The 72,089-nt window shown below is 36.1% G+C and overlaps 1 long non-coding RNA gene across 1 annotated transcript; it reads left to right on the top strand.

Moving 5' to 3' along the window:
- Nucleotides 1-13,375: 13,375 nt before the first annotated feature.
- Nucleotides 13,376-70,239, top strand: LOC118351934 (uncharacterized). Its single transcript, XR_004808181.2, has 3 exons — nt 13,376-13,563; nt 26,105-26,203; nt 67,856-70,239. It is a non-coding gene; the product is annotated as an uncharacterized LOC118351934 (long non-coding RNA).
- The last annotated feature ends 1,850 nt before the right edge of the window (nt 70,240-72,089 follow it).

Genomic DNA, 72,089 nt, shown 5'->3' with positions numbered 1-72,089 from the left:
CTCCCTGTGGGAAGCCCAATGAGGGACTCGATCCCTGGACCCTGGGATCATGACCTGAGCCAAAAAGCAGATGCTCAACCACTGAGCCACCCAGGTACTCCTTTAATGCCATCTTTCAAAAAAAATTTTATAATGACCTTCCTAATGCTTCTCACCTCTAAATCAAGAATCCAGATTTAATTACTTAATCTTCTCAATGTGTTCTTTTTCTCACAAAGTTATATAAATAGAAGAGGCTTCCAAAAAACGATTTCTCTGTTTTTTCTAAGTCTATAAAAGTTCACTGCATTGTACTGCAATGGTTGGCTTTTACATGCCTGTTTGTGCACACAGGTGAATATTTTTCTGTTGAATAGATATCTAAAGGTCAAATTGTTAGATCAAAGCATATACACATTTTAAAGTTTTTATCTATAGTGTTAATAAAATGAATCACATGATCGTTTCCTCACATCCTCACCAAAACTATATATTATTTATATTTTTAACTTTTGCTACTTTGATGGATCAGAAACTGTCATTTCAATATTTTGGTTTTAATTTCTCAGGTTCCTGGTGACTTGAGCATCTCTCCTGTGTTTATTATAACTTGCAAATATTTTCTGTGAACTATCTGCTCTTATCATTTACCTATTTTTCCCCAATAAATCATTTGAGTCCATCTACAGAAGCTCTGTTTTAGGAATATCCACAATTATTTTAAAAAATCAGTTATGTGGGGTATTCAATTTAAATTTGCGATATGCATCTCTGCATCTTGTATATGTAACTGTCCTGAGGTTGACACTCTTTCAATATGGCGAGGATACCCAAAATTTGCTATGAAGCTACTAGAGTTAATTATATTATCTCATCTTAATCACTATTGCTATTTCTCTCCATCTCTGCTGCTCACTGTTTATAAAAAGGAAGAGGAAAAGTAGGTAAAAGAACACAGAAAGGAAAGATAAAAATTGTAGGCCTGTGGATATATGGATGACAGTTCATTGCTGATCCATATTACATCTCAGTCCTGTTTAATGTAAACTATCACTAAATTTAATCATCTGATGCATTTTATTAAAATCAAACATAATAAAGTCTTTTATTACAAAACATAAATTAGAAAGAATTATTCACATTGTACCAAGTATATACATCATTATGATGATGTTATAAGATACAATTTACTAGGGAATCACTATCAAGAGAGGTATGCCTATTGCAGAAGGTGATATGGAACTAAGATTAAGCATTAATTTTCCTTTACTTTAGGATACATTTTCACTGCAAAAAGTGGATAAGGATGGGTACATATTTCTTTATCCTTTCAACAGCATATCTAAACATCTGGCTAAATTTTGTGTCTTTTGTGTAAATTCCTGGACTTGGGAAAAGAAGTTTAATTCTTTTCTCCCCCTCTAAAATAGCCATGCAGATGTTTTGTTGGCTTTTACTACACTCTCCATAATTCTTGTTTACATTAGAGTGTCACTAGCATGCTCCTGATTCACAGATTCTATAATGATGGCATAATCTTCTGAATAATTCTCAACATTCTGTGGCAATAGTCTTATGCCTATTCATGACCACTGCCAGTTAAAACCATGGACTTATGATTTAAAGGAAATGTTCTAGTTTGAAAAAAAATATTGCCTTTTATTCTTGGGGGTAGTTTCCAAATAATGTGTTTAATCATGGCTCACATGGGTGAATCTCACATCAGTCACAACAGTACCATTAAGCATATCTGGAGTTATCCTAGAACACTGCCCATGTCAACTGGACAGCCAGTCCACAAAGCTTCTTCATTCTTATAATGAATAAAACGGAAGGCAGATAGAAAAACTGTTAGGACTGCAAAAAGAATTCTAATAAAGGGATGAAAAACGTCAGATGATAGTAGTAACCAATCATTGGCCCTATGAGGTAGATATTATTGGAGAGAATACAATTGTTAAGATAATCTTCCAAAGAAATAATTTGTTAAAGACCATGGAACTCAGAGGCGTCAGAGCCAGGATTCAAATCTCTGCTATTTCACCACCTGTCATGAATCCGGGTGTTAAGCTTTAAAAGATTCATTTCGGTTGTGCAAAAAGCACAAATTACAAAACAGATTGGTTTTTTTTTTTTTCATTTTAATAGCGATATAAGGGAACAAGAAAGGATCTGAGAATGAAAAGATCTGAGCAGTGAGTCAGCATACTTGGATCATAGCGTTTCTACTGTGAATCAAGGAAAATAGATCTATGGAGATTAAGGTCTTGTGGGCTTCTCTCTACATCTGCTCATTTCCGACTTCAAAAATGATTGTGTTCTCTCATCTCATTAAGAGACCTAATTGGAACTTTGTGCTTATTATCGTTATATGCAGTCACTGACCTTCAAGCAACCAATATTTATTGAGCAACTATTATAAGTCAAACATTATTCAAATATACTTTAAGGAATTAATAGCTTCTCCGCATCAACAGATTAATATATTGTTTTCCATCATATTGAAAACTGAATCAATTCACTTCACAGGGAAATATGGGGAAGAAAAAATATATACTTATTCCTACCTCTGTAATCTTGAAACTGAAGTAAAAACCAAGACAATTTTTTCTCTTCTCTTCTTGTCAACCTATTTATAATATGGAGTTTTATAATATTTAGAAGGAGAAAGAAACATACAGGGATTGAGACCATAAGAATGAAGAGAAGAATCAGAATAAATTCTGTAAACTAGTTTTCACTTACTTAGATGGATCTAAATGGAACTTAAGTTACAAAAACCAAAAATGTTAATGACTATTTTCTTTTCTTCCTGTGTCTTCAGGACCACCAATACCATGTCCAACTTGACAGTGAAGATGATCTAAAATAATAGATGTACCCTAGTTGTGCCCAGTGTGTAAAAACATGTAAACACAGGCCGAGATAAGATGTAAGCAAATGTCTCCTCTCTTCTTTTTTCGTATCATGCACTGGGCATCACACTATGGGCTTTTCTGTTCATAGCCCTAGACTGAAGCCAGAGAAGGTGAAGAAATTGGATTAGAAACATGATTTCTCCACTGTCATATATGGAAAACACGAAGTAATGGAACCCATCTGGCCACATGAAAAGTTTTAAATCTCAAAAGGAAATGGAAAAATATTAGTTGGCAAAAGCAATGTTTTAACCAGTCCCAAAGCTTCCACTCAGGAAACAAAGAAGCAGCAGCCATTTCTTGTGTCAGTAAGTTTATTAAATGGGAAGACTGGCAATCTTGAGTAAAAGTAGACTGTCCATCCAATTAAATTACAGAATATTAAAAAGGTCAAAGCAATATAGAAGTCCTCTAATTCATAGAAAACACTAAAATTCTGATTTCTCATACTCCTGACAAAGATTGTAATTGCGATTTGAAAAGGGTAAAATATTTATCTAGTCCTTTGACAAAGATTGAAATGAGAATGTGACTGGTCACAAACGTAACCTCACCAATGTAATGTGAAAACTAATTTTTTTTAAACAAATAAGGCTGAAACAATATACCTATTTCTTTTGTCTTGCAAGGAAGATTACAAAAGTGGTTCTAACAAAATCATGTATTCTTTTAATCTTTTAATATAAGTTTAAAGTTATCTTGTTATGTAGGAAATGATTTATTTATCTAAAATATCCAGGAGTGTCTGTATCACATACGCATTAACTCTTCATCTATCTGTGGGTTGTTTTGTGGTTTTCAGCTAATATTAGGTTTCCTTCATACATTGTTAAAGACATCAAAGAAGGGGAGCCTGTGTGTGCACCAAATCTTTCTAATGGACACGGGATATAAACTGCAACGTGTGCACAATAATGGTGTGACTTTGTTTGCAATAAACATTTAAAATGACCGACTTTCTCATAAATACACTAAATAGGATGATCTATGAGATTTCTAATTTATTCTTGTTTAAAATTTAACCATGCTTTTTTAAAGCATATCAATTTTGTTAATACCATGTAATTAAAACATGTCAGTGCACAGCAAGTTTTAGTCTAAATTAATGACTATGAGAATTATTTTAATTAAATAACCAATTATAGAAAAATCACAAGCATGAGAGCTGACATTTAAATGAATTTCATTTAAATTGCTTCTTAACATTGTCCCATCTAGGACACTAATGCAGAATGAACTATTGTATCAACTTAGATTATCACTATTTTTGTATGCACATAATGTATTCATATTCAATCACTGGAACTGAGCAGAATATTTGGTATCGATCTAAAACTTCTATTAATAAAAACACAGCAGAATGAGCTAAATGAAAAACAAACCATCTTTCTTTTCTATTTCCTTTTTTAAAAAATATGGGCTTCTAAATGCTATTGTAATTCTCACAGAAAAAAAATGTTTATACACTTGGGAATTATTTAATATATTTAATTGTACCTAATTAAATCCGGAGACGTTTGAAATTCACTTTTAAGAGAATATACATATGTGACTTCAATGCCCTGCACATAGTGGGGCTCAATACTGCGGAATACATATATTTCTTTTTTTTTTTTTTTTTTTTTTTTTTTTGAATACATATATTTCTTTGTCTCTTTTTTCAAATGTGCTGTTGGTGCATTAGGCCTCCTCTTGGAAATTGGACATCTGAAGAACCTTAGCGGATTAGGTGGTTACCTACACTATGAAAATCCAGCTGGATATTTGTTTATATGTTTGCTCCTAAATAGCTCAAACAATACAGTGTCATTTTCTCTACTTTAATAAATTATTGCTATTATTTTTATATTATATAATTAAGTTTTTAATATTCATTTCATATTCTTCCTTCCACAAAAAAAATAGAATTTTCTTTTAGGAAAAAGCTAATTCATCTATTGTAACCACCCCCACTAAAATCTTTTAACTTTATAATACTATTTCTGGTAGATAAGAAGAATGCCTGAACACAAGGCAAATTTATCCCAATTGTGCTGTCTTATTAACACAAAATGTAAGTTGTAGAAGGAACTACCAAAAGAGCTGAAGTTTTATCCATATATGAATTGAAGTTGAACATATTTTGATTCATTGCCAAACTATCAATAAGTTTTTATTTTTATTTTTTAAATTAAAAAAAATTTAATAAGGTTTTAAAAGAGGTATGCAATCCATATAAAGCAATTTCTCCTTTGTTTGCCGTCAACTCAGTTTGATACAGAATTTATGATTTTAAATGGACAATTAATATTCTTTCAAATCATTTTTTTCTAGGATGAATTTTATACATCCTTTTGGGGGGGAAATCTTATTTATTTAGTAGTTTGTAGTCTGTAATAAAAGGTGCTTTCACCACAGCTTGCTAGAAAAAATAGCAACCATATTTAGATTTGACTAGTTAATTGTTCTCCTTCATTAGAATGCACTAGGGCATGTGGTTTAATTATTATGTTCGTATTTGTAGACGTCACTTTTTTTAAAATCATCAAAGATTATTTAATATTGGAAAAATTGAATATTTTTCTGCATACTTCATCCTGCTATCACTTTAAAAATAAAGAGGAAAAGAAAAGGCTACTGCATTTGTTGTTCATTGATTAACCAGTAATGTTATGTATAAATAATGTATCTGACAGTATGGCAGCCCACTTGGGACATTATGCCATTTACTACAAAATAGGATGCAACATACAACTGAGCAGTGAGAACAAATTAAACATCTTTCCTTGGTAACTTTAGCATTTTTATTAGGTGATAAACATCACAGTGAGAGGAAAGCAGATGTAGTTATTTCAGTAATATTAAACTTAATCGAAAGCTAACTTGACATATAGCATAATACTTTTGCATTATAAAATTTTGTCCAATAGCAATAGAAACCAAAATTTCCAAGGTCATTATGAGATAATATCTGTATAAATTAATGGCTACCTTGTGTAAAATCTCATCTATAGCTACTGGATTGTATTATTAATATTGATGAAAAATTTTAAACATAAATCTAATGTCTTATAAGCATGAAAAATCCCCAAATATTTTTAATGTTGTATTATTTTTGCCTTAACAAATGTGTTCTATAGGGTTATTTGACTATGTGTGAATTTCCTTCCTCCGGGGCTGTGTTAATGTAATCTCAAAACTCTTCTAGAAGCATCCAAATAGTGAATAAAGTTAAGAGCAGTAATGTAATTAGCACTCAACATCCATCTTCCCTCCCTTCTCATTTTACTCCATCATTTACTCATGAGAATACAGAGATGAAATGCCCCTGTCCTTAAAGGAATTAACAATTGAGTAATTGAGAAAAACTATTAAAGTCCATTTAATATACAGGATGAATTGTTGTAACACATCCTTTTTTCCTTTCATTCAAAAATATTTATTGTGTCTTTACCATGTGTCAGGCACTGTCCTAGGATCTTTAGTGAACAAAACAAAGATTCTGCCCCATATCATTATTATATTCTAATGGGGGGAAATCATCCGCAAACAACAAACATTGTAAATACATAATTTGTGTTGCATGCTACAAGGTGAAAAGTGCTATAAAAGGGTGGGGGAGTAGATGAAAGTATAGAGAATGGTAGTCAGATGAGTGGTTGTCAGTGTAGGCCTTATAAATAAGAGGAGCAAAGGTTAAAGGTGAAAGCAGGTTAACTTCAGCTGGGAGAGTAGTAAATAAGAGGGAGCAACCAGTAAAATGCTCCTAAATTGGGACTCTGCCTGGCATACTCAGGAACTTCAAGCAAGTCGGTATATCTGGGATAGACAGAGTAAGGGAGGTCAGAGAAGAATTCGACAGGAACTGGGGTGCTAGATCATGTAGGTGTCATGGGCTACTGTAAGGAATTTGGCCTTTGTAAAAAAAAAAAAGGGGGGGGGGGTGGGAGGAAAGGCCGTCATTGGAGGATGGTAAGCATGAGATTGACATGACCTGACTTATGTTTTATAGGATCACTCTGCCTTCTGTACTGGGAATTCACCATAGAAGATCAAGGGTAAAAGAAATGAGACCAAATAGGAGACTATTTAAGCAAATCAGGCAAGAAATGATGGTGGCTCACATCAGGATGGTATCAATGGAAAAAGTGACTTAATTCCAGAAATATTTTAAAGATAGACCCAAAGATTCCTGGGAAGGAAGGCATTGGGTATGAGAATGGAAGGATAATTCCAAGGTTTTGGGTCTGAGGTAAAACAAACAGAATTGCCACCACTTGGGATGGATTAAGCTGCTGAAGGAACAGATTTGGGATAAGAAGCAATCAAGAGTTCCAAACTGGACTTGTTGAGTTTAAAATGTTTATCATATAAAGCAGTGGAAATGTCAAGGAGGCAGTTGAATTTAATAGCATAGGGGAAGGTATGGAATGGAAGTAGAAATTTGGAAATATTCAACATCTAGATGGAATTTAAAACCATGAAATTGGAGATACCAAAGGAATGTGTATAGATGAAGAAGAGATATGTCCAAATACCTGTGCTCCACGATTAAGTGGTCTGGGAGGAAGAACCAGCAAAGAAGGCTGAGAAGGCAGAGGACCAGCAGAGTAGAAAGAAGACCAGTTCAGTGTACAAAAAAATCTAAGACAAGAAAGTATATCAAGAAAAAAGAGTGATCAATTGTTTCAAATGCCTCTAACAGTTCAGGGAGATGAGAGCTGAGAATTGACCCTTAGGTTTAGCAATGTGGCTTTTGACCAGAGCAGCTTTAGTAGATGCAAGTCAGATTAGAATGAGTTTAAGGCAGAATGGGAGCAGACAGTTGAGAGAAAATAAAAACAGATGACTTTTTCCAAAGAGTCTCGCCTCAAGTGGAGCAAAGACACAAGGTGGCTGCTGAGGGCAGGCAAGATGAAGAGAACAGTATAATCGTACAATAAGAGATTACATCAGGATGTTTACTTGCTGATGAGAATGATCAAGTAGAGAATGAAACATAAAGAGATAAAGAGAGGTGATAAAGATAAAGGGAGGGAGGACTCCCAGGGTGTTATTCTGGACAAGGGAAGAAGAGGTTGGATGTAGGCATAAACTGCGGGGCTTGCTGTAGATAGAAGCAGAGACAGTTGGGTCTGTGGTAAGAAGCAGGAAGCAGATGTGGGTGCAGATACTGGTGGGTGGTCAATGTTGTAAAGTCTAAGAAGGTTTCCTTCCTATTGCTTCCATTTTCTCAGAAAAATAGGAAACTATGGGCATAGATTCTAGCCCTAACTATGGATGCTTTCCAAAGCACTTGACCTAAGGATTTAAAACAGTCTACTGGGGCTGGTCACGGATGTTAACAGCTAGAGAGAACATGCCTACAGAATGATAGTAACCTAGATTTGCATAGGATTTTGTATTCACAAAATACTTTAAAAAAAATTTATTTATTTATTTATTTATTTATTTATTTATTTATTTTACAGAGAGAGAAAGAGCGCAAGCAGGGGGAGGGACAGGCAGAGGGAGAGGGAGAAGCAAGCTCCCTGCTGAGCAAGGAGCCTGATGTGGGGCTAGATCTCAAGACCCTGGCATCACGACCTGAGCTGAAGGCAGACACTTAATCGACTGAGCCACCCAGGCACCCCACAAAAGACTTTTATATCCATTTTATCATTTACTCTCCACAACAGAAAAAAGTTATCAATGCTCCCATATTATAGAAGAAGACATTGAGCTTTAAGGAAAAAAATTCATTTGTTAGTAAGTAGGCCTCTGGAATCTGACCTTCTGGAAGGAATTCTTCCTAAAATACGTATTAAAGTTTTTTTTTTAGGTGGTAGTCAACCATACTCTTGTTTACCAGACAAGGTAATTCGGTATTCTGATAAAAACAGAACAAGTGTTACAAAATGGGAGGATATTTATTATTATTCATCATTATTATTACTATCTTACTAATAATTATTTCCTTGCCCAATATACTTCTGACAGATCTTAGGAATTTTATTTCTCAGCAAAAGAAATGACAATCGTAAAAATGGCCATGGGGAGGCATTTTAAAGGTCTCTCCAGGAGATACCACGGAGCAATTAAATTCAAAAGTACAGGCTCTAAGGACTGAGAGAAAGCTGAGGAAGTGCCAGGGAAAAATAAAAAAATAAAGCCTGAGAAAGTGGCAAGGATGTGACTCATGTTCCTCCTGACTCTCTTTTGATTCAGTCATGATGATGAAACAGAGCATTTTTCAACTTTTCCTTCCGTTCCATTCCAGAACACCTTCTCCTTAAAGAAGAGAATGATAGCCACAACAATTTAGGGTGTAAATATTGATAACACAATCCTCACCAATAGGTGATAGGAAACAATTTAATAAATTTAATTCAGGACATCAGGGCAGTAAATAGTAACTAATGAGGCAGTGACTGGTGGTAACTGATCCCAGTCCCATCTAGGATTTTCTTTTCTATTAGCAATCCCCAAATACTGAGCATTCCCATTAGTGTAATGTTCCACAGGTTGTAAAGTGCATTCATACCCATTATCTCATTTCATTTTCCCTATAGGATGGTGAGTAACCACCAGTTTAATTGGTTAGATCCCCAGTTAGGATAGTTGGATGAGTACAGAAACTTACATCTATCCTGTTCATCAACACGCTGCTAGCACAAAGCCTGGGGTAGGGAGAGTTTCATCTGATAGTGAGAACAAGTAAACAGGCAAGTATCCTCCCCATTTCACAGATAACAAAACTAACAAAGCTTTATAACTGGTAAGTGGCAGTTTGAAGTAAGACCTACGAGTCTTAATCTAGTGTTATTTTCACATGTAGTGAGAATCAGCATCCCTAAGCCTCATATTTTCTGCAGAAGACTGCAAGATTGTGAGAAAGCAATAAGGAGAGAAGATATTCTTGGTTTACACTGTATTTAGAAATAAGGTAATGTGATGGGTTATGGTATCATACTATACATTACACGATTATACTCCCTCCTATGCTTCTTAAATGTATTTAAATAGATCTTTTTTTTTTTCTAGCAAAATGTGTATGTGTACACTGAGGGAAGAGTTAAATGGTTTATTACCCTTGGAAATTGTATGTATAGGTATGATGCTTTGAGAAATCATTTTATACAATTGACATAGTCTAAAGGAATCTTTTAAAACTTTTGTTTAATCTCACAAAACTAATAGGTATTTCTTTTGTTGATTAAAGTATAGAATAGTTTTGTACTAACTCTTCTTTAGATGCTTTTAAAAAGTGTGTTTATCCACGTTGGCCAGTGTGTGGAGAAAAGGGAACCCTCTTGCACTGTTGGTAGGAATGCAAACTGGTACAACCACTCTGGAAAACAGTATGGAGGTCTCTCCAAAAGTTAAAAATAGAAGTACCCTATTGCCCAGCAATTGCACTGTTAAATGTTTATCCAAAGGTTACAAAAATAGTGATTCAAAGGGGCACATGCATCCCAATGTTTGTAGCAGCAATGTCCACAATAGCCAAAATATGGAAAGAGCCCAGATGTGCATCAACAGAAGATATGATATATCTTTATTCTTCTATATTAGAATAAAGAAGATATGATATATATATATATATGTATATATATATGGGTATGTATATATATGTATATAATGGAATATTACTCAACCATCAAAAAGAACAAAATCGGGGATCCCTGGGTGGTGCAGCGGTTTAGCGCCTGCCTTTGGCCCAGGGTGCGATCCTGGAGACCCGGGATCAAGTCCCACGTCGGGCTCCCGGTGCATGGAGCCTACTTTTCCCTCTGCCTATGTCTCTGCCTCTCTCTCTCTCTCTCTCTGCGACTATCATACATAAATAAAAATTTAAAAAATATATTAAAAAAAAAACAAAATCTCACTATTTGGAGCAACTTGGATAGAACTAAAGGGTATTATGCTAAGTGAAATAAGTCAAAGAAAGACAAATACCATATTATTTCAATCATATGTGGAATTTGAGATACAAAGCAGATGATTATTAGAGAAGGGAAGGGGAAAGAAAATAAGAGGAAAACAGAGAAGGAGGCAAACCATAAGAGACTCTTAACTGTAGGAGACAAACTGAGGGTTACTGAAGGGGCAGTGGGTGGCAGGATGGGATAGCTGGGTGATGGCCATTAGGAGGGCACTTAATGTAACGAGCACTGGGTATTATATGAAACTGATGAATCACTAAATTCTATCCCTGAAACTAATAATACATTGTATGTTAACTAAATTGAATTTAACTAAAAATTTAAATAAATAAATAAATTATATCCCCTATATCTATAAAATTAAAAATAAGGAAATAGATGTAAAATATGTTTATCATTTTGTATGTTACCTTAGGATAAAAAAGCCAGCTAGTATCTAAAAGAAAGAATAATAATAATAAAAATATGTGAATTGTACTTATGTTTGTACTACTATTGACAAAGGTAAATCCTTGTTAATGTTTCCCACTGGAATATTTTGGGTATTGTGGACATTGCTGCTATAAACATTGGGATGCATGTGCCCCTTTGAATCACTAGTTTTGCATCCTTTGGATAAATATCTAGTAGTGCAATTGCTGGACACTAGGGTAGTTCTATTTTTAACTTTTGAAGATTAAGATCCTGATTGGGACTAATTACTAGCTAAGGTATATTGGACCCATGGAATTGAAATCTTTATGTTAAACACTCTTCTCAGGATAGAGATGTTCATGTTGGCAGTGTAACATTCTTTTTAAGGAACAGCTTGTCATCATTTTTACAGCTTTCCAGCTTGCATTCGCTGATCAATAATTGATCAGTTGCTGATACTGGGCAACACTTAAAAGGGCCCCCACATGTGTGTGTCATCCACATGGCCAATGTGACTTCTCCATATCAAGTTGTAGTTTCACAGCGTACCACTTGGTGGCAGATACAGTAAAAGTCATGCAAAGGGAGAAGCAAATCCAAAAGCACACAGCAGCCTTGTTGGAAATATGGAGTCCCCACACCTGTGGAGCTCTACAGCTTTCACTGTGGGGATTCAGAATTAATATGCCACCCAGAACACTGTGGGCCTGATGGGATAGGGGAGCAAGGCAGTGCCAGGAGGACCGGGAGGGAAGCAGAAAAGGGAGGAAGAAAAGGTGATGGAATTGGGAAGAATAGGTCTTGGATTTAGCCAGGGGTCATGGTATGAGATTCACAGTGAAATTATAACACTGGGCATCATCCTGTGTGCTGTTATGTGTTATGATGGAGCATCTGTACATAGACAGGAGAAATAATTTAGCCTCTAAATATCTCTTTATAGAGCTTTCTCTCTGTATATAGTACTTCTCTTTCTCTATATCATATATATATGTAAAATACATAATGCATATATTATATATATATTATATATATAACAACGAATTACCACAAACTGGATAACCTAAAATAACAGAAATGTATATATGCTGTCACAGTTCTGAAAGCCAAAAATCCCCAATCAAGGTTTCCGCAGCATTGTTTTCTTCTGGAGTATCTGAGGGACAATCGATTACCTGCTTCTCTTCTGACTTCTGGTGGCTGCCAGCAGTCCTCAGGGACCTTGGCTTATAGGGACATCACTCCAGTCTCTAACTCTGTCTTCATATAAGCTTCTTCTTTCCACATCTCTCTGTGTCAGATTTCCCTCTTTCTCTTGTAAGGACACACGTCATTGGATTTAGGGCCCACCCTAAATCCTGAATGATCTCAAGATGTTTAACTTAATTACATCTGCAATTTTCCCAAATAAGGTCACATTCACAGATTCCAAGTCAAGGGCCACAGTTCAACCCATAACTCAACACACACACACACACACACACACACACACACACACACGAAATCATGTACATACTATATACAATGTATATACTAATAGCACATATACATACATATATATATAACATGTATACTTATGTATGCAAAAAAGATGGTTATACCTTTTTTATAAAGGATATTATAAATAGGTTTTACATGTTTTTAAAACAGTTTGTAACATATCATATCATAAAATTATTTTCGTGGCTAGATGTATTTACAGAGCTGCTTCATAAGTGAGAAAGTCTCTATTCCTTAAAGACTTTAATAGTCTTTGTTTTGTTGTTTCTCATGCCATTAGAATAACTTATACTCACTAAGATTAGAGAAAAATGAAATGGACATAAAAATATTTGAACTTGAGATTGTCTTATTTATTTAAGAGTCTTAAAAAAAATTTCCCCTATTCAGTTGTCAAAGGCAGCCTTGAAGATGTCCCCAAACTCCTTCTTCCTGCGGCCCTTACATGGTGTAATCCTGTCCCCTCGAGTGTGGGCTGGACTCAGTGGCTTACTTGTAACAAACAAAATGCAGCAGAAGATATGGAATGTCACTTCTGAGATTAGGTTTCAAAAAGACAATGGTTTCAGTCTTGCCAGTCTCTGGTGGTTCACACTTGCTCATTTTGGTATAATGCAGCTGCTCTTCAGAGAGCCTCAGCTAGTTAGGAACCAAAACATATCTTCCTCCAATAAGCAAAAGGTAACTCAGGCCCTCCTTCCAACAGCTGAGAGGAATTGAGCCCTCTCAACTCCCACAGGTAGAGCCCTACGAGGGGGATGAAATGGTTGGCCCATGGCTTGTAGCTTTGTGACAGACACTGAGCCAGAGTCGCCTAGCTCAGCCACACCTGACACCTGATTGAGAAGGTATGAGATTACAAATATTTGCAGTTCTAAGCTAAGTGATCTGTAATGTGAACTTTCCCACAATGTGAAGTATTTTAAGCATTTTGAAATTGAATCTTGTTTATTGATCATTTATTGTACTTCTCTGCAACAAGACTGTCTACAAATTTAAATTAATGTTACTTCTTAATTTTTGTGACCAGCTCTCAATATTTAAAATTATTTTGGATTGGATTAGCATTGTTTTTTGTATAATTACCCAAAACTATAAATTATATATCCTTAGAGGTAATTATTAAATACTCAAGGAAAATTTTTATTGAAAATGCAGCTCTTAAAGAGGAGAATGGTGCTATTTCTCCTACCCTTGGGTAACTATTGGTTTTAGAATGTGATAGTTTTCAAAATTAATTTCATTCCAATCTTTTATTTTTATAATTAAAAGCATGGTAAACTTTGTTTACTTATTCATGCATATAAAGAGGTAGATGGAAGTGGATGTTTTGCTAAAATAGTGTCCAGGGCCAGATAAATAATTTGTTGGGTCCAGTGCAAAAACAAAAATGTGGGCCCCTTGTTCAGAAAGGAGGAATAAAGTGATGTTACAGTTAGTAAAATACAAAGCTTTTTAATTTACTCCACAGACTCTCTCTTAACATATCATGAAGTTTTTTTTTATTTGCTACTTAGTGTCACTCTAAGAAAAGACAAATTAAAATCTTAAATTATTAGCCTGAATTTCACCATTAATCTTTATATTATGCAATGACAGTTTTGCATGCAAATATAAAAACATTTTATTTGTATGCCAAATCAATGAAATTATAGCTTATCTTTTGCAGCTCATATATACACATGTATTTTATTCTTACCAGAATGGTAGAAAAACTGCACAAATCACCTCAACTGTTTTTGTTTTCCTGCTTTGTTTTAATGTGCACACCTTTTCTACCATTGGCTTACAACTGAATAAGGAAAGACTGAAAGGAAAGGCTACAAGTTGCCCTGTCTTTCCATTTCCTTCAATGCCATCACGTTCAGCATAAGCAACTGATCAATAGAAGGAAATAACACAAATAAGAAAATATATGATAGGGTCCCAATTTTGTTAGATTGTCTTTTCATCACCTCCCTTCTGCATCTGATGCAAGGTCTGATTCAAGTGGAAGGAGTGGCCTTCTAGAGACATCAATGCCGTCATCGACTCAGTTGTTGATGCAACACACTTAGAATGTAGTTGCTTTAAGTTTTGCTGAACTCCCAGGCATCAAGGGCTCCCCAGAATTCAGTGTTGATGGGACACCACAAACTCTGTGAAGAGGGGCCAGCAAGAAATGGTAGACACACATATTAAGTGAGGGTATCCTTTGCTCATTGTCATGCTTCATTGTCCCATCAGACTTCACTCGCAAAACACAAGTTCAAAGATTAAATTGCTTAAATGTTCAAGATATTAACAGCAGAGACAATAAACCAAGCACAAGGCCCTCTGACCATAGGGTCTGATGCAATAGTGAGGTTTTATACCCATGAAGCTGACCTTGGTTATATTACACGATTCTTTAAAATCATCCTGAGGTGCATTGCAAACTATTACACAGTGGCTCTCATTGATATTTCAAATGATTTTCAGCTGACTATACTACAAAATCCTTCTTAGATTTGTTCAAAGCCAAGAATTGGGCTCTATTTGTCTTGCAAAGTCTTTACCACAATGGTCATTAAAGCCATTTTCTTTCTGGAAGTGCATGTGTGTGTATGCAAGAGCCCACGCACGCACACACACATGCCCACACACACACACACACACACAGTAGTCCTCGTAGTCCATTTGTTTGGCTCCCTGAGGGTTTCACACCTGGGGGTAATGCACCTTAATTAGATTCAAGATCAGTGCCATCTATGCCTAACTTTATGAAGCTAGCTGAGGGGAATGCTGAAAGGGGAAATCCAAAAGAGAAATCAGCCCCCTTCATAGGCATTTCTCAGGCAAATCCACTGTAGAAAAGAGAATGTATACAAGTTGAGGCTGTGAAAATTGATACCCTTGAAACTATCTACAGCTTCACCCTTAAAAAGTCTTTGTACTATCTCAGGATAATGCAGCTCTTCAGAAGCAACTTGGTTAGGGAAGCTAAAACAAATTCACAAATCATAAAACGCCCATAAAATAGTTAAGAAAATTTAAGTTGTACCAAAAGCTTCTGATATTAACTGGAAAGCTTAGGTATAATAAATCCTCCCTGGAGAAGCTAGATTTGTTTATTGAGATGAGAAATGATACAGATTCTTGGATTTTGTAGTCCATAACAACTCCAGTGAGTGTGATTAAGGAAGCTAAATAGGTACTGAATTCTCAGAAGTGAAATTTTTATTTTTCCTGGCTTAATAATGTAAATGTGTTTCCTTTATCTTTTAGATTCAGGTTGTTTGTTGATTGAACCTGTTCTTTATATAGAACATCTAATTTAAAAATTCAAATGTTTTATGGTAAAAATCTTCCTGCTTTTAGAATTATGAAAGCTACATATTCACTGATAGGTATTCTTGATCCTTTATCTATCTTTGTTTTACCCTGTGGCCAAGATCTCCCATAGATGAGCTTAACGTGTAATCTGTCCTATATTGAAAAGGGCTATCATTTGCTATTCTTCTGAAATATGTATATATATATATATATATATATGCATAAATCTGTATATTTATATAAATGTAAAGCTTATATTAAGTTTTTTTTTTAATTTCATTCCAGTATTCTCTTTGATAAGTTACAAATCTAGATTTCTCAAGATGCTATTCTATATAAGAATAAGTGAACTTCAGACTCCATGATCCACAATTTATCACAGAGCCCAACCTTTAATCAACTAAGTAAGACTGAGCAGTTACTACATGTCGGGTGCCTTACAAAGCACTTCGGGAGTGGTAACTGAATGTGCAGCTTGGATTGTAGAGAGCCAAAATGACTTAATAATGTTTGTAACTTTTATGACCTTCTTTTGCTCTTTGAATCAGTGAGCAAGTTAGCTGTAGATGCCCTTGGTAGAGGGATAGTTTGTTGCTCACACAAAATCTCCATATTAATATCCCTCAAATGACAAAGTCTTCTGGCATGATCGCTTGAGAGATAAAAAAAAATGATTTCCAATGAGAAAACAACAATGTGTTTTAGATTCTATTCTTTGTACCTTACTAACTTCATTCTATTTTTGGATCCATTATCTACATACCACCCTGATATTGAGAAATAGGAGGGAAAGTATTCCTTTCTACATTGATGAAACGGTTTGATTGTCATGTACTAGAAATGACCTCAACACATAATTGATTCTGCCTTTTAATTATTGTCAGAAATAGTGGCATAGGATCAACTATTCAAAACTCAAATCATAAGTTTTGGCAGATGTCCTCCAGCCATAACTGGCTTATATCCAACACTTCTGTGTAACAGGTCAAATCATTCAGTTATCTATGGCTACATTTTGCCAATTAATCTATCTTGAAGGTTCACCAGGAGTTACATTGTTTAAAACGAGATATATTTTATAGATACTTTATGTGAGATGTTTTATGGTCATGGTGGGAGGCAGAGGGGGGAGAATTATCAGCTACCATTTTGGAAATCACCTGGGCTATCTGTCTATTTGTTGAAGCAGAGGCAGAAACATTTTTCAAAGAAATCTCTATCCTTCTCACAGTCACTCCTTTGGCTCACCTCCAAACAAAGGTGGTCTGACTAGTTTTGAGAAATATATTTCAGGTCTATCCTCTGTTAGTCAAGAGTCAAGTATATAACTCCACTTTTAAACTGCAACATAGAATTCTCATATTTTCCTTTTTTTTTTTTTTTTTTTTTTTTTTAGTCAAACAATATTAACCTTGAACTCTCTGGTGTCCAAACCTTCTCAAAGATTCATTTCAAGAAATAATATTCATGAAAGATATATGATCTACAGATTATTGCAGGTATTCTAAATTTTATCCTGGGGTCAGTCCAGCTACATATTTATAACACATTGTTTTGAGTTAATAAAGATTGCTCTTACTGCATTTTCTCAAGACAATGGTACTGACATCATTAGGGCACATAATAAGAAGTATATTAAGAAGCAACAATTATTAGCAGGACTAACCCTAGAGATATTGAAGACATTTTTACTTTTATCACACCTAAAGGAGATCACAACAATGCACTGTGTTTACTTTACAAGAATTGTGTTTCCCTTACAGGAACTGTGATCAAATTTTCCTCTTTGTTTTGGGCATCAGTTCATCTCTACCAACTAGACTTGGGGTGTATACTCATGTATACTAACGTTGGTTCTGGCCTTATTTTCTTTTCTTCACATTTATTTATTTTTTTTACTCTATTTCTTCCTCTCTCTGTTTTTTTTTTTTTTTTCTTGACTCAATTTCAATTTTTTTGGAAGATTAGAGTTTAATGATGGAATAAATCCAGAACACCCTCCTCTCCCCTCCCCCTCTTTAAGAAAACAGGGTAAAAACCAGACACTCTGCCTCATTAGAAAACAGGAAGTGAAGAAGTCAGAGCTGTGATGGTTGCTAGCAGCACATCTCCTGGATTTCCACAGGAGAGAAATGGCAGCTTTTGGACAAAGTGAAGAATAAGACAAGTTCTTTGCTCCTTTGTACTGAAATAAATGTGCAAGATGAGGCATGCTGTGGTCACCATGAAAGTGCCAAGGTCATCCAGGGCACCCAATCTATGCTACCTTGAAGAGCTGCCATGATTCTCTTCTCTCCACCACACTGGACTCTCTCCACCAGGAGTCTGCTGGAGGACCTTTCTGGATTAGTCTGACATTGATAGAAATCCTTTCTGGACTGACCGTGTGCTAATTCTGTGGAGGGACAAACAGTGCCCCCCAGATTTTCCCAGACTGTGGCTCTATGAGCTGGACACAGTCAAGCTCTACCTAAACTATGAGAAATGAACAATTTGGTTCAGGGAGCTAGTAATGTGATGCTCATTATCTCTTACCACCTCACGAAGATTTGGGTTCAGGGGAGGTTTGGGGTGAAATTATCTGTGAATGAAAGACCAACCTAACTCCAATATCTGCTGCAACACATGTGTTTCTATATGGTTGAATCTGAGCCCTCCTGTCTTTTTTTATCCTATTCTGTCTCGTGTGTTATAGTAATCTGAATATTTAAGTAGTGTAAACTTTAAGTAAAAGATTTGCATAATGTAGAAGAAATAAACAAAAGAGTTCAAGATTTCAGAAATGATGTCATTTACTCTGTGATCAAATTCCCAAATGTAGACTCTCATAGGATTGAGTTACCAACAAAGAGTAGAGCTAAAGGTCTTTAGAGAGTCAAGAAATGATTAGGCCATGGCCTTAGCTTTGTGATGCAGATATTTAAATTGCTCAAAATGGTAACAACAGGTAGAGTAGAGAGAAACAGGATGAGTTAACAATCTCAGTGTTTGAAGACCATGGCTCATCACTGAGTGCCTAGAAAGTCCATACTTGGGAGAATGAGAAGATTGTGAAGACGAGTCATCCATGACATGTACAACAAGATGAAAAAGTATTTTGAGGAAAGATATTTAGGATATAGGAGTTGCTGTAAATAATAAGTATAGGTGAGGAAGAGCATATTAAAATGGAGGGAGAGGGATCCCTGGGTGGCGCAGCGGTTTAGTTCCTGCCTTTGGCCCAGGGCGCGATCCTGGAGACCCGGGATCGAATCCCACATCGGGCTCCCGGTGCATGGAGCCTGCTCCTCCCTCTGCCTGTGTCTCTGCCTCTCTCTCTCTCTCTCTCTGTGTCTATCATAAATAAATAAAAATTTAAAAAAAATTTAAAATGGAGGGAGAGTTGGGAAAAAGATTATGCTTGTGTGTGGAAGATTTGGGGGGTCCTAAATTTATGCATAAATTAGATGATAAGGGTAGAAGGTCTGGACCCAGAAAACTAGTGTCTGGTTCCAAAGGCACCAGTCCAAGTGGTACCAGGACCTGGTTCTGATAGGCCACTATCTTGAGTCTTGACCAATATCAGTTTGGCATATCCAAACTTCTATTTCTACTTGATCTGTGCTTACAAATGCAGAAGCATATATGTTACTTTCATCAACTCCCTAAGCCTCTCATTCTCTCCCATAAATTCACAAGCCTTCAGTCAAAATCAAGAAGGAAAATTCAGCCTGTGATGAATGCAAAACTTGCAATAGCAAAATATTTATGATAACAATTTTGTGTGTATCCATACAGTGCCTTTTACTCAGTCAGATCCAACCCTACATCCTGTAGACCGTGCCAGCAAGAGGGAGCTCTGCATATCCTCCGGTCTTGTTTTTGGCCAGTGCTAAGCCCTCTTGGCCTTATTCTTGCTCTACTCCTTACCTTTCAACTCCGCTCCTGAGTTTGTCTGGCTCCTGACCTTTTAGATTTCATCTTCCCCTCCAGACTCGAAATTAATTCCTTAGAGCTGATGACAGATTTCATGTGTTTAGTATGATCTTTTGTGTTTCCATCTCAAATATGATTTTATGCTGATCATTGTCAACATGTGCTTCTGAACACATACACACCAGATAGCTACCCTCCAGATCAGTTCTGCCGTGGGGCATTCACCCAGGTCAGAGTGAAACACTTCATCATCTTGAAGGTTTGATAAACAACTCTCCCATCCCTAATCAAATCCTTCATGTTTAACATTATATCCTCTAAGTGATGATCCTGCAATCTGAGAGTGCAACCTACCCCAATGTGTCATTAATTCAAATGTGCAAGTGGAATTTCTCCTAAGGGTTAAATGTATACTTTAATTTGATCTTCTCTAGATCTTGTCATAAACATGTTAAAAAATTTCTATTAAGTGGCAAGAGAACAAGTCATGTAGTAGTACACAGAACCTCTAGGGCTATTAAACCTTTCAGGAGGAGAGCCACCCCCTCCACATGCTTGGTGGGTTTTTTGTTTTACTTGTTTCACCATCTGCCATATTAGAGGAAGGTAAGTAGATGGAGAGTAGAAATAATAAGAAAAGACACATGACCAGAAATCAATAACATTGTTAAAATAGGTGCTGTACTCTTGCAAACACCATGTTTGTGAGTTTGAAAGTGGAGGAGTCTTTACAATAGTAACAATTACATTGCTAACATGCCTTTAACATTTTATACAAATAACAAATCAGTGTTATGATTTGAGAACAGAGACTGAAACATTTAAATAAACTGCTTAAATCACACAATCTACTAATAGTAGCCATAGGTTATCCTGCATTTGCCAGTCTAAGACTTAACTGCATTCACTCACCTAATTGGCACAACATTTCTCTGAGGTACACACTTAGGGCTCCTTATTCATCTGTAGATAAGTGGAGGAACAGAGAAGTTAAGTCACTCACTCATAACACACAGGTAATAAATAATAGTGCAGGGCTCCAATTCGGGAAGTTTCACTCGGAGGCCACACTTTAATCCTTCTACCCAGCTGCCTGTTCAAGAGCCCACAAGAGTCAGATACCTTCCAACGCCAACCTCCTGCTCCTTCTAGCAAACGTGAGACATTAATAGCAGTACATCTGTTTATATTTCTCCTTGGAGGGAAGCCCCACTATGAACTGAGAAAGGAAGGTGCCTTGTTGGTACTCAGATAAAATGCAGAAAAGAGTGAAAAATGACTACTAATAAAATTTAATCCCAGGAAATGCCAGTTGCCTGCTCTAAGTGTGTGTAACTCCTCCGTATCATTGAAAGATAAACACATAGCCTTCACAGGAAGCTATTTGGTTTGGGTAGCAATGATTCTTGACATTCAGGAAACTTGCTGTGCATACAGAAACATAAAAAGCTTCTATTGTATTTCTCAGTGGTGCTAAAATGTTGCATAAATAAATATTTCACTTTGTTTCCTTCTTAGTAAAATTATCTTTCTCTGCTTTGATAGATTTTCTGGTATTTAGGGCAACCTGTCCTAACCTCTGTTAGAAGAAAATAAGAAGTACTCCCTATATGCAAGATAAGACAAATCTAATAGTTGTGTTTGCAAACATCAAATAGCAGTGGGCTCAAGAAGTGTGATATAAAGCTATCAATTAATTTTGTTGTAACTGTATGCACCTGTGAACAACTGCTTAATTAAAGAGGCAAACAGAAATCTCTCACAATAATACCTCACATTACTTGCACTTATGTGACTGTCAATTAGCTGGAGTGGATAAACACAATTGGAAGCATGCCATGTGGACTTCTGGTAAAGGAAGAAAAAAGATATAACCAGGAGATATGTGAATAGAGAAAGGAGGACCCATAGACAAATATGGACAATTCTCTGTGGGAGAAATATCCGTTCCAATAAAGGAAATAAAAGTAGATGCTTTATACTGAAAGAACCAAACTCCCTCAATCACTGGAACAAAGAAAATGAAGCTTTCATACACAAATATACATCAAAAGGAAAAAGAGCCAGAGCATCTGGGCTGCTTGTGAACACAAGCATAGCGCTGGTGTTTTATTTCTATATAAAAGAAAGCAAGACGAATCTCTAGGCTACTTGTCTCCCAAGATAATAATATTCTACCTCAAGGTCTCTCCTCACAATTTTACTTTGTCCACAATTCTTTAGTCTTTCAAAAAACAACTTTGGCAAAGGGTTTGGGAGAGAAGCTTAAAACTTTCGAGAGAGTATGTCAAGGTTCCCTCTGGAAAAAGAGATGGATTGTACAAGTTGGAAATTTCCAGTTGTCAGCTCCGGCTCTCCAGTGATTTATTTTGCTAATTGAGGGGAAAGGACTACGGAGTTATGAGATTGAAAATTGAACAGGCAACATTTGAATTATGATGAAATTATAGCCTACCACTAAAAGCCTCCTTCAACCTTTGTCATCAAAGAGGGTAGTGAAGTTGTCACTGCTTTTATCCACTAGTGAGGCAAGTTTTAGTGATTTCTCAGAACCCAAACATTTGCTGTATCACTAGAGAACAATCAAGACAGCCCTCTGAACCGATAAAGGGCCAGGAGCCCCTTGAGGGTTGGGGTTGCAGCATACCCTGGGTTTTGTGAAAGTCCGATGGAGTGGATGGCACTCAGTTTAAACGAACTTGAATGAAAATGACACTTAAAAAAAAAACAAAAACTGTCCTATCCCTACCCATCTAGTTCTTGAGTTTTTGAAGCAAGGAATAGGTCACATTTTATGAATAAAAACACAAAAATGGAACTGAAAGAAAGCCAGACTCACTTAACATAGTGGTTTGCTGCTAAGTCCTTGCTTGTCCTGAGAAATAAATCTAGAAGAGAAAACATTTGAGCATTTACAGGTGGGGTCCATGTGTAAGCTAGAGATGCTCATATCACTATATACTTTTCCTGACTTATAAAAGTACATTTCTTTGTCTTTTCTTTCACCTGTTTTCCTCACCTCTCACTCCCTGCCTCAGGCAACCAACAGTCTGTTCTCTATATCCATAAGCTTGTTTGTTTTTCATCTTTTTCTGTCTGACTTTTTTCACTTAGCCTAATACCCTCAAGATTTATCCATGTTCTCACAACTGGCAAGATTTCCTTCTTTTTAGTGGTTGAATAATGTTCCATTGTGCATATATATCTCTCTCTATATGAAATATGTATGTAGCATATATCACATCTTCTTTATCCATTCATCCACTGATGGACATTTAGGTTGTTTCCATAACTTGGTAATTGTGAATAATGCTGCAATAAACATTTTTTTATTTTTAAATTTTTAGTTTTAATTTTTAATTTTTAAAGGAATCTTCATCCTGTTTTCCACAGTGGCTACACCACGTTTGCATTCTCACCAGCAGTGCACAAGTGTTTCCTTTTCTCCACATCCTCACCAACACTTGTTGTTTCTTCTCTTTTTGATAATAACCATTCTAACAGGTGTGAAATAGTATCTTATTAAGATTTGGACTTGCATTTCCCTGAAGATGAATGATGTTGAGCGTCTTTTTGTGTGTCTATTGGCCATCTGTTGTCTTTGGAAAAAAATGTCTATTCAGGTCCTCTGCCCATTTTTTAATCACATTTTTGTTTTCTTTGCTATTGAGTTGTTTGCTCCTTTTTATTAATTTGGATATTAATTTGGATATTAACCCCTTTAGATAGTTGGATATTAACCACTTATTAGACATGACTTGCAAATATTTTCCATTCAGTAGATTGCCTTTTTTTGTTGTTGATGATAAAAGGTATGTTTCTAAGGCAAACACAAAGTAGTCTCTCAAAATAATGCCTCAAATTACTTGCGATTATGTATCTGTGATAATATGTGTCAAATCTGGTTCATTATCTGTTTTTATAAATAAAGTTGTGTTGGAATACAGCATGCAAATTTGTTCATGTATTGTCTCTGGCTGACTTCACACACAATGGCAGAGCTCAGCCGTTGTAGTGGAGACAATATGGCCTAGAAATCCTGTCATATTTATTATCAGGCCTGATGCAGAAAAAGTCTGGTGACCCCTGATTTAGTTGATATGATTGTATTCTTTTTTAAAATGCTTACCAACTATCAGGTACTATGATGTGTCTCATTATCTTGTTTACATGCTTTATCTCGTTAAATTGAGCCAACAAATATATGCAGTTAATTTGATTTTTATCTTCATTTTCATAGTTGAAGTTTAGAGAGGTTAAGTAACTGGCCCATTGTTCAGAGGTTAAACCCTCTTAGAAACCCTCTTTGAGGCCGTGCTGCTGGGCTGGTGGGTGAAGATTTTGTTCACTCCTCTTTTATATTCCAATAACACTCTGTAATTACCTGTGAGAAAATTATCACACCATTGCTGATTATTTGCCCTGCTACCTGCCAACTAGACAGGCCTATGTCATCTTCATCTCAATTCCTGAATGTGTCACAGTGACTACAACATTGCAGGTGTCCTAAATTCTTGTTAAATGAGGGAATATACATATTGGTGTATAATGCTGTGTTAGTCCATTTGGGCCATCACAACAAGATACTCTGGATTGGGGGGCTTAAGCAACAGAAATTTATTCTCACCCTCATGATCTGATTTAACTTTAATCCTCTCCTTAAAGGCACTATCTCCAATACAGTTAAGTGGGGGTGGTATTTAGCACTTCAACATATGAATTTTGGGGGATACCATTCAGTTCATAGCAGTTAGTAGGGAAGACATCATTAGTCATCTGATCTCACCTCCATCTCTAATCCCCTTCTGCTCTGTAATCTTTATTATGAAGCTAGAAAAGTTAAAACTTCTAGTAGAGACTAGAGAAGGCCATATGACTTGAGATCTGACAAAGAGGTGACATCGGCTCATTCAGCCCATTTCTCTCCTTCCTTCTTCCTGCCTGGAACAGGGACATGATACCTAGCGGTTCAGCCTTCCCACTATTGTAAGGTCCAAAACCACACACTAACTAAGGAAGAGCTGGCAGGGGCCTGGATTCTCAAAGTCATTGGTAATTTACACATCAGGGTAGGACTGCCGATTTCCAGACTTCTTGGTACATGATGCAATACTTGCTGCCAAATGCAGTCCCAATTGATTTAACTTGGAATAAACAGAATGATTCCACCCTAGTTAGAAGGACCAGCACCAGTTCTACCACTAACAAGTGTTACAAAATTGATAAGCCCTTCATCTCAAAGACGTGGGGCTAGATGACTGATGACTTTCTTCTTGCTCTAAAATTATAAGACTTGATGGTTCATATAGTGAAAAAATCTGCAACAAGCCAGGATTTTCCCAGATAATTCAATATAATATTCTTAATGGAGAAGTTTGCTAGAAAGGTCTATATGAAATAAATATAGTTTAAAAATATTTTAGTTATTCTTGCCTGTAAAACCTTTTTGCCCTGGTGTTTTCCGCTGCAAGAATTATTTTAAATTTGTAATGATTTATTTTCTTAGAGAGAACCAGTAAGGACTGACAAAGAATGACACCGTCTCTCCTGTCCTGCCTATAGATGACTCTGTCCCTGTGACTCCAATTGACCCCTAAATATACTGTTAAGCACATATTTTAAACCTGACAAGATAATCAATAAATCTCATAAATATTGATGTCTTACAGAGGAAATGTATCTTCTCCTCGAGATCAGCATATGGAGTGCAGTACCCCATCCAGTCATTCTTCATAAGTCCTATAGAAAGTCATTGTCACATTATTTTTGCTTTCTTACTATGTCATTATAGAGTGTGTCAAGGATGCCTGTCAGGCACTTGTACCAACAATGTTTTGAAGCCATGACATCATTTTGACACTAATTTCCATTTTTCCATTATTCCATAAGAAGCCCCTAACATCTCCTATTTTATGGCAAGCTTTTTACTGTCTAAGAACTCAGACATCAACTGTGACTATCGTTTCCATGAAAAAAAAATTTAAAAAGACAGGTTGGTTGTTAATTGATGTGCTAAGGATTAGAGTAATCTTTGTATATCCTGGTAATATGATATACAGTGATTGGACTGATCCCCCCCTTTAAGTCTCTGCCTAATGACACCCCCATTTTTCAATTCCTTAATAGCTGCAAGCCTTATGGAAGGAAATCCTTGGCCTTACCAAGTATTTTCATTTTCAGGAATAACTCCAGTGTGAGTGAGATAAAACAGTGGGAGCCAGCGATTTTTCAGAGTACTTTACACTGTCACCCACCCCATCCAAGTCTGTCGCACTTACAGTAAGTGGTTTCACTAAAATCCTTCAGTTTATTGATGCCTCCTTCATCCTTCATTGCATGTTTGCATCTGGCTCTGTTGGGATGGGCTGCATGTAATATAAAGTGCTCTTCACCCAGCGGGGAACCAGGCCTGATTCAAGGCAGTGTGAGCTGTGTACGTCCTTGGAGACCGAAGACATGACAGACTTGTTCTGGTCTTTGAGGAGCATTTCCCTAACTAAATGGGCTCACTGTGCCCAGACAAGTAACAAAATATAACAGTCTACAGTTTGCGAGGGAAAAAATTAGAGGGGTTTAGTTAAAAAAGCAAAGATGAGCTCTAATCCTAACTAGGCTTCTTATTACATAGGAAATGGGATGAGTAAGTATTATAGTCCCAAGAATTAGAGCTGAGTTAGGACATCACAATTTTGTTTTGACAAAATTTAAAAATGCAGGGTGGACCACCTGGATGGCTCAGTGATTGAGCATCTGCCTTTGGCTCAGGTCATACTCCTGAGTCCTGGGATCGAGTCCAGCATCAGGCTCCCCAAAGGGAACCTGCTTCTCCCTCTGCCTATGTCTCTGCCTCTCTCTGTGTCTTTCATGAATAAATAAAATCTTTTAAAAATAATAAAATAAATAAAAATGCAGGGCTTTTTTGATGCTTCAGCATAGCATAGGGGTAAAGTTTATGGACTCTGGAGCTATATTCTCTATACTCACAAATGCCTCTGTCACTTACAAGCTGTGTGACTTTGAGCAAGTTACTTAACGTATCTGAAAGTGGGGATAATTATTGGATCTTACCTCATAAGATTGTTATGAAATTTGAATGAATACAACTAAAGTATTTAAAGTAATACCTGACATAGTAAGTACTTATTCAATAACTGTTAGTTAAAATTAACAAATGGTCATTTTTTTTCATCACTGTTTATGAGCATTTGCTTACTGAGGATAAACTATAAGCACAAATACTCTCAGTGAGCTAAAAAAGAAGTATCTGGTCAAACCTTATCCCTTATAGACTGTGATGGCTTTGTGATATGTCCACTTGGCTTGGTTTAGCCATGGTCTCCAGAATTTTCTTTCTGGTGTGTTTTCAATTAGGGCATACCAAGAGGGACATTTTCTCAGAACTGCGAGAGGATGGAAGGGAAGCAGCAGCCATTTTGTAGTATACACACCCAGTTATTCAGTTATAGGCTAACCCAGGTACCATTAGGGAGGGATTTTGTAGGTATAATTTCAGAGCTCCTGATCAACTGACCATAAATTAATTCAAAGGGCTTGACTCAATTTTATGATCTCTTCACGCTGACATTCTTTCATTATAGTTTTTGACAGAATATTTTATAATTTGTGCTCTATTTTTTATTTTCCTGCATTTGTCCCATCTCTTATGGCTTCCTTTCCTCCAATCCACAATGTTTAAATAAAATAACACCCTTTAAAAGAAGGTTTAAGCTTCCCTGAAATGGAACTCCAAGCTTCCACGCATGCTCCTAGGATTTCATCCCGCTGATGATCTTCCCTTCTTGACTGCCTCTCTGGGAGTCCAAGCTTCATCTTTTGGAGATTCTACACTATTCATGGTCTCATCGATGTGGATGCTCATCCTAGACCTCAGGCTTGGCTTAGTTCTGCATTTTTGTGAGACTATTCCTTATAATAAATACATTTATCTATCTAAGCCAGGTCTTAGTTATTCTGCTTCTCTGATTGAACCTGTACTTACACATAGGTTTACTGGAATGGAATTTTGGCCAAGAATACTACATATTTGAGTCACCTTAAAATTCAAATCCAGTCTTTGACATACCTGAAATATTTAACAGTGTAGGTAACCATTATAAAATCTTATTAAAATGATTATGTCAAGGCAAGATAATTCAGTTGCTATATTAGATATGACTTAAAATACACTATCAGTGGTGAATTATTTGAACACTGGAAATTGTTAGTAAAGAAGCCATGAAACGTGTGATAAGTATAGGAAAATAAAAATTTGAAAATAAATTATGGAATGTTATGTCAAAAATTATGAGGGTTGGGGGCGGGGGTGGCACCTGGGTAGCTCAGTGAGTTAAGCATTTGACTCTTAATTTCAGCTCAGGTCATCTCAGGGTTGTGGGATTGAGCCCCATGTTGGGTTCTGTGCTCATTGGGACATCTGCTTCTTTCTCTCTCTCACTCTGCCCCTTCCCCTGCTCTCTCTCTCTCTCTCTCTAAAATAAACAAATCAATCTTTAAAAAAATATGAGAGTGGGGCAGAATGTGGAAATGGTAAGATTTCAAGAAGTGTCAAGTTTGGATGGAATATAATATAATGCAAAAGCCAAAAAGGCAAATAATAGTAATAATAATAATAATAATAATAATAACCATTTTTAAAGTATAATTAAAAGAGGTAGAACAAAAATGACCAGGGTATATATAACATAGAAACCCTTGTGAGGTCATGAATTCATACTATACAACACTTCTGTATTAAACGAAAGAACCAATTAAATGAAAGGCATCCACACAAGTGTCTTTTCACTGTTTTCTGTAATTCTCTCTCTCTCTCTCTCTCTTTTAATTCAGTCAGATACTACTCTAATATAAATTACTCCCTGGAAACAAGTTAAGCACTTTCAGGAGATGAATTAACTCTCAGTACAGGTTAATAGAATTAAGCATATTAGAGCCTCAGTTTGATCCCTATGACCTTAGAGTCCAAAAGAACTTCAAAGCAAGTAAAACAAGGGGAACAAATATGTGCACCTTCCCCTTTCTGTATATTTTATGTGAGACCTGCTTGCTAGATCTTTTGGGAGGAAGAGAAAATGACACAAGCTGAAAAAAGATTGCTCTAACCGAACTTATAGGGAAGAAAGAGAAAAGGAGAAATGGGTAGAAAAACACAAGGTGGGTAAGCTTTGGAAGGCAGCAATCAAGGACAAGAGCCTGATTTAATAATTATATCTTCTCATTATAACTTCTGACTATAAAGAAATATCACAATATTAGGAACGTTTGGGGAAAATAAATCCCTAGGGCCCCAGGATGCAATTCAGTTATCATTTTCTTGCTTTTGATTTGAAGTTGAGTTTTAAAATCTATTATTTTAAACTTGGAGACAAGAAAATAATATACATTGGATTCCCTTTTGTATTCTTCAGTAATTGAAAAGAAAGAAATAGAAATCGTCCTTTTGTCCTAAACCCCTATAACTCTGGCTGGCTGCAGCCTGGCTCTCAAGAAAATAGGGAGTCACAAAGGAAAAATTTGGCCCCAAGAATGTGAGAATACCATGTGGAAGATTTACTGTCAAATGATAGTTACCCATAATTGCCAGTCATTAGGGCAACTTTCTTAACATCAAAGCATATGTTTTTGCTTTATGTACCAAAGCAAATAAAACTTTCATATGCTGGTACGAGTTTACACTCTGGCATGTGTGAGTTTTCCTTAAATAGACTTTTTATCCTTTAGGGAAAGCTTTATATTTGTTGAAATGCAAGAGTGTAACATGATGGCTTAGAAAGAATAGTAGAGGATTGAAAGTCATGAGCTCATTTTTCGGGCCAGGAAAGCTTATTTTGCCTTTTAAAGTGATACAAAAGCAAATTGTCAGTAGAAGAATCACTACAAAGCACCAAAAAGTTAAAAATAATCTTAATCACACTGCAGCTGGGTCAGTCAACAAACTGAATATGCAAGCCATGGTTCATCCTGTACTAGGATCCATGGAAAAATACAAAATAATGATGGTATTAATAATTAACCTTTGGTACTACTTTATAATTTAAAAAAAGACTGGCATTTATTATCTAATTTAATCCTCAAAACACCATATGAACCATTTTTACCTAAGCTTCAAAACTTTGATGAGAATTTACAAGATGTACAGCAAATAAACTAAATCTCCTACATGGCAACAAACAAATATAAAAATGTTAATGTGTAGATAGAGCGAACTGGATGCACAGGTGATTATAAAGTGATGATTCTACACTATTACAACTTTCTTCCCCACCTCATCCGACCACCTCCCCAAAAAACCACACACACACCTAAGTTTTTCTTCCAAATTGTCAAGCTAGAAAGCTATTTACTTACTATGGTGAGTTTTCATATCACGTAACTTGTGGGTACTCCCCTTTTGCAATTGTTTTCTGGGCTGACTTTTGAAAGAAAGTATTTTCATTGCTTTGTAGTTGCATTTTGTTTTGAACAAAATAACTATTACTCAATGAATTTTGGCTGTCTCCTAAAAATTCAAATTTGCCCTCAAATAATGTATATTGGGTACTTTAAAAAGATGTCTTTAGTTTTGAAAGAAAAAAAATTAAATATAATTAAATATATATGTAAACATATTAAAATAAATAAATAATAGATAGATTGATGATAGAGATTGATTCTGGAGAGAGAAGAAAGCGTATAGCTACTTGAGTGAAAGAACTGTCTAATCCTTTCTCTTGTACTTTGCATTTAAGAAAGCTTATCCTAGGATTCTTAACTACAAGGCTCTGATGAGCTCCTCAAAACCAAACGCCTGGGGTGCCTGGGTGGCTCAGTGGTTGACAGGCTGCCTTTGGCTCAGGTCATGATCCCAGGGTCCAGGGATCCAGTCCCACATCAGGCTCCCTCAGGGAACCTGCTTCTCCCTCTGCCTGTGTCTCTGCCTCTCTGTGTCTCTCATGAATAAATAAGTAAAATTTAAAACAAACAAACAAACAAACAAACAAACAGAAACACCCAGAAAAGATTATGAGAAATCAGAATTAAGTAACTAGACCAAATTTAGAAACGCAACGACATGGTGCAAAAGAAAGGTCACAAACTGAGGATTTGGGTGTCACTCTATAGAAAGGCTGTCAGGGGACTCATCTCTTCCAAATGTGAAGGACATTACTACAGCAAACATTCCATGTGATAACTTTACTACTGATGTTCTCTTAATTGTCTACGGTTCTTTTTGTCTTAATTTTCTTAGTTATTAAAATAATTTGATATTATTCTCTTTATAGCCCACTGTAAATTCACCTAAGGACAAAGATGGATATAGATAAATTATACATAAATTGGTTTCAGTGGGTGGATGGTGACAAAGTTATACCATCAATCTGAAATATGTGGAAATATACAATTTAAATATACATTTAAGTTACCTTGGCTGAAAAATGAGGTCAAATAAGATGGGATGTATTTGCATTAGTTTGGGTCTCTTTCTCCCTTTGTCCTCAAAGCCAAGTGAACCTCTGCTTTGGGTTCAAGAAAGCCTATACTAATTGAAATTGAATGACAATGAATACCACAAAATGAATACGATGTGCAGAGGTGGCAAGGAGATAGACTGCAATGGGACTCTCAAAGGTGACAGCAGTAAACACAACTTGCTTATTTAGTTATTCACCAATAATTAAGGAGCTCCTAGTACATCCCAGACACTTTCCCAAATAGGAGACAGAGGCAAATGAGAAAATCAGGAGCTCTGTCCTCCTGAGGTCATTGTCTGATAGGAAGGGCACAAGGGATCAACAAATGCTTCAAAAAAAGTGACTTTAGGGAAAGTGTTTATCAAAGCAAGATGTAGAGTAGAGCATGTCAGTCTGGGGATAAAGTTGTGAAAGAGAAAGAAAGAAGCTTTAAAAAAGGTCTTAAGATTTTCTAGTGTTAATTTTAATATCCTTTCAAATATTTAACCTGAAGACCTGGAAATAATTAGTAACTTAGAAATGGAAGACGTGAAAGATATTGTGGTGATCATTTTGCCATATATACAAATATCATATTATTATGTTGTACACCTGAAACTACCATAATGGTATATGTCAATTACAACTCAAGTTAAAAAAAAAAAAAAGAAAATCTTTTAACAATAACAACAAAAGATGAAGTGGAGGAAATGGGAGAATTATTTGTGGCTGGGAAGGTGGTAGATGAAATAGGACCACCTTTTCACACAGGAGGTTTCTGTGCAATAGGCAGAAAGAAATTTGATAGTGGAATACGGGTAAGAGAACGAGTTTATGGACAATATTAAATTTAACTATCAGAGGCAGAGGAACATTCCGTTAGTCATCAAGAAAACCATTGAATTCAGCAAAAAAAAAAAAAAAAAAAAAACCACACACACACTTTTCACCCAAATATGTACTTATCCAGAAAAGCTAATTTCGCCACTTGAGTACAAACCATTTACCTTGTAAATATACATACTTGATTTCTTATGCAAATAGTAAATAGCAAAAGTCATGGAGGCCAAATGCAGATATTTTATTTCTTGGATATTCTTTGACTTTGTTAATTAAGAAGTTAAGACAGATAATGAACCTCTGTTTTCTGTATCCCCGAGTAAGTAAGTGTGAAAACATTTGGGCCACTGAAAGTATTGAACAGGATCTGTTGCTTATTATTCCCAAAGCAAGCAAAGGGGAAATTCCATTTTAAATATTGATTTATGCATCCCCATTCTGATTGCTGCCTCTGAATTATCACTGCTCCTATCATCAGGAAACAGAGTTCTGTGAATCAGAACTGTGCGAAGATGCAAAATCTCCATCCTGCAAGGACAGGAGGAGTGCTACTGCCAATGCAGGTCAATCAAGTTATAATGGGCTCTAATTAGCACTCCAAAAGCTGTTAAATTCTTTACCTGCAGCTGAATGGCAGTTAAAAAGGTGTGAAATCCTTTCTTTCCTTTGAAAACATCACAGAGTTTAAAAATTTTCCCCAATCTCTTTCTTATATCTTAAAGTCCAGAGGGAGAACCAAAATGGAAAGAGAAAAGGTGGTTTCGATTCAAAAGGTTATTATTATTTTTTAATCTTTTGAGATCATAGTATACCCACTTGGCTTGTGTCCCTCAGTATTCTGGTCTGTAAAATGGGATGGGAACAAAAATACCTACCTTGCAGAAGAATTGTGAGGAATAATTATTTAATGTTCATAATGTTCTTTGAAGATGAAGAAAATGATTCATGTGGCTAAGTGTTATAATCACCAACCTAAGCCCAGGCAGAAATATCAGAAAAATTAAAGCTCACTTTGAGTGAAGAGAAAATTTCTTCTCGATGCCTGTAGTTTTATATTTCTGATGCTAACACCAAATCCACAAAATTCAAGATTTAAAGTAAAATTATATAGAGAAAACTTCTCTCATGCTGCTTCAACTCATATCCCTTCTGATCCTGAACTAGATAGCATAAAGCAATCTGGGCTTGCAGTGGAAGAGTATTTCTCAGATGGTATTCATCATTCCTTACTCATCCACATGGAAAAATTAATTTAGTACATGCAGGTGTAAGTGTAATTGTGCATGAAAAATTATTTACAAAAGAAAGCAAAATGATCCACTAATCATATTTGTGTTTGGTGTCTCTTTTCACTTCTTTTTTTGTGTTATATAATTATAATTACAATCTTAGAAAATTTAAGTCATATTGTATTTCTTTCGGTGTCTATTTCAACTTGGAAACACTTCTACGTTAAAATTGTCATCAATAAATATTTGAATGCCCACTAAATGCTTTACACTTTAATAGATTTGGTTTGGAAGCAAATAAGAAAAGAAAAACGTGTTCCAACTTTCATGGATCTCAAGTTTAATAGAGACAATACAAATGCAGCAAAATATGTCCAGACTTAACAAATATTGAAAATAATAGACATAGGTTAGAGAAAAATGGTGTAGGCCAAGAGATGAGGAAAGAAAATGAATTGTTCCAATCTATGTTTATATTGCTTATCTTACGGATATTTTTTGACTCTAAATGTTGAGACATTAAAAACAAAAACACCGGGCAGCCCGGGTGACTCAGCAGTTTGGTGCTGCCTTCGGCCCAGGGTGTGATCCTGGAGACCCGGGATCGAGTCCCACGTTGGGCTCCCTGCATGGAGCCTGCTTCTCCCTCTGCCTGTGTCTCTGCCTCTCTCTCTCTTTCTTGTCTCTCATTAATAAACAAATAAAATCTTAAAAAAAAAAACACCCATGTAAAAGCAACTACTAAATAACAGTTAAGTAATTGAAACTCAGCAGATGAGAAGAGAGAACTATTTAAGAACTGAAAGTGTCTGGTCATTTGGTAGAGTTGTCTGCTGAGTTTGTGCCCCTAGAAACCTGATGTCAGCTTCTATGGATGAATACTTCCACAAACCCTGCCCAGGCTCCTATCCTGAATTTCAGATCTGTATTCAAATGCTTATGGATCACTTTCAATTGGATGTCCTGCAAGCACTTCAAATTCATTTGTCTGAAACTGAATATAAAATAAATTCCCTATCCAACTTTCTCCTGCTGTGTCATATCTCAGTTAAGGGTTCTGTTATTCACTCAGTGTGCTGCATTGGAAACCTGAGTTTACTGTTGACTCCACTCCCTAAACCACCCCCTTCTAATCCATCACCAAGTCCTACCGGTGTTACTTCCAAAGCTTGCTCAATTTCATCCACATTGCTTCAGTTCCCCACTTCTGGTTTATGTCACTGTCATCTTTGGGCCAAAGGAGGATGTTTCATTTGGGCGTCTTTATTGTCAGCAAGAGAAATGTCTTCAACTTTCTTTAAAAAAAAAAAAAAAAAAAAGATGTTATTTGTTTATTCATGAGAGACACATAGACATAGGCAGAGGGAGAAGCAGGCTTCCTGTGGGGAGCTGGATGCAGGACTCAATCCCAGGACCCTGGGATCATGACCTGAGCCAAAGGCAGACACTCAACAACTGAGCCACCCAGTGGCTCTGCCTTCAACTTTCTTTCTTTTTTCTTTTCTTTCTTTCTTTTTTTTTTTTTTAGATTTTATTTATTATACCTGAGACAGAGAGGCAGAGACATAGACAGAGGGAGAAGCAGGCTCCTTGCAGGGTGCCCAATGTGACACTTGATCCCTGAACCTGGGATCACACCCTGAGCTGAAGGCAGATGCTCAAATGCTGAGCCACCCAGGCATCCCTGCCTTCAACTTTCTTAAGCAAAGACTATGAGTTTATGGAGAAGATCCCAGGTAGCTCCCAGAATTTCAGGACTGGTGGAGTAATTTGGCTTGAGAAAGAATAAGAAGATGGATGGAGGTCATGGGAACGAATGGTGTCTCTGCTGACTTGGCAAACACCAAAATTTTGGAATTTTTTTTGTCATTTATCTCAAGGGTAAGAGCCCTTTGCCCAACCCTTGGCTGGATCTGGGTGCAATACATTGAGGGGAGATCAGATGCTGAGCTCAGAGCCACCAGAAAGTGTGAGGGACTCCTTCCTGTGTCTCTTTATGTCCAGTCTTGCCTCTCTTTTTCTCCCTACTCTGCACACAGCCAGAGCCACCTTCCTGAAACACAAATATAAACAGAACTATGGTTCCCACTCAAAATCCTACTATGGCTGCCTGTTTATCTCAGGAAAAAGGTCCTCACACCTTTATGAACTGACCCCTCCTTTCAAAACAATCTTCGTTTTTTGCCATTCAAATCCTTCCTTCTCCAGATGCTCTCATGAGTTCCCACCACACTGAAATTCTTGAGAACCGCTCTACCTTCTTTCCTTTGGGTCTTTGAAAATGCTCTCTGCCTAAAATGCCCTTCACTCTCCTCCTCACCCTTCTCACACATCCCCATATCACCTCTCCCAGCACTACTCTGTATTGAATTGGCTAGCATGTTGCTTCCTTTGTGTGGAGGATTGACTAGCATCCTCCAAAAATTCATCTCCACTCAGAGCATCAGAAGGTGAACTTTTTTTAGATATAGGATCTACGCAGCTGTAATTAGTTAAGGATCTGGAGAGGAACTCATCCTAGATTTAGAATGAACCCTACACTCAATGACACCCTACACTGGTGTCTTTATAAGAACAGTAGAGGACAGAGACACAGAGGGAAGACAAGGACAAATGAAATAACAGAGGTCACATGCACATAGAGGCAGAGGTTGGATTTATACTGCCACAAGCCAAAGAGTACATAGACACTAGAAGAGGCAGGGAAGTATCCTCCCCTAGAGCCTTCAGAGGGAGACTGGTCCTGCTGACCTTTTGAATTCAGATTTCTAATCTCCAGAACTGTGAGAGAATAAATTTCTGTTGTTTTAAGTCATTGAAGTGGGGCATTTTTTTTTTTTTTTTTACCACAGCCTGAGGAAACTAATACACTTGACAATATGCTCTGTTAGGTACAGGAAAGACATTTATTGTGCTTATTTTTGCATCCCAAGAGCTTAACCTAATGCCTACGTATAATGGGCTTTCAATATATAATTGTAGAATGAGTGAATAAAGGCAGGTCTTCCCCACATCCCTAGTACACTAAGTCTTGGCTCTGTCCCAACCCACCCCCCATCCCTGTGGTGGGTGTTATCATCTCTCTGTTTTAATAATCCATAGACATAGTAGATTAATACCTATTAATATCTACTCTTAAAATAGTATCTAGGGGTTATTTAAGCTAAAGTGCATGTGGGAGAATATACCTCTTAAACAAGATTTGCATTTTATCTGAAGGGGAAAAAAAAGCCTTAAACTAAAGAATAAATCTCTTGTTATAGAATTTCACATCTCAGTAGAAAATATAGAAGATATTGTCTTGGGCAAAGGAGATAACCTTGGGTTTCTGAAACTTACTTTTTTCAGATTCTGTAGATTATGTGAACTTGTCTGACCCTAGTCTTTTGCACGTTGATGTTTTAGTTAAAAATTGTCAGATTTTACCAAGAGGACACAAATATCTCAAATTTCAGAACATCGTCTTCTCAAGAAAAGATTAGTAATTTGATTAAATGAAATCTCGAAACCCAAAACAGCGTGAATATGGTCTAAAGCACAAAGGTAAAAAACTGATTATAGACTCTGTCCTGGAACCAGACAGATCCTCCATTTTGAGTGCTTCTCCGTAGGACGTTGGCAATATTGATTGAATCAATCTGTTTTCAATATTCATATGCCAAATGTATCTCAGTTCATTTTGAATGAACAATCACATAAGCAAACCCAAAAAGCAGATTTGCATGTGAGTGCAGACATCCTTGACCTTTATGGAGCCCATGTGCACACACACGTATACATATACACAGAGATACACACATGCACACACTAAATGTTATAATAAGGTATTTCACTCTATGCACATCAGTTAGGATTAAGAAAGGAGCTGAATTTCCAGGGTTATTAAGAGCTCTTTTCTCACCAGCTCCATCAGTCATTGTCCAATCCCACAAATGGAATAACAAAACCTTGTGAAGGCATTAGCACTCACCCTGAAGAGCTATGTGCTATCTGTCTTAATATTCCAATTTTGAAGATTTCTTAGATGACACATTTTAAGATTGCCTTCTATGTAGGGTTTATGCTAAAGCCCTCTAGCACCTCCTAACAAAAATTATATCTCTTATCACTTATTATTATACATCAGAAAGTGCTGAAAATTGCAGAAGTAGACATCTAGAAATGTAGTCTATAATACACAGGCAACAAACTTTTGCTAACTGGGTAAAAATGCTTTATAAATTCTATGAATTAATGATACATTTGAATATAAAAATGTAGGCTCTAATTGCCTGCCTATGCCAAAAATAAATTTCCTATAACTCCAACTATATAGTACTATAGAAAATAAAATAAAATTTTGGATAGAAAGAAAACTATAAATCTTGGGCACCTTTCAAAAAATACAAGTATCACTTACCATTCAGTTATTTTTCAAGAGATGCTTAATTGAAGAAACTGAAAATGTATTTTTGATGACTGAAGGAAAACAGATTGACCTAGAAAGTTGACTGAGCACTTGGGAATATTACAAAGGAATACTATTTCAAATGTACCCAGCTAATGGAATGAGAAAATTGCAAAGCACTAGACACCAACATTCTGCATATGCCCAGGGAAATGATAGGCATTGACTTTCTGAGGGATGTTTGGATTATGGAGGAGGAAGTAGGTTTATGACCCTTCTTCTGATTCCTGGCTGAAGCACTGAAGGTGCCTTCCCTGCGCATGCCTCTTCCCCACATTTGGTATGTCAAGGAATGTTTCTGAACTCATTAAGCAAGTGAGCTGAAAAATAGAATGAAAGCCAAGGAGTGAGTGGATTTTTTGAATCAATGCATTTGGGGAAAACTCCTCAAGAATATTGCCACATTTGACTTGGGGTGCATTATATCCCCAACCTAGACGGTTTCTCTCAATTGTTGGACCCAGTCCTTGGGAGCCTAGCGCTGTCGCATCTCTGCCGACAGCTCACATCCCCAAATTGATTTTGCTTTGTACAAAAGATGACTTTTCTTAACATACCACCTCAGCCCCTCTTAAGTTTACTGTTTTATCTGCTTACTTTCCTAGGCATCATCTAATTAGTTTGCCAAAGGAAAATTTCCATGCTTTAAGCAATATTTTCACAGCAATTCTGGTTTGGCATCATAAAATATCCTGGTTATAAAAGCAGGGGGCAGGGAAGGTTAATAGGTAAGGGACACAATTTCCAAGTCACTTGGTCCAAATGCTCTACAGAAATCTGATTTACTCAGCTCAACCTTCAGACTGAGTTTCTTGAGCCCAGTTTTTATTGCTGCTCCAGTAAACTATGGTAGGGAAAGATAAGGTGGGATTATTTGGTTAAAACGAGAAAACTGAAGCTGTTTTTGAAGTAGCCTCTTTTATTAGCTTAAATGGGCAGAGAAACAAAACTTCATTTGGGATTTAAACCAACTAGCTCAAATCCCATGCTCCTTCTATTATATCATGATGGTTGTTCTTGGCTCACTATTTTCTTTATTTGACGTACATTTTGGTGATTGCATCAGCTCTCGTGGTTTTAACTACCACCTACACACAGTTCTGTATCTCCAACCCTGACCTGTTTCCAGAATCTTAAACTTGAAAATCCAACTACCTATTGTATAGAGTCATTAGACTGTCCCAGAAATCACAACAAACTGCATATGCACTTACCTTAAAGAGACTTACTCTCGGAATCAGAACTAATCCATTTAAAGCATTGGAAACTTTGCCTGTTTAGTTCAATAAAAGAGTGTGTTTATTTATATTGTTTCCATAAGGAAGCTCTTCATCCACCCCTTACCAATCTGGCCTTCCTTGTAATCCACCCATTTAAGGTAACTCACTGCTTTTCAGCCAGTTGCTCACACCAGAAACCTGGGAGGCTTGCTGAATTCTTTCCTCCCACCAAGCCACACATCCTACCATTTATATCTACCAAATAGTTCTTGAATTTTTAAGTCCCTAGTGATCACTATCACTACTGTTTAAAAGACACATTCTAAAAAAAAAAAAAAAAAAAAGACACAGAAGGAGAGGAAACATTTCTAAAAAGAAGATAATAGTGGCAGTAACACCTTCATTGATAGCAGAGGTGAGGAAGCTAGAGGTGGAAAAAGGGGGAAGAAGAAAGGCTGGCAGAGCCAGGTGCTTTGCCTGGTGGGCAGGCAGTGAATGAGTTTGTGGTTCTGCAAGTGGAGGCTAGATGAGCACAACTTGCCACATCAAGCCCCAGATGCCCATAAGGAGCATTGGGCAATTGAACCTCAGCCCTGTGCATACCAATGGAGGGGAGAGAAGAAAGTGTTGACAAATACGATACCTTAAAAAGGAGGTCTTGACTTTGTGACTTTTAGTTGCATTTTCTTGTTATAATTTTCATTTCAGTATCGTAAACATGATCACACGTCATCCCTAGAATTATGCTGCTTCCCTTTAATGCCTGAGCCAAGCATGGCAAAAGAAAACAAATGAAATCTCCCTGGGTTCTCTTTTACACTGCTGAAACACTGTAATTTCATGTGGAATTTAACATATGCTAAATAGGAACAAAAGGAAAATGATTACAGAAAATGCAAACATTATCTTCACAATTACTTTTCCAAATTATAGGGTTTTGATGCTACAATTATTAAATTTAGGACCCAAAATACCGGTATAGCTTGCCTTTTCTCCCAACCGCAGACTGTCTTCTCTTGGGAGATGCAATCTTATCTTTCACCTGCCTAAGATAGTCTCCCAGACAAATTAAATCCTTCTTTTTTTTTTTTCTAATTTAAGGCAAAAATACAAATTCTAGGGAGATTATTTTGACCTCTCCATTCCTCCCTGGTTCCTGATCTGTAGTACCCGACTCTTCTGGAGATTATTGGCAGGAAGATTCCATTGGCTGATGCCACAAGTGATGCTGCTCTGCTCAGTTCAAAAGGAACTTAGAGTCTCCTCTTTACTTTGGTCTTGTACTTTACATACCATGTGAAGCCTCCTCAGAGTTTATCTGTTTTTGAAATCTGAATATAATTCAACCTTCATGCTATAATATTCATAGAAACTAATTAAATCAAAATATCACACTGATACAGTATCTTCACAAAAACTCTGAGGACTGGCATTTGGATCATTTCCACGAAATCATTCTACACAAAGGATATGTTACACTTGAAAGCAACTTTAAAGTCCAGTCAGTCCAATACTTTGATCCTAAAAATAAGAATTCTCAAATTCAAGAGATGGACTATTCACCCTACCTTGTACTTCCTACCCTGTTTAATCTGTGCTTGTACCATATCTTCTGCATCCAATAGATCAGCTATGAGCTGATCTGTTGACAGCTAACATCCCAGGCTCCTTCAACTAATTTCTTTTCATCTTCTTCATTTTTATAGCTCCATCTGTAAATGCATTCTTACATCTCAATTGGTCTTTTTCTCCAGAACCCTGATATACGTCTTTGCCCTACTTTTCCAACACAAGAGTTTTAATTGTATTTAGGTGTGGTTTCTGTCCTGAACCCTGGCCACTGCCCTGACACTGCTCTGGTTGTGGATCCAATTTTTTGTGTCAACCTGCACTGCCATCCTAAGCAGGTGCTCCTATGACATACTTCATGTAATCTGGTATCTTCCAAATCTAGTTTCAAAAAGAGTTCATTAAGTTGATGTATTTATTTTTGTATTTACTAACTGTGAGGGGAAAGGAAGACCTGTAGATATACTGAATAAAACTTTAATGTCTATTAAATCTGGATATGCTGTTCCTTTTATTTTTGTATTATATAACAACACAAGCTTGGTGTGGCACAATGGGAAATATATATTTGGTCTTTATCCCTAGTCCCTGGCACTTGGCTTCTAAGACCCTCAGAATATGCTGTGATAAGAGTGTCTTTGGTATACTAATGGGATGACTGGTGGCTGGGGGACCCTAAATAACTTCTAGATGAGCCTGGTCACCAGAAAAAGCAAGGCATGATTAGAGGGAACGGACCTTTCAAGTCCCGAAGGGCTGGAGATTGAGTTAATTACCAATGGCTAATGATTTAATCAAGCATACCTACATAATGAAACCTCCATACAAAAACCTAAGTAAACGGGGTTCAGAGAGCTTATACATCAGTGAATGCATTGAGATACTAGAAGTATGGTACATCCAGAGGAAGTATGGAAGCTTCTCACACTTGCCCTATGCATTTTTGGCATGTGGCTCTTCCTGAGTTATATCCTTTATAATAAACTGGTAATAGTAAGTAAACCATTTTCGTGAGTTATGTGAGCCATTCTAGCAAATTACTGAACAGAACGTAGGGAGGTCATGAGAACCTCCAACTTGTGGGCCAAATCAGGCAAAAAATGTGGGTAGCCTGGGAACCTAATACTTGCAATGACGTCTGAAGTGAGGACCCTCTTGTGGACCTGAGCCTTTGAATTTACAGAGTTTTATTTCTAACTCTGTATAGTTAGTGCTGGAATTAAATTGAATTGGAGGATACCCAACTGGTATCCAAAGAGTGGAGAATTGGCTAGTGTAAAGAAACAAATGCACGCACACACACATTTGGTGTGAAAAACTGTGAGTAAAACTGTCTTACCCAGACAACCAGAGTTAAAATCCAGGTTTTACCAATTTTCAGCTATGTGACCTTGGACAAGTTATTTAACCTCAACTGTGATCATCTGTAAGACAGGGTGACAAAAATACAAGCACCTACAACACAGGGCTATAGGATGACATAGGTTAATGTATGAAAATTAGTGAAAACATTGCCTAGTAGTCAACAAATACCATTTATAAAATCTTCATATATTCGCTTTCTCATACTAACCTATTGCTCTTCGCTGCTTTTTACAATTCATAATTTCCATTCATGATTTTCCCTTAAAAAAAGCACTTTTTTAGAATTGTCCTTAGTGAGGGCTTGATATTGGTATATGCTCTCATTTTTGGTTTATCTGAAAATATCTTTATTCAGTCCTCATATTTTAAAGATACTTACACTTGGAATAGCTGGGTACTTCCTTCCTTCTATCACATTGAAAATATAATTTCAGTCTTCTGACTTGATACGGTTAAGAAGTTTCTGCTTTTTCTCTTACATCTCTTTATTTTTGTTATTTTGCAGTATCACCATGCTGTATCTGAGTGTGCATTTCTTTTTCTCACCTTGGGACTTGCTGAACTTCTTGAATCTTTATTGGTTATGGAAAATTCTTATTCATTACTTTTCATTTCCTATTTTCTAGTCTCTCTCCTTAACCTGATGCAAATCTGATTAGATAATTGGAGGCTCTTTAACTTTAACCTTTAACTTGGTTATTCAATTTGGTCTTTTAATCTCTCATATTTCTGTTCTACTACATTCTGGAAATTTCTTTCTGACTTATCTTCCTTTCTACCAAATTTCTCTCCTTCTGTGTCTAATCTACTATTAAAGTTAAACTTTGAGTTTTAAGTTTTAATTACTGTCTTTTTTAATTTCTAGGAGTTCTGTTTCATTCTTTTTAAAGTTTGCCAGTTCACGGTTTTTTTTTTCATTTGTTTTTTGTTTGTTTAGCTTATTGTTCTCTGTAGATATTTTAATCTTTTATTTTCCAAGTATAATGAAGCATAATTATTACAATGTTTAACCTCTCTGTGGAATTCATTCTGTTTTTATTTCTCCCTGTTGTTGTTAATTTCAGTGACATGCTTACTGTCTTACATTATCTTTTATAGGGAGCTCTTTTTCTTAGAAAATAATTGTAAGGATCTTGAAAACATGGATAAAGACTTATTTCTTTATAGAAGGCATATTTGTATTTTTCTTTCCTGAGGCACCCATGGGCACTATCAATCATGTTTATTTAAGCAAAATTCACAGCTTAGTTTTTTTTTTTTTTAATCTCCTAGGTGTGCAGTGGTTTAAAGCTTGAAACACTCTGGAGAGCTGATTTGTGATTATAACTTCAGAGAAATGGTTCTTATTCTCCTCTCTCATCCTGCTCTGTTCAGCTGCTAGGTAACTTTTCTATAAGTCTTTGAGAAGAGGGCATTACTTTTGATTTAACTTAGCTCCAGAGTGTAAATCCATAGTCTAAAGTCATCGACATTATCAGGTGAAGGTGTCCTGTTAGAACACCATATTGGGATGGAGTTAGGTTGTGATTTTTGACCTCCTGTGCAAAAGACTATGAAAATTGTGCTTCAAGTTTTTACTTACATGAATGCCCTTAGGGAAGGAGGTGAATGATGATAATGATGATGATGGGTGTGGGAGAGGGTGGGAAATAGGGAAGGAGGCTTTGTCCACTTATTTGGGTGACTGCTTTCACTCATTTTTTCCCCATAATAATGCTTCACAATTTTGTCATCTTTTCAATGACTAAAGCAATGTACTTCACCTTGAAAATTTATGCTATCCAGGTATTTTATTTTTTCAACAGGAAGGACAGTTGCTATCACCCAGGAAAGAAAACCCTAGCCTATCAAATTATAGGCACATTTGTCATGCCAAGTGCTATTGACAAAATCAAACACCTCCTAAAATTGATATTGAATTTTTAAATATTTAACTCAATTTTTTGCAAAGCCTAGCTCATTGCAAGAATTTAGCAAATATCGGTTGACTAAAATTGTCTACTGATTTACATACTCAGTAGAAGTTAAATGGTGTAGCTTACTTAAAAGCATAACTTTTAAAGTATACTCTTGAAGAAATGAAATGACTGAACAGGAATAGATTAGAACATATAGAGACCCAAACTATAAAGAATTTAGGTGCCCCTTTCCAGTGAGATTTCATATAGAACATTTCCAAACCATTAAAATAACTCTGAGGATTACTCCAATGCATGTGAAAAAAAAAAGTTAAACTTGTTTCTAATGATTCATCCTTGTATTTTTTTCCTTGGATGGTGCTTTAAGCATGTCATTTGGCCTACTGAATCTTAGTCTGCCAAAATGAAATCTAGGGGATCCCTGGGTGGCTCAGTGGTTTCGCGACTGCCTTTGGCCCAGGGCGCGATTCTGGAGTCCTAGGATTGAGTCCTGCGTCAGGCTCCCGGCATGGGGGCTGCTTCTCCCTCTGTCTGTGTCTCTGCCTCTCTCTCTCTCTCTCTCTCTCTCTCTGTCTATCATAAATAAATAAAAATAAATCTTTAAAAAAATGAACTCTACTGTTAAGAGTCACCTTCCCAAATAATTTTTTAAATATTTTATTTATTTATTCATGAGAGACACACACAGAGAGAGGCAGAGGCATAGGCAGAAGGAGAAGCAGGCTCCCTGGGGGAAGCCTGATATAGCACTCAATCCCAGAACCCTGGGATAATGACCTGAGCCAAAGGCAGTTGCTTAACCACTGAGCAGCCCTGGAATCCCTCCCAAATAATTTTTTAAATATCATTATTCTTACACTCTTCGCTATCTTCAGCCCTCACCAACTGTGACCTTGGTTATACCATCATTATAGTCAGATTCTTTCATGTATCTTACATATACTTGATATTTCAGACACTGCTTCCCAGTATTTTGTTCCTGGCCTTGCCTTGGTGGTAAGTGGTAGTAGACTTTATCTCTCACATGAACTGTCAACCCATCCTTGATTTTGTGTTTTTTGCTTCCATTTTAAAACCAGAGCTTATAACAACAATATTCTTCTGGTTGGCTGAATTTGAGAGTCTACAGCAAATCAGAGCGATGTCTTTGTGAAGTTAATACATTGTTATAGACCACCAATTAAGACATTTTGTGGCATGGCTTTGCCAACGAGAAGATGCTTCCTAGGTATTTAAGAAGTTATTGACTTCTAAGCTTTTGTTACCACATTAAGATGAAAATTGACTTTGGCATCTGTTGCTCTTGCTTGCTCAGCTTTCTACAAATCCTTGTGGTAGCACTGGGACTGTCAAATACAGTCTTGCCAACTCCTACTCCTAGCCTTAGTTAAGGTATAAGCTAATCAAACTCTTACCCAAGAATCTGAATTTCTAATGAAATTACAGTGATGAACTTACTACCATTACAGTTTATAAAAGAAACTATCCACGAGTTCCTAACTGGGATCCCCAAAGACGCTTGTCTAAGTCCTTCTGATATGCAGTTTTAGTTGTTAAACCTTCTCTTTGAGTATATGAGTTATCCAGTATCCTTTCATTAAGCCATTTTCACTTTTATTTGTTCCATACAACCGAAGAATTCTTAGTAAAACAAAAGAGTTTTCATTAATTTTTACCATGGGTAGATTTCCTTCGAGTGTCAAAGCTAATGCTTAATCTTCAAATGCCAATGAGCATTGAGAATAGTGTCAACATTCAGAATAGGTCAATGAGCATATTGACAAAGAAGACTTTGTAGTTATCTCAGGAGAAGAAGTTTCAAGATCACTTCTATACTTTGTCCATGTAATATGTGTATAGACAATGATCAGAAGTCTCTGGGGATCTTTCTTTATAGGTAATGTCACCATTCTAATTATACAATTGTGAATGCAATGATGGATTTATTAATATATGGTATGGTACAGCACAAGATTTGTTTCCATGCTTTTGAAAGTCTTGTACTATCTACAACATGACAAATTGTGTTGTTGTTTATTCTCCATAAGCAATAGAAGTAACCAGAATTAAAAAGATCAACAGATTTAACTACCTAAAACTTTTAAAATCTGAATATCAAGAGAAAATATTCAAGCCTTTTGATTTAGTAATTCTTCTCTTGGAAACCTAGTCTCTGTTCATATTTCCAAATATTAGGCAATGTTTGCAAACAACCATAAGAAGGGTGGGGTAGTCATTGAATGGAATATTGCATAACCACTCAAAATGCTCATTTTCTGTAACAAAGATTCAGAGAGCTGGAGTTAACATTTCAACCCCATCACTTTCTTGAAAGATCTTAAGCAAATTCCTTAACAACCTATGTCTTATTGCTTTTATTTGTAAAATGTGGATAACAATAATGCATATGACATCATGTGATAAGATTTAATGTTTTACTGTAGATAAAAGTATTAAAATAGTATCTGGCACAGGGGCACCTGGGTGGCTCAATTGGTTAAGCATCCAACTCTTAATTTCGGCTCAGGTCATAATCTCAGCATTGTGAGATAGAGCCCTTCATGCTAGGCATAGCATGGAGCCTGCTTAGGATTCTCTCTCTCCCTCTGCTCTTCTCTTCCTCCTTCCCTTTCTAAAAATATATATATGCAAAAATATATATATGCAAATATGGCACAGCATTAAGGAGGACACAAAATCATAGATGTTATGTGATCATAAATTTGTTTAAAAAAATAGAATACATTTAAAACCCTAGGGACATTAAGTAAGGTTTAACAATTGTTTAATGAGATAATGGAATTCCTCTACCAGGTTTCTTTATCTTAAAAAAAAAAGAGAGAGAGAGAGAGAGAGAGAGAGAGAGAGAGAGATTTTATAATGAAAAATAATTTTTCAAAATTAAGTCTTTCCTGATCAAATTATCTGATTAATTGCACAGAATTACATATATGCTCATGTAATTTCATTGGGAGTTGAAGGTATCAATCAGACAAACTTAGAATTCAAGCCATTCCTAATCTAATTCAAGTCGTTCCTAATGACTTTGCTTTCTAAAAAAGAGATCTTTTTGGAAAACATATTGTTATTATTCCCCAGCGTAAGTATGTTCTTTCCTTCACGTTAGACTCTATTCATACTTTCACATGAAGGCATTGGTGAAAATAAACGTTTGATGACTTGAAGTTAATTTCAATTCAGAAAACATGTGAAAGGAGAATAGCACATGCCAGGCTACTCAGCATAACTTAACGAGGATAACACTTCCTTGGGAAGAGACCAATCATCCTTGGTCAAGATCCATGTTAATTTTCAGAAAAGCTTTTAAGAGAAAGATTTTCCGATTTGGAAAACACTTCAAAAGAACTTAAAGTGCTCTTGGGTCTAGTTGAAACCTCATTTGCAATGATCAGAGCTGTGTACCAGCTATACTATGATTTCTGATAATGGGTTCTGCATTAATTTCTGTTGTTTCAGGAATTTATGTAGATAAAGCTCATCTAAGCTTGTCAGTCTTATCATTCTGAAATGGTTAGAGGGTTAGATGCAGACTAATTGGGATGGCACAGGATCGGCTGTAGGAGGAGAAAGTCCCACACAATTTACCCAGTAAAAATAGCTACCACTCAGTGAGTGCTTAGGTGTCCAGCATCTTACCTGCCCTGATTGGTTTGATGTTAAAAGCCCCAGTGAAGGTTTACTAATTTTCTTTGTTTCAATCCACTTGCCCCAAGACTTCATAGGGACCAAATAGGAAGTCACAATGGTACTGTTTTTCAAAGGTTATTTGCTCCTTCCTTCCTATCTCTTCTCACACAGAAACATCAATAAAAAGAGATAGAAATCAGAGTAGGGGACCTTCTATTGTGCTCATTGGCTCAAGGGCAGAGATTACCATAGATTAAAGGGGCTGTTGGAGAAGTGCCTGGGAGGCAGATAATGTTCACCACCAGTGCCCTGTGATATTCCTCAGGAGCATAGAATAATACAGTATTTCATTCCAACAATGTGTGCTAAATCCAGGAGCCTTACCTTATGTGCCCCTCCCTTTCCTCCATGTGTCTCAAATTACATAGTTGGAATTTCTTTTTTTGTTTGTTTTTTCTTATTTCACAAACCACTTCTGTGAATCTGAATGTAGCCCAGTCCCTTCCTGGAGATGGGAAAATGTGAGAGAGCCTATGTTAATTATATTCCTAAAACTGCAGTCTTTTTCTTTTCTTTCTGGTTTTACTTCACTCTTATCCTACAAGGGATCCTTCCTCTCCCCCACAGAATCCCTTTTCTATCCTAAATATCACCTCTAGCTTCTTATTAATATCATTGGCTCAACTGATCCCCTTTCTTGGATCATCTTTCATCATTTCAGTTGTTTGCATGGAAAATGAAATTCCTATTGAACACTTTGCTTTCATACTAAATAGGATCTAATTTTCAGCCTTTAATTTAGATCAGTCTTTCTGTATTATCAAACTGATCTAGGGTAGCATCCTAGCTCTTCTTCAGCAAGTTGCAATCAGCTAAATTTCAAATCCCGAAGCTTGAATTTAATACAATGACATATGTAAAATGGAATTTTGCAATAAATTTAAAGAAATGGAACTTAATGTATCTTAATAGCTTCTCTTGAATCTATATCTTCAATTGTTAATAAGCCACATCACTGAGGAAATTATTTCAGTGATTGATTATGTATCTTCTAACTCAATTTTAATTTGTTAAAATCCATAAATAAGAATCTTTTAAAAAATATATGCATAACAGCTTCTGAAGTAGTCATGTATTTCCTTTAAATCAGAAGAAAAGTATTATTATAGAAATATGTGCATGTAATTTAGATTACATACATCTTAGCAAATTAAACATATTCATTATAAGAAATACTGAGTTATTTTATATCCTTCAATAGAAATTTTGTTAATTGATCTCCACTTAACCAATTCCCAAGCAACAGAATTAATGCTGGCTAATTTAAAGAGAAAAGCAATTTATTGGAAGCATATCAAGTAGAAATTTGAATAGCCAGGATCTGCAAAAAATGCAGAAAAGAGAAGTTTGGAAGTCAATCAACCAAACTAGGATAATATTTCAGGCATCTGGAACTCTGCTGCTGGACATTCATGTAGACAATGTTGCTCAATATCATATGTATTACCTCCTTCCAGGCTCAAAACACTGCAGTCTTTACTGTGAATAATTTCTCAGTTACCTGTAGTCTTGTTATTCTCCTAAAAGCTGAAGTCCTGAACAGGAGAGTTTGATTACCTGATCTTGGGTCACTTTTTCCCTGGCTCCCAATAGGTAGAGACTGGAGCTTGCTCTTTGGCTTTCACTGGGAGAGGTGGAAGGAGGGATTTTTCCTTTCAACAAAATTTACACAGAGGGGCTTTTCTCAAATAAGAAAAGCATTTGGATGTTGGGCTACAAAAAAAAGCAATTGCCCATTCAAGTAATTACATTTATTTACTCCATTCCTTTTTTGATCAAATTAAGCCTTCTTCCCATTTTATACCCAGGGGATTTAATTCTTTAAAGATCATAATTATAATCCTTAAATATTTTAATATCAGTTCTCTAGATAGAGAAGAAAAGATATATATATATTTTTATATTTAAATTCATATATTTATATATAAATATTGAAAAGGAGTCTGGGGTAGAAATGAGTTTTCAAATCTACTTCAAGGACATTTTAAAGAGGAGAATATGAGAGAAATTCTGTCTCTGTTAATAGCTATTAGGTAATTCAGAAATGTTTCATCAAATTTGTCTGGAAAACATAATTTTTTAATTTACTTGAAAGCATCAGAGAAGTTATAAGATAGTGAAAAAAAGCAAATGAGAGCCAAGAGGACAGAAGCCTGAGAGAGAGGGTGACACTGGCATTGAGGGTAATCTTTATTCAGCAGGTATTTGGCATTCGGAGATGCTGATTTGAGACTGGGAAGATGAGCAGTAACGGTGAAAGCTTGTGTAGCTAAGAGGCAGGGATTGGAGTCTGGAACCTGTCAAAAATGGAGACCAGATAAATCCAAATCATATTGAGTTGGGAATTCTAAAAGACTCCTCTTTAGTAAGTAGATGACCCAAAAAAGATAGGCTTTCACAGGAAATGTGGCTAGGCTTCAAATTATTTCATTCCAAGAAATTGCCTTCAGGTGATCCAGATAGCTCTGTATCACACATGTCCTTCACCAAATCAAACATAAATGATCTCTGGAGGACTCTCCTGGACCTCAGAGTATTTCTACATGTATTCTTTGCAAATACAAAAATACAATGTTTATAACAGAATTTAAAAAGAAACAAGGTGCACAAAGAAGCTAGGCATTATAATTTAAAACTAGTAGAAACAAGAAATAATAAGAATGGCCCTATATAGTGTCCCAATCATGAAGTAATCAGATAGACTTTAAAATACCAATATTTTATTTAATAAGAAAACAAAAAAGCAAGATTGAGAATTTTAGAGAGGTCCGGAAACAATAAAAAACAAAGAAAATCTAGGACTGAACTTTAAAATAACTGAGGGGGACCTGGGTAGCTCAGTGGGTGAGCATCTGCCTTTGGCTCACATGGTAATCCTGGGGTCCTGGGATTGAGTCCCACATCAGGCTCCCCACAGGGAACCTTCTCCCTCTGCCTGTGTCTTTGCTTCTCCCTCTATGCCTTTCATGAATAGATAAATAAATAAAATCTTAAAAAAAAAAACTGAAAAACTTGTCAGTTGAGTTAACAGCCTATTAGACAAGAATCAAGAGAAAATTTGTAGATTGAAAGATAAGTCAAAAGAAAATATTTGATAGGGCAGAGACAAAAGGATAGAAAGTACAAAAGATAGAGTAAGAGACCAAAAAATACTTGAAGAAAGTCTAACCTACTTATTAACAAAGTACAAAAGAAAAAAATTAGAATAATGCAAAAGGAATATTTATAAGACAATGAATAAGTACTTTCAAAAAAATAATGAGGGACTTGAAGCCACAGAATTAAGAAGCTCTACCAGGGCGAATTAGGATACAACAATCTACACCTATTATATACATCACAACAAAACTTCCAAAATCTAATGCCAAAGAGGGAAAAATTTAAACAACATGAAAAATGATAACCTGAAAAAAAGCTACAATTAGTGAGTTAAAAAACAAGATTACACATTTTTCTCAAGAGTGAACAAGAAGATTGAGATTTATTGATTTTTTTTTACACTGGCCCTGACTTCCCAAAATTAGCCTATTCAATGTGATCAACTTTTTTTTTTTTTTTTTTTTTTTTTATTTTGGGAGGGGTGGGACAGAGAGGAGGGAGAGAAAAGAATCTCAAACAGATTCTACATTCAGTGGAGCCAGACTCTGGGATCATCCCATGACCCAGAGATCATGACCTGAACCAAAACCAAGAGTCAGAAGCAGCTTAACCCATTGGGCTACCACACCCCCAATGTGATCAACTTCTCATCCAGAAGACAATAATGAACATTAGAAAGCTTTTCTTTTTCTTCTTCTTCTTCCTTTTTGTTTTCTTCCTCTTTTTTCTAGTGAAGAAAGATTTTAAAGATGTATTTTAGAGAGAATAAAAGTGAAAAAATAGGATAAAACTGTAAAATTGTGGGTAAATCTAATTGATGGTATTAATAATTAATATTAATATTAATGTCTAATAGGGTTTTAAACATAAAAATGTAGTAAATGATAGCAATAGCATATAAGTTAGGGGAGGACAAATAAATTTAAGGTGTTCTGAAGTCCTTGCATTATCTAAGAACAGGAAAAAATTACAAATAATTTTAGGCTTTATAATAAAAAAAATCTTAGTCTGTAATTGCTAAGGAAACCACTACAAAAAAAGGAAAAGAATACATAACTTTGCAGCAAATGGGAAAAAGATGGTAAATGGAGTAATAAATACAATTTGTCCAAAAGGAAGCAAGGACTAAGAAAAACACAGCATAGATGAAAAATAGAGATCACCGAGTATGATTATTTAAACTCAATTATATTAGTAGAATTAGATAAAATATACATGATATAAATCCTCCAATTAAAAATAAAAAAATCACAGTAGATCAAAAATAAAACCCAACTAAGTACTACTTACAGAAACACAACAGAAATAAAGGAACAAAGAGTTTGAGTAAAAAGGTAGAAAAATATATAATGTGTAATTCAGATGAAAGCTGGAATAGCCATGTTAAGATCAGACAATATTTATGACTATTATAAATATATTAGTATTAATTTAAAAATTGATAATGATAGAAAGAGGCACTGTGTAATGAAGAAATACGCAAATCACTAGGGAGATATTTTTTACAAATCTAGTAACAGACTCAAAACCAAATTAATAGAATACAATAAATAGAAAGGCCAGAATTTTGAGAGATTTTTAACAAAGTTCTCTCAGTAACTGACTTAACAAGCAGGCGCATATCAGTAAGGGTCTGGAAAGTTTAAACAATGGGGTTAGTAAACCTCACTGAATGTATACCTACAGAACCTTGCATCCCAACATCTGCAGATAATACGTTCTTTCCAGGCATATGGAACATTTTAAAAAATTAATCAGACTCTGGCAGTAAAGCAAATCGCAGCAAATATCCAATTTGTACTCTGACTATAGTAGATTTAATTCACAAATCTATTTTTAACAAAAAGTAACTAGAATATCTCACATGTATAAATATTCTTATAGCAAATTCTATGAATTCAAGAAGGAAATCACAACGTAAATTAGAAAATGCAAACAATGCATCAAATCTTGGATGATGCAGCTAAAGTTTAGAGGAACGCTGACAGCTTTAAATGTGTGTATCAGAAATGAATAAAAGGTTATAAGGGGCAATAAAATAAGGAATAAAAGAAAAATAAATATGAACAACTTTATGTTAACAAAATTGAAAATACGGTGGAAATTCTTGAAAAACACAATGTACCAAGAGCAGCAAAAATATATTAAATATATGAACTGTCAAATCTGTATATAAACATCTTGTCCCAAGAAAATTATAGGCCCAGATGGCTTCATTTTGAATTCTACAAAATATTTAATAAAGAAACAATTATACAAAACATTTTCCATAGAATAGAAAATAAGTCTGCAGAGTAGGCATTCCTCAATTTTATATGAGGCTAGAACAATCTTGATCACAAAACCTGAGGACAATATGAGTAGGGAGAATTACAGGAAAATCACAATAACGAACAAGCAAAGGTGCTAAACAATGTATAGAAAGGGTAATGTGTCATGACTAAGCTGAGTTCATTCCTGGAATGTGGTGTTGATTTAACATTCAAAACTCAATCGATAAATATCATCACATGAACAGAATAAGGAAGAAAATAATTAGATCATCCTGATAAATGCAGAATACACTGATGAAATTAAGCAATCGTTTATGTCAAAAATTCTTAAGAATCAAGGGAGATTTTTCTTAGTCTGATAAAATATACATACAAAGATCCTAGAGACACCACACTAATACTCAAATATTATAAGTCTTCCCTTTGAAATTGGGATGCTGGGGACAAAATAAAAATGCCTGCTATCACCACTCAGTGATATTCAACACTGTCCTAGAGATTTCCATCAGGAAAGTCAAGCCAGAAAAAGAAATAAAACATAAGTGGTGTAGAGAGGAAGACATAAAATTGTCATTTTAATATGATGATTATATTTGTAGAAAATCCAAAAGATTATAGAGATAAATTACTAGAATTAATAAGTGAGTTTAGCAAGACAAAGTCATATAAAAAATCAATTGCATTGCTATAAATTAACAACAAATGGAATGTAAAAATTTAAAATATAGATATAATTTATAAACTTTCAAACACCTAGGAACAATATATGTGCAAGACCTTTATACAGGAAACCATAAATATTATTAGAGAAATTAAATGGAGAGATATGCTCTGTCTAAACCCTTGCTACCCAAGGTATGCCCAACTGACCAGCAGCATCAGCATTATCTAGAAGCTTATAAGAAAATCGGTATCTTGGGCTTCATCCCAGACTTATTGAATCAGAAATTGCATGTTAACAGGAATATCTTGTAGACTGTATGCATATCTTAAAGTATGAGAAGCAAAGTCCAGAAAACCCAATGTGGAAAGATTTTGGTTCTCTCCACACTAATATGTAGATTTATGTCATCTGTCAAAATTCCAGCAGATGTGTGTGTATGAAAGATGATAAAATGATTCTAAAATGTATATAGAAATTTTGAAGGCCAAAAAAAGCTGAGACATTCTTGAAGCACAATATAGAAAATTTACTATACTGAATTAAGATCATCTTATGGTTCAGAGAAGCACGGAGATGTAGATATATACCGGTGTAGATATATAGATGTGTGCATGAGTGCATGTGTGTAGTTGGTACAGAGATTTCAATTTACACAATTGTGACCTAGTTAAGCCTCTGTAAGGCTGTTGTCTCTGCATCTGATGCTAGAGCTTGAAGTCTGTAAGGTTGATAGTTGGAAGGGTACAAGTAATGTAAAGTGAGGTAGAGCGGGGTAAAGCTGAACCTATTAGCATGAGCAAAAGCCCAAGAAGGACAGAATGAAATGGTGTCAGTTCACACTGCCTCCAATCCTGATTAGGTAGGAGTCCTTCAGAAGAAGCTGGCACCCTTCATCACAGACCCAAACTCACCCGTGATCCCAGAAAGACTGAAGACAATTCAGAGGAAGTAGGAAAATTGCATTCTTGGCTACCACCCCACACCAAGGTGAGCCAGAGCTATGAAAGTGTCTGGCAATCCTGTCTTGACCTTCTAAGCATATGAAAAAATATGGTTGCCACACTTCAATTCCACCCTTTATATCTGACCCCCAAATGTCTCTTGTGGTCCACATGGCCTAAAACACACAGGAAAGGGGATTCTGGGAAACAATTTAGCCTAGCCAAGTGGACGCATTACCAAGCCATTAGTAAATGCATATTGGTGCAAAGATAAACCAGATGAGCCAAGTGAAATAGAATTGGGAGCCTAGAAACAGATCCATACATTAATGGATCCTTGGTTTACAGTAAAGGTAACACATCAAAAAGTAATTAAAATAAAAAAATAAAATCTAATCATGAGGCATCTATATATTTTTTTTAAATTTTTTATTTATTTATGATAGTCACACACAGAGAGAGAGAGAGAGAGAGAGAGAGGCAGAGACACAGGCAGAGGGAGAAGCAGGCTCCATGCACCTGGAGCCTGACGTGGGATTCGATCCCGGGTCTCCAGGATCGTGCCCTGGGCCAAAGGCAGGCACCAAACCACTGCGCCACCCACGGATCCCAATGAGGCATCTATATTATTGAACTGTTCTTTGTTGAGTGCTATAATGTGAAGAGCCCACCTAATTCAGTAGTTCCTAAACTTCTCTGTACATTGGAACCATTTGGAGAGCATCACAAACTACCCATGCCCCAAAGATTGAATTGGTCTTAGGGGGTGGCCTGGATTTTGGAATTTTCAAAAGGTGATTGAAATACAAGGTGATTCTAACGTGCAAACAAGTTTGGGAACCACTGACCTATGCCATTTAATGCACATGTCCTGAATGTCCTTGGCTTCAATTTGTATTCAGAAACCAAGTGTTTTGAAGTAAGCATCTTCACTTAGGGTCTATATTTATGACTTAGCACATACTTCTCAATAAATCAAAACAGTTCTTGCTAAGGTCACTGGGATGATTAATTTTACATGTCAACTTGGCTAGGCCATGGTATCCAAATGCTTGGTCAAATGCTACTCTAGATGTTCCTGGGAAGATATGTTTTAGATGAAGTTAACATTTAAATCAGTAGACTGAGTAAAACAGATTACTCTCCAAAATGTGGGAGGGCCTCATTCAATCAGTTGAGGATCTTAAGAGAAAAAAGACTGACCTCCCCAGAGGAAGAGATTTTCTCCAAGCCATGTTCAGACTCAGGCTTTTCCTTTCAGCTCCAGCTGGTCATTCTCCCTAAAGATGTTGTACTTGCCAACTTCTACAATTATGGGACCAATTCCTTAAAATAAGTTCTCTCATTATATCTCTTATTGTTTCTATTGATATATATTATATGTGTCAAAATAAATAATATATACTATATTATACATATACATATATACTTTATATATTATATATGTGTGTATATATGATATACCTGCATATTATATATACCACAGAATATTATCTGTGTGTGTGTGTGTGTGTATAATATGTATATTTATTCTATTGTTTCTGTTTCTCTGGAGAACCCTGACTAATACAATCACTGACATCCATGTTGCTAAATCCTTTCCTTACTTGGCCTTACAGTGGCATTTCCCTCCATTAATGGTTCTCCAATTACTTTTTTCCTTTGACTGTTGATTTTCCTCCTTATCTAGTTGCTTTTTATCAAGTTTTAAAAATACTGATGCCTGTGTCCTATCTCCGGCAATTCTGAGTTCTTCGGTCTGAGATGCAGCCTGGAAGCTAAGATTTATGAAAGTCCCCCAAGTAATTAAATGTTTGGAGTCAAGGTTCAAAACCACTGGTTCACAACCCCATGAGGCCTAACTCTGACCTGGGTTCATCTACTCCTGCTTATCAATGGAGAGTCTTCAACACTCCTTTCTTATTTTGATGCTTCACCTTTCCCTGGGCTCCAGAAATGTCTCTATCCGCAGCTTCAATGGCTAAAACTTAGCTCCAATCCAGAGGTCACTTTGACAGCTTAAATATAATATGAAACTCCAGTCCCTCTTTGTTGAGGAAGGCAGTAATATGCAGAAAAGACCTAGCTATCCTCTAATTGTTCTTATTGAGCTCAGGGCAGACAATGCGAACTCCCCTGTTTTCTCTTTGATACAAGATGGTACCACTTCCACCCCAGGTGGAACTCCCACATCAGCCATCTATCCTGAAGGCTTACTTTCAATTTTCCTAATGCAGAAGGAGGTCAGAGCTCAAAATCTTTACTCTTAACTAAACAGGGTCAAAAAGGCAAGAGATATTATTTTTATATCATTCTCTTTGAAAAGAGGATGATAGAATGAGTTATAATGCAGCTCCTTAATACATGGAGTTACGTGTGCTGAAAGTCCAATCGCATATTCTGAAGCTGATGAAAGGCAGGACAGGCTGCTGCTCCCCCAGTTAATTCCAGTCCTCTACACATGGCTCTCTTATGGGTGTTTTGCTTTGTTTGCGTGCTACAATTCACTTTATTATCCTCCTTAGGTTTCCCACTGTTCTTATTTTAATCTTTCAATTTGCAAAGTACATAAAATAAAAAACTTAGTGCTCAAACAAATTTTTTTATCTGAGCTCACACGCCAGCCAGATGCATTTTGTCACATTGTGCTAGTATATGCCGTTTGATGTTGTGCATCCTAGTATTTTTTAAATTATTCACATATTGAATTCAAATTTATGCAATAATGTGAAATAGAGAAAATGCTCTCTTAGATGGCTTTTTTGCCCCTATTTATCCATATTACTTTTTGATTCAAATGGCAAATCTCCAATTTTGAAGTTTTATGCTAGTGCCTGAAATCCAAGGAGGGTGAGTGTTGTTATTTTCATTGTTTGGGAAACAAAAATGTACCTCTGATAATTTTTGTCTTTGATTACTGCTTCTTCAAAGGATTTAAACCAGAATGAAAGCCTTTGAAATCTTCAGAGATAAGGAGACATGAGAGTTATTCTGTATGCACTGGATAAACAGATGTCTTAGCTTTTCAAACCAAACTTGAAAAATATAATCACAAGCTTCATGTGAAACAGAACAATTTTTGCAGGTGTATAGTGTTTTATATTTTACTAATGTGAAATGGAAGAAATAATGTCATTTTATTCCTTTTTCTTGTCTGAGAATTTAGTTCCAATTAACATTTCAGAAAACTTTTTTTCAGCTCAGGAAGAAAGATACATTCCATAAGAGGGGAAAAAATCTCTTTTCCTTGTCATTTTGGGTACAAATAAGCACAATTAGAAACATATTTATAAGTTGCTTGGGAAGTTGAGATCCTAATTGAGAAATTCCAAATTAATAAAAGCCAAATTTCATTCATTTACTCAATGGACCAAATCTTGTAATCAAATTTCTTCTGAGATATCTATCGACTTCAGTGAGAGTTTCTCACATGGAATAATTGTAGAATTAAGCTCAATGCTGTTAATAGGAAAAAACAACAACAACAACAACAACACTAATAGACTTTGCACTGTGGCAACTGATGACCTCAACTGGATAACCTATTCTTTGGATGTTGATGGTGTAGTTGCTTCCTGATTCACAGCAGTACAGAAATGGACCTAATGATGCAAAGAAACAATCTCTATCCATTATGCGTTCAGCCTTCCCAAGATAAAAGTACTTCTTACTTACGTACTTATGAGGGTAAAAGAGGAAAAGAGAATCATGCTGTCCATTGACTAGACTGTTTCCTTGTACCAAATAAACATGGGTAATTTTGAAGTTTAAATCTTAAGTGAAGACTCAGCTAATAACACAACTTGGAATTTAAGCATCTTATTAAATATCCACTTTGCTATATTCAAACTACTTCTTGAGAACCCTGCCAACAGCTATACTGTTGGATAAATTCTAATTCTTTTGGAGACCGTGAGGGAAAAATGGAGCCGACTTGCCTCCAAGGGGCAGGATTCAGTTTTGTTCAACCGTGTGTCCTCAGGGTCTTAGCGTTGGCTTAATTGGAAACTTAAACTTGAAGATAGTCATTTTGAAGTTTGAAGATGGTAAATGAAGTAAACTACACTGGCAAAAATGTGCTTCAGAGGCCAAACTGGCCCTCAAAAACTGCCTTGTGAATTGTGAAAACTGAAATGGATGTTAGAGACTATTTAGTATATTCCCTTTATTTTAACCAGTGAAGAAACTGATACTAAACAAGGAGATAGTGACTTATAAAAGGTCTCACATCCCTCAGGGCTAGAGTTTGGCTCTGTTACAGCTTCAGTGATGTGCTACTACAGTTTTTACTCTTTTGCCCTTTACTGATGGTCCCCGCCCTCCGCGGGGTGCCACTAACAATGTTGTTGCTAGCCTGGCCTGCCATTGATTAGATACCACACAGGGCCCTAACACTTTCATCTCCTCTGCTCCCTTCCCAATCCAACAACTAGATCAATGTGATTTTAGGAGCCGAGGCAAAAAGCCACTCTCTCTTCTCTCTCAAGATACCTCTCTGTCAGCAAAGGCTTATTAAAATAGCAATCCTTTGTGAACTCATTGACATGGTTTACTTGGGAATAAAAATATGTACATGGATAAGTCATACTGAACTGTACGGATTATTACATATTTTAAGCTACATTCAAAAGTCAATGTTTAACCCTGAATATACCTATTACAATTCTTACTCCTCTTCTGCCATGAAATGATCATGACAAGTCCCTATAAACAGATTGATTCTTGGTTTTTTTCTTCATTTCCCAAAGTGAAATAGCCAAAAATAAAAATGTGATACATTTCACATACAATCAACTGAAAAGAACTTTTAAATCTGCTTTTAATATAAAAGTATCGATTTTATATTTTGTTTGAACATTAATGTTAATAATAGCTGTTACTCTACTGGTATAATGTGAAGAGGGCCTGTCAAGTTAATCAGGTGAGGAATCTTTTTCTTTCTTTTTCTCAACTCCATTCAATGTCCATTTCAAGCCCTATTCTGTGCAGTGATGGAAATATTAATTCAACTCAATGTAAACTCAGTTAATCTAGGGTTAGTTTTTTTGATATTTGTTTCACCTGCAACTTTGAGATTTTCTCCATTCTCACTTCCTTTCTCTTGCATTGTGAAGTTCCAAGGGGTTTTAATAGAATTAAAACTTAATATTCTGGGGATCTAAGGTACAGCATGGTTACTATACTTAACAATATGTATTGTATATTTCGAACTTACTAAGAGATCTTAATGTTCTTACCACCACCACAGAGTGATAATTATGTGAAAGGTGTGGGGTTTTTCTTAAGATTTTAATTATTTATTCGAGAGAGAGAGAGAGAGAGAGAGGCATAGACACAGGCAGAGGGAGAAGCAGGCTCCATGCAGGGAGCCTGATGTGGGACTCATCCCAGGACCCCAGGATCACGCCCTGGGCTGAAGGCAGGTGCTAAACCACTGAGCCACACAGGGATCTCAAAAGGTGTGTTAACTAACCTTATTGTGACAATCATTTCACAATATATACACATATTAAATCATCACATCATACAGTTTAAACTCACACATTGTGATATGTCAATTATATCTCAATAAGACTGGATTTAAAAAATAAAGCTTAATATAATCATCATCTTTTTACATTTAAATCTGCTGAATTCTCTGTATTAGTTTTCTATTCTCCTATAACGAAGTATCACAAACTTGAACACTTTAAACAACACCCATTAATTATTACAGTTCTATAGATCATAAGCCTGGGTGCCTCAACTGGATTCTCTTTTTCAGGTGTTCCCAGGACAACATCAAGATATCAGCCAGACAAAGCTCTTAAACTGAGGGTCTGGAGAAGAAACCAGTCCCCAGCCCATTCAGGTTATTGGCAAAATCCAGTTCCTTGTTGCGGTAGGACCCAGGTCCCCATTTCCTTGCTGGCTATGGACCAGGAGTCACTCTTAGCTCCTAAAGTCACTTTCTTGTAGCCTCATCCAACTTCAAGCCAGTGAATGCACATTGTGTTTCCAGTCTGTCTGACTTCCCCCTCTGCTACCAGCTAAAGAAAGCTCTTTACTTCTAAAGGACTCATGTGATTAGATGAGGTCAGCTAACTTATTATTAGGAAAAGGTGTAAAAACTTAAGTGCTAGAAGATGGCTGCTCAGAACATATATTCCTAGATAAAGGGGAAACCTCCCTAGTATTCAAGGACTCACAGTGAAATCCTTAAGTTCCTTTAAGACACTTCTTTTGCCACTTTTAAGGAGTTTGTTTCCTTCTTGGTTCCTCCCAGTTTTTGGAGAGATGTTGGTTATGAGCCTACCCGCTTTCTGGGTATAACTACCAGGAGCAACTTCAGGATGTTCCTGAGTGCATTCAGTGAGACTGGGTGAATCAAGGCTGAAATTCTCAAGCCTGTTCTTGCTCTTTGTCTTCACGTATAATGATTTTTATCTAATGCTGAAAGCTACAGGTAATATGTTTTTCAGATCCAGCATTATGCTATCTTCTACCAGAGAGGTTTTACTCTCATTTCTCCAAACAGTTCACATTGTTGACTGATCATCCTGAATTTGTGTGAGCTTGGTTTTAAACTTTGTTAGTGTGAATCTGGGGAAAGCTAACACTTTTTTCTCAAACCTCTCCAGTGCGGTAGGACTCAATCTCTAAACTTCCTGTCTGTAGAATTTGTTAGGCTCTGTTAATGTGGGTTTTTGTGTAGGTCTTCCTTAGAGTGGTCCTTATTTCTAAGGCAGTCTCTTTGGTATCTCAGTTGGGTGCCAGATCCACTACTAAGGTGTTAGCATTATATCTCCACTCTGGCAAGACTAGAGCTTCAGTGCTGCCAGCACCTTAGCACTCTCAGCCTCTAGTATCTTCATTCCAGTCTCAACGTCTGAGGAGCTGCTATCTGGTAACCCTCAGGAAAAGTGCCCTGCTCATAGACAATCCAACCCTCGGACATCGATGCCTGGGAAACTCCTATTTGGACTTCTGTGGCTTTGAACAGTTATATCTTCACAAGTACTCCTCCCCAGGTATATCTTCAGGGGAGGCTTCATCTGGCCCATACTCTGATCTCTACCTCCTGAGCTCAGCAGGACTGCTACCTGTACCCTGAATGCAACTCTCTTCCTATAGTTGGATAGTTGTCCCTTAGCTTAGAACTGGATGATTTTTCTGTCAGGAACCAAAGTTCACAACCATTTTGTGATACAAACCTGAAAACTCTTATTTTATGTATCTTTCCATTTCTGTATTTGCTTACAAAGAGAGGGCTAGTCCAAAATCAGTTACTCAGTCATTGTTGGAAGCAGAACTAGAAAGGATGCATTCTTGTATGAATAATTTAATCCCTAAGGACTCTATCATTCTTAGGCATAAAATGAGAAATCTTGCCTCTAAGTGACCTTGTTGTTTTAAATATCTGGTCAAAATGCAGGAGATACTTTAGGTTTGTTAAGATAACGAAGATATCAACTTGATATTTTAGTCCATCTCTCCAAATGCAGTGGTTTTCAAATTACTGGGTTTTAAGTCCTTATTTGGCAGCTCCTGAGTTATGGAGCAATATTTGCTTTAGTATTAAAGACCACTGTGTTGTTATCCACTAATTCAGCAAATATTTACTGACTTCAGTATGTTTCAAGAACCTGTGATGGTTGGTATCATGCATAGTTTTTCCTCATAGTTTTTAATACTCTCTTTTTTAATATCATTTTGTATATTATTTTTTTCATTTTGTATATTATAAATAAATCTGCCTCTTACATTCCTCAGTGTTCACTTTTATATATTATTTGGTATTCATTACTTAAAACGTCATTTATTGTCCACTAAAGATGTACCAGACACTGCTGCCTGCTGTGAATGTAATGAATGACTGAAGCCTAATACCTACCTCTAAGGAGCTGTGTCTATTAAAAAGACTTAGGCATATGAATAGTAAAAGTTTACTAATAAGACTGCTCAAAATATTTTGGGGCCACAGGTGAGAGTGATTAACTCTGCCAGAGGCTTCTGTTGTAAGTTCCTGGAAAGAGTTGCCTTTAAGCTGGCAGACTAGTTGAGGAAAGGCAATCAAGGCCAAGTGGTTTAGGGCACCTGGGTGGCTCAGTAGTTGAGCCTTTGGCTCAGGTCGTGATCCTGGGATCCTGGGATCAAGTCCCACATCAGGCTCCCTAACGGGAGCCTGCTTCGCCCTCTGCCTATATCTCTGCCTCTCTCTCTATGTCTCTCATGAATAAATAAATAAAATCTTAAAAAAAAAAAAGGCTAAGGGATTTAACCTTGATTCCAGGATTGACTGGCTAAGAGGTCACTGGTACCTGTGCATACTTCTCTTGGTTTCAGTTTGTACTCTTTTCACAGCTTCACTCTTCTTTCCTCTTAAATGGGATAATAAACTGATTTTTCTGTTTTGTTGTGAAGATTAGAAATCTGAAGTTTAGAAGTTTAGACATGTTTGTTTATGTATACGTAAAGACGGTATTCATCATCATTTTGTTATACACCATAACTGTTTGACTGTTGATGTGCATATTTCACTACAGTGTGGGAAATTTTCCTCTTTGCATTCTTATTTGAAAATGTTTCCATATAAACTGTGTGTGAATGATCAAATCTTAGAAAATGAAAAAAATCAGCAAGAATAGCATTAAATTTTGTACTTTGCTTCATTAATTCAGGAGTTACACTAACATTTTGCAGAGTTTCAGGATACCACTGTATATTTCTATCCTCCTTCAACATTGTTATAGGTAAAGGAGTTTGTGCTGAAATTTTCTAAAACCTAGAGGGAATCTTGGCATTTGTCTTATGGGTTATGTAATAACATGTACCTTTTGTACTTTTTTCAGAAAAACTCAGCCTATTTTTATGAATTTGTCACATTATTTTTAACAAATCAATCTTCCTTTCCCAAATTTCCTATTTCTGAATTTCTATAATCATTTTTTTTATCTTTCACATTTCATCGTTATTTTCCTTCAAAGTATCTCTTCAATTAAGGATTTTTTTAGAAGCAGTGGATTGTTTATTGTTCTTATTATGTAATCACCCTTACTAAGGAACAAATAAATACAATGAAAATTACCTATTTTAAGTGCACAGTTTGGAGTTTTGACAAGTGATCCTAGCTCAGTAATTTCTAGAGCTCTCTCAAAGGCTGTCAGTCTGAATTCCAACAAGCAGAGTATAGAGTCCTTATGAAACACCAAGGCACAGTAGAAACCCAGAAGGATCATGTCTTAGCAGAACTAAAATAGCCCAGAATAAAACTATTCTACCCTAATAAAGCTTAAAAACCATCTTCAAAATGTTCAGGCTAATCTTAACATAGCTGGTAGAACAAAGTCTAACACCCTGAAAGAAGACCACAAAATCTAGTATTCAACAACATAAAATTCACAATATCTATTATCCAATCAAAAACAGTTTGGGGGGAAGCAGAAAAATGAGACCATGATTAAGAGAAAACTCATTAAATAAAAACACTCAGAAATGATAGAGTGATAAAATAATCATGCAAGAACATTAAAAGAGCCATCAGAATATGCTAAAAGTTTAAAGGAAAACATGATAATGAGATAAATTGAAGCTTTTAAAAAACTAAATAAAATTTTTAGATGTAAAAAATAACATCTAAAATGAAACAAAATAAATGTATGGGATTAACAGAAAATTAGATACTTTGGAAGAAAATTCAGTGAACTTGAAATCATAATATAAATTATCCAAAATGAAGTGCATGGAGGGGAAAAAGATTGAGAAAAGAATTACTAACTTATTAGGAACTTGTAGTACAATATCAAGTGTAGTCACATGTATGCAATAGAAGCCCAGAAGGAGGGAGTGAATATATTTCAAAAATTAGTGTCTAAGTTGCTTTTTTTTTTCAAACTTTTATTCTCATGCAAGAAAAATGCAAACAAAACCACACCAGTTTACATCATAATCAAATTTCTGAAACCAGTGGTAAGCAAAACAGAACCAGATGTGGGATGGGGGAGAAATCATAGGAAAAAAGACATATCATATACAGAACAACATAGGTGAGAACCTCTTCAGAATCCTCATTTCAAACTATGTGACCCAGAAAACATGAAATAACCCTTTTAAAGAGCTGGAAAGGGAACAGACATGGAAATCTCTTTAAAATGGACTGCTACACCTCCCAAAAAAATTCCTTCAAAAATGATGGCACATAACTTGTCTAATTGTGAAAAAATCATCAGACAAACTCAGATTGAAGTACATTCTAAGGGATATCTGATAAATACTTTCTAAGACTGTCAAGGTCGTGAGAAACAAGGGAAAACTGAAAAATTGTCACAGACCAGAGGACACTGAGAAGACATGGCAATCAGCTCTAAAAATTACTGTACAAGGATCTCTTTCTTCTTGTGTGTCTCTCCGTGTCTCTTTCTTGCTGCTCTCTAGCCCTTTGCATTGCAAATTCCAGTAGTTTGGGATTCCTCCAATTTAATCTCCATTTCCTCAATTTAGTTTAGAAACCATTACTCTGGATTATAATCAAGAAATTACCCAGTTAGAAATCCAGGTCAATTATAGAAACACTGCCTTTACTTTCTGTTTCTCAGATATCTTAGGTTTGTACTACTTGTAATCTAACATAAAAAAAAAAAATATATATATATATATATATATATATATATATATGTAACAACTATGTTTCTTTTACATATCTAGTGTTTTCTTTTGTTTTTGTTTTTTTAGGGTAAGAAGAGGAGTCTAGTTCCACTTAATCCCAGGCCTGGAAGCACAAATTCATCTCTCTTATCTGTACTCTCTCCATTATCAAGAGCCTAAATTCTAATTACTTAAAATCTGTATTCCTTCAGTGGCCTCTGAAATGATCACCTTGACCATCTAGCCTCCACATGCCTCCCCAAAGCATCCCTCAAACTACTGTCAGATTAATCTCCTGTTAGTATCCCTTTCTTCACACATTCCACTTTAAAAGAATGTTATTGATTCCCTCTCACCCATCACATTTGTGCCTGGATTTTAACATATGTGTAAATTGGCTCCTCTCAAGCATATTTCCTTCTACTTCCTGTGTGTGCTAACTACTCTAGAACAATTGGTCAATTTGCTATCCTGATAGACACCATATACACTCTGACCATATTCAGAGTTTCTTAATTTTTCTTTTAATTTATCTCCTTCTGCTTAGTTTTTAAGGCTCAGCTACTTTCTCTTTGTCCAGGACCCTGTTACACTGTCAGGAAATTTTTTTCCTTCCTTGTCATAGGAGAGAATGCATTGGTCCTTGAGTCTCATACATAGTAGTTTTATTAGAGTCTCTCATGCTTAAGTATGACCCAGGAGGATCAAAGTCTGCAGGTCCATGAGATTCTGCTTCTCTCCCAGTGGACTGAATCATTTTCTCAGCAAAGATGTTTCCCTCCCTACTAGAAATGCTCACTCAAGCTGATAAGAAAATGAAATTTACTCCATACCATTTTTATATAAATAGGTATTATCAAATTGTACCTATTGTGGATTCAGTCTCATTGAGAGATCATAGCTTATCATCAAAAAAGTTACACCCTAAAATAAAATATAGGTTTCAAAATACATGGAGCAGTTAGAGAACAATAAAAGGAAGTTTACAAATGAACATATATATGAATATATACAAAGAACATATATATGTTCTTCAAAAAAATGGAGTATCTTGGATATTATCCAAAACTCTGCATTTGGGGCACCTGAAAGGCTCAGTTGGAGGAGCATCTGCCTTCGGCTCAGGTCACCTGGGTTGGCATGGGATCCAGACCCATGTCAGGCTTCCTGCTCAGCGGGGAGCCTGCTTTTCTGTCTGCCCCTCACCTTGCTCATGCTCTCTCTCACTCTGTCTATCTCTCTCATATAAATAAGTACAATCTTTAAAAAAATAAAAAATATATAATAGTCTGTGTTCATGAAATATTTAAACCTTGTGCTTCAATAAAACCTGATACCAATTTTGGCAAGATATGGTCTTCTATGGTTTCAAGTGCTTTCTGTAGCAAATCATGACAGAAATACCACAGGGGCAGCTCTTCTTCTGCCAGTGTATACAGCATTTGGAATTGAGGATATATAAGAAAAATAGAGAAGAGTGTGCATGTGCAAGCATCCTCTTTCAAAGGTTTCCAGGGCGGGATATGGAAGAGTCAGGAAACTCCTTCTCTTCAGTCATTGTGATGAGACTCAAGGAAGTGTGGCTTTCTCATTTGGTCCCTAGGCCCCTCTGATTAGTGATTCCTGCTCTCATAGTTGCTGGATCTTCCCCAAACCAGTGCTTTTTTCCTGTGGAAATTCTCCTTTCAAAGATTGCCATAAAATCTAAAATTGTATTCCAAATAGGTTTTCCCCCCTCTGGTGGCAACAACACTAAAGCATTATAGTCTATGTGTGACGCTGGGTGTTAATTTATGTGTATTTTGCATGTATACATGTGTGCATGCCTGTGTGCGTGTGTGTGTTAAGAATCAATCACTAGCTTTCATGAAGAAAGGAATGTTGCCAAATAAATATGCATATAAATTCCTATTTATTGAAAATGTAACTATTATAGCAGCATTAAAAAATCAATGTTTGTCCAATTATTTTCTGCAGGCAGTATCATGCATTGCAGCCTAGTTTCTCATTAGATTAAATCAAACTGTTCTTAAATGCCATTTTACCAGCTGTTACTGGATAAAGGGTGAACAGAACAGTTTGTAGTGGCAAATATGTAGCTCTCTGGCAAGTGTCCTTGCCAACATTGCTACCAGCTGTGTATATTGTTTATCAAAAACAAATGCCCTTAGTGATTTTTCTTAAATTTTATGGAAGTGTGTTTTTTTTTCCAGGTTATTTTACACGTTTCTTAGAAAAATGTTGCCAAAGCCTGTAAAATAAGTCAAATTCAAATAATAACTGCAAGTATTTTCAGCTTCAATTTAGAGTAAAATGCAAGAATTCAATCAGTAAAAAGCTAGATGCATCAAAATAGAGTCAACTAGATTTCTCAGTTCCTCCATATAGGCTTTTATGTCGTGGCTTTAAAAAAAATTCTACATTTCCAATAGTCTCAACTGGGATCTAGTCAAATAGTTAATAGCCAAAACTTCTTAAACACCATCCCAACATGAAATGGAAAGGGACATAATGTCCAACTTTTTGCCTTTTTTCCTAGTTTTAAATATTTTTTCTTAACCTGAATCAGACTTTTTTTTCTTTACAGATAAGATATGAAAAGACCCCAGATGCTGAAGATTCTGGCCAAGATTATACAACTTATTAGTAGGCAGGACCTTCAGAGTACATAAATTCCAAAGATACCATTTATGTTATGCAAATGGAGTCTTGTTACTGGAGGTATAGACTGCAACATCTGACTTCAATTCGAATTCACTTTGCTTTTTCCTGTTGGACAACAAAGTTTTTGTAAGTTATAAGGCACAAGGGAAATACTAAATGTTAACATTCTGAACTATAACAAAAATGAAATTTTACTATTAATTTTTATAAAGACATCACGAAGAGCATTCAGATATCCAACAACCAATAAATCATCCTAAGTATGTAAGTATATATTAGGTGATATAGAGGAGTAGTTATTCCCTTATCTTATTATCAGCCTTCTCCTATTTTTTTTCCTACCATCCTCTTCTAACATTTTAGTTTCTCTATGAACAAGCACACACACACACACACACAAGCACACATACACAAACATACATACATACATACATGCACATATACATTATTATTTAGGGAAGCACAAGAAAGTGTTTGCCTGGCTAAGTAGAAAGGTAGTTTATATTACTCTCCTTCACAGGATTAATTCTCAGCTTCATATTCAGATATCTTTTTAACATTGAAATCATTGTTCCTTCTGTGCTTCCCTATAAATTTCACTACACACCTGAACCCTGAATTAAATCATTCTGATTATTAGGCTGAGGATATTTTTGAAGAAAGCAGCAGTAAGGAAAATAAGCAATGTGTCTGCCAAAGTTGCCTTATATATCAATATTCGGTTGGAACCGAATAATGGCTGCCCTGCCCATAGATGCCTATCTCTACCAGAATCGCCACCACTCCTTAGTGTATTAAGCCAGTCCACTTCATGCACTTGCTTAACTGATGGACCTTGGGTAATTACATTTGAAACTCCTGGAAAATATTGAAAGTGGCTGGAAACATTTCCTCCAGAGCTAGAGTAGGAACATAAAATAGCACATCCTATGTGGCTATTGAGAAGATCATATTTGAACATATCTATAATGTATTCTTTTAAGGTTGTTCAAACCAGACATTTTATTTTCCCGCTTAAAAAACTTCAGTGGCTCTCAAATAGGTCTTCAGGATTCTACTTAACTTTGCAGTGTGCTCTCTTACCACTGACACTCACTGTTCTACAGCTTTTGCACCAAAACTAGACTGGAGGACTTCTGTAGGACACAGGAAGGCAGGATCCATGACTTTTTCACTGTTACATCCCTAGTGCCAGCAATGCCCTGGAAAAATAAGACAATTTGGCAATTTATTAAATGAACTGTGCATGAATTAATTGAAAGGATTTTGAGTAGGCCTGGTTTTCTGGGAGAGAGTGGGTGGCTGGTTAATGTTCCCACAACTCTGCAACGAGGAGCAAAAAAACAGAAAAAAATGTTCTGTTATTCATTCTCTCCTACTTTGGCCTAGTTGCCTTGTACACTCTGTGGCAGTATATTAGATTCACTAAGAGTCACGGCTTGATGAAGTTTTTATCTTCTCTGTTTGTTGAAGCTACTTGTCTCCAAGAGATACAGTTTCCATTTCTCATCCTTTCTTTACTCTGGAGATCCATCTGCAGCAAGGTACTCATTGACAATGACAGCACCTCTGTCTGGGCTTTCACCTCCAGACTCAGCTCCCATTGGTTTCCCTGAACTGGCTTCTCCATCCGGACCCAGTCCTTTTGCTCCTTCCCTGGCTCTCTCCTCTTTGCCAGGTCCTTGGAAGAGCAATTTGCCTCTTTACAAGTAACAGTTTGGTCTTCGTCATTCTTTTGCCCCCAAATACTGTCTTCCACAATACCTCTCAATCCCATGCCTCACCACACCTCCAACTCAGCACCAGAGCAACACCCTGTTTGCCTTGGAGAGAAGGCTAAGAACAATCCTACATAAAACTTCCCATCCTTATTTGCCCTGAATTCTTTTGCTCTCTGCAACTTTCCTTCCCATCCTTTTCCCAATCACTGTCTATCTCTTTTTACCAGTTTTTTCCAATGATTTGGGGGTAGATTTGTAAATTCACTATTTGGAAGTTTATATTTGAGATGTTAATTTTGAGGCTAATCTAAGAATTAGTATCAGTATGCCTTGGATTATTTGGATGACCACCTTATAACTAGATTACTGCCAAACTGTGCTGGTGTCCACATTCCAGTTTGGGTTTACTAGACACTAATAACACTGCTTTAGTGACCCTAGGTTAATGGAAAAATAACGACAGCAGAATAAATATGTAAGTGATATGACAAGTCAAATGAAGTCTAAATAACATCACAGAAAGAATGTCATGTAAATAAATATTTTTTGCAATAATTGCTATAAAGACAAGTGTTGGGAAACTGAGTCATCACAACAAAATCAATATTAGTATAAGTATGATGAACTCAAAGTGTTTTTTTGTGGTAGCAACTGGCATCATGTGAACCAACATTTTGTTTTTGAAAAACAACATCATTTGTCACATAATATTCTTAATTTGAACTATTTGGTGTTGTAGAATTTGTATTTTATTTCTAAATTCTTTTAGAAAAAATTCTTTTTTTCTAAGAGTTGTGTGTGGATATAATTCATGGATAGCTTTATATTTGAAGATATTTAAGTAAAATACTAATAAATATAGTTTGGGGAATTCATGACTAAAAAAAGAAATTTAGGACAACATTGACTTCCTCAGATGAACTTCAACCACTGTTATTCCCTCTGAAAGTTTTTCTTAGAAGGTTTATCTCCAATTATGGAATGCAATTAAGTTCACTAATTCATTTGTGACAAAGATACAAGAAAGATATTAAATCATAGGTGCTTGCAATCTGCAACCTCCCCTTGCCTGCCAAAGGTAATTCTCCATCCCTTACTCCACTCCCTACTCCAAACTCCCCAGCTGGACTTCCAAGAAATAGTGAGTATCTAACAGGTAATATGAAAACTGAAAAGCTGAAAGAATAAGATAACTTTAATGAGTTTTTTAAATTTAAAAATGAAAATAACCCTGAAAACAAAGCTGAAAAAAAAAACACAAGAGAAGAACATTACGGGTCAGTATCCTTTATGAACATGGATTCAAAAATTCTTAACAAAATACTAGCAAGACAAATTCAATAGTATACTAAAAGATTATACACCATGAGCAAGAGGGATTTACTCACAGAATGCAAGGATGATTCAACATACAAATATCAGTCAATGAAATACAACACGTTAACAATATAAAAGAAAAAAAATGATCATCTCAATGGATGAAGATAAAGAATTTGCCAAAATTCAATACTTTCTCATAATAAAAGCACTCAACAAACTAGGAATAGAAGGTACTACCTTGACATAACCAATGCATACATGAAAAACCCACAGCCAACATTATACTCAGTGGTAAAAGACTTTAAGTCAGGAACAAGGCAAAAATGCCTGCTTTTGCCACTTATACTCCACACAGTACTGGAAGTCCTTTCCAGAGCACTTTGCAAGAAGGAATAAGGGGAATCCAAATTGGGAAGAAAAATGAAATTACCTCTGTTTACAGATTAACATCTTAATGATGTCAATTCTACTCAGAGCAATCTAAAGATTTCTGCAGAAATAGAAAATTTCATCCTAAAATTTACATAGAATCTCAAGGGACTGTACATAGCCAAGACAGTCTTGAAAAAGAACAAAGTTGCATATCTCATATTTCCTGATTACCACAAAGCTACAGTACCTAAAACAGTGTGGTACTGACATTAAGGCAAACAGATTAGATTGACAGAATAGGAAAGAGAACCCAGGAAGACACCGCGGAATATATAGTCATGAATTTCAATGAAAGAACTATGACAATTCAATGGTAGAAGGATCATCTTTTCAACAAATGGTGTTGGGAAAATGGAATATCCAGATGCAAAATATGAAGTCAGAGTCTTCACACCTAGTAGGACAGCTAGCATTTAAAACAAAACAGAACAAAACCCAAAATCAGAAAAGAGCATGTACTGATGAAGATACAGATAAATTGAAACCCTTGTGCACTGCTGGTGAAAATATGAAATGGTACAGCTGCTATGAAAAACAGTATGATGGGTGAGGGATATTAAAAAGGGCACTTGTGATGAGCACTGGGTTATATGTAAGTGATGAATCACTAAATTCTACTCCTGAAACCAATATTACACTATATGTTAAACAATAGAATTCAAATAACTATTTGAAAAAGAAAAA

This window comes from Canis lupus, chromosome 22 (assembly GCF_003254725.2).
Source record: "Canis lupus dingo isolate Sandy chromosome 22, ASM325472v2, whole genome shotgun sequence".
Classification (NCBI taxonomy): Eukaryota; Metazoa; Chordata; class Mammalia; order Carnivora; family Canidae; genus Canis; species Canis lupus.
Note: the sequence above shows the minus strand (reverse complement) of the source record. Positions and strands in the feature narration are given on the sequence as shown.